The sequence below is a fragment of the Octopus sinensis genome, linkage group LG2 (genome assembly GCF_006345805.1).
Source record: "Octopus sinensis linkage group LG2, ASM634580v1, whole genome shotgun sequence".
In the NCBI taxonomy this organism is placed as follows: Eukaryota; Metazoa; Mollusca; class Cephalopoda; order Octopoda; family Octopodidae; genus Octopus; species Octopus sinensis.
In genome coordinates, this window is record NC_042998.1 from 111063985 (window position 1) to 111136073 (window position 72089).

Below are 72089 nucleotides of genomic sequence, written 5' to 3' on the forward strand. Positions count from 1 at the left end.
AGCAAGCATGCTGAGGTATCTAAAAAGCTCGCTTTGCAAATTTGGGATTTCGCATTCAGTTCCACTCTGCAGTACCTTGGGCAAGTGTCTTCTACAATAGCCCCGGCCGACTAATGCCTTGTAAAGTAATTTCGTAGTCAGAAACTGGATGGAAGCCTGTTGTATATGTGTATTAAGTGTTTGTTGTATTTGTTACCACTGTTGCTGTACGACTGGTGCTAGTAGATATATATGCCAGATTTAAAAAATAATATAGGTACTGGATTCGATTTGTTCGACTAAAAACTTAACGATTGTGATCCGGCATGGATGTAGACCAATGGCTGAAGCAAGAAAAAGATATTTATTTTCTTTTGATTTGTTTTATGTGCTAAAACAACTTCTGCGATGTTTAAGTTTCTATTATCCTTCTCAGATGAAGTCACGTGACAAAAATTAAAACTGTGTATGTGTGTGAGCGCTCACGTGCAGTTATTTCTATACTAAAAATAAGCTGACTACAATGGAGTGCAATGGGCACTGAATACAAAAGTTTCCACCCTGAAACTCTATCAATATAAAATTATTATTAAGCTGATCAGGTCCAGGATTATAATACATATCATCTTATATATTTCGGGCGTAGAATGGCTGTGTGGTAAGTAGCTTGCTTACCAACCACATGTTTCGGGTTCAGTACCACTGCGTGGCTACTATAGCCTCGGGCCGACCAAAGCTTTGTGAGACGGAAACTGAAAGAAGCCCGTCGCATATATGTATGTGTATATATATATATTATATATATATATATTATATATATATAATATATATATATATATATAATATATATATATATATATATATAATATATATATATATAATATATATATATATATATATATATATATATATATATATATAATCACCCCACATTACTGTATTGTTAAAACAGTATAGTTTTTTTTTGGTGCATCTAAGTTAGGTACCATATTCAAGTAAATTCATTTAAATTAACTTGAATCTTTATTGCTTTATATATATATATATATATATATATATTATATATATATATATATATATATATATGTATGTATGTATGTATGCATGTGTGAATGTGTTTGTGTATCTGTGTTTGTCCCCCCAACATCGCTTCGCAACCGATGCTGGTAAGTTTACGTTCCTGTAACTTAGCGATTCGGCAAAAGAGACCGATTGAATAAGTACTAGACTTAGAATGAATAAGTCCTGGAGTCGATTTGCTTGACTAAAGGCGGTGCTCCAGCCTGGCCACAGTCAAATGACCGACACAAGTAAAAGAGTAAAAGTATAAAGAGTATCTCAACTAAGAAATTATTAAATCGACCTGAGGAGAGTTTGAGCAAGTTTTGCCTATCAATATGCGTTTGAAGCTGATAATATGATAGAAAAATAATTTGAATACAAAATGGTAGTGGAAAACTGCGTAATGAACAAGGTATAAGAAAGGAGGAAAATGGATCGATGAGAAATCAGATGGTGTGGAACACGAACAAGTTTATTTCATTGATAACGCGAATTGCTTAAGAGAACGGTTAGGTTCGAAGAAATATGTGAAATAGAGTGTAGTCTTACATTTAAGCATTTCGTGGAATTTTCTAATTGAAAAGAAATCCCTTGGAAAGGGTAACAAGTCACACTAACCAAATCCAACTGATGCATCAGTTAAAGATTTTGGTATATACAAGCGTTTTTAAAGCGTGGAGATTAAAAAAGGAACACTGGAGAACAATATTTCATACGATTCACATCTGCAATGTCAATAGGGCATGTTTGGAATGAGAATAAATTTGGCCAAAGATTATTCTCTGTTTGTTTTCATATTTCTTATCTGATTTAATAATCTATTTTTTTTCTCAAATTTACAAAATTTTGCTGGATAAGATATCCAAATTAAAAGGATTTATTGGATAGTCCTTTAATCGTCGGACTGTGGTCACTTTCGAATACCGCCATCAGCCACTAGTCATTGATAGGGATGCAAATACTTCTGTCAGCTTCCTCTTTATCGTTCTGTATTTGAAAATCAGTGAAGTCGCATACAAGATGCTAAAATTAATGACAAACTTCACTTTTACACCTATACATGTGTGTCGATGTGTGTGTTTGTATGTGCGTGTAAATAGACATCTGTGCATGTATGTATGCGTGTGTCTGTGTAACATCAGCAAACCTAAAATAAAATGAAATCAGACAATGTCTGGAATAGAGAAAAAAATAAATTACCGCAACTTACGAAACATAAATAGGTTTCAGTTGCTATACTTTGATGCAAACAAGTTTTAAAGCTTAACTTAGAGTATTAATCAACGAAATTTGCATATGCGAATATTTTGTCAGATTATTTTTTAAATTACAGAGAAACTGTTTTTTAGTACAACCGGGAGAAAATCAATCAACCAAGTAAATAATTTAAATAGTAACTCTCTTGAAGAGGTGTTCCTCTATTTTGAAATGTTACTGATCTGATAGATCTGAAAAATACAAATTTCATCATTGATGTTGGGTTCAGGAAAAGGTTGATTTAATACTCTATGAAGATATCCTACGTAATTCGTTCATAATGATCTCACAGATATTTTCAACGTATTTTCATTTATCTCTCTATCTCTCGTTCTCCGGTTCTCTCTTCCTACACACATACATTCATACATACATGCATACATACATACATACATACATACATACATACATACATACATACATACATACATACATACATACATACATACATACATACATCAAGAAGCCTTGGATCTAGGTTAGTAACCGACTCTTTCCCTATTAGCAAAACATGTTGAAATAAAACTCAATATTGACATACGTACATACATACATATATATAAAGAAAGAGGGAGAGGGGAGAGAGAGGAGGAGAAGGGAGAGAGATATGGAGAGGGAGAGATATGGAGAGGGATAGAGGGAGAGAAAGGATGAGAAAGGAGTGGGAGAGGGAGAGGGGAGAGAGAGACGGAAAGGGAGGGAGAGAGGAGAGAGAGAGTGAAAAGATAAGAAATAGAGCAATAATTAACAATGAGAAGTGGATCATTGGTGTTTAAAAGTCACTATTTAATTACATTTGTAATATTTACAGCTGTTTCTGTTTATCAAATTGGAGTACATTTACATTTACCTCGTTACATTTAATAAACACCTTCAGAATGATTGGAGGGAAAAGAAAGGCAAAGAAAGAAAAAGAAAAAAGAGTTCGTTAAAGCTAAAGGCTTACATTTTAGCGACTTGTATATTTCCACGCATTAGCAGATTCCTTCATTGGATGCGTGTGTCAGTAAGTAGAGACACTGGCTATTTGACCGGCAGTGTTGACCGAAGGAGATATACCTGGTGGGATTAATCGGTGTTGCTATTAGTAATAAGTAACGCTAAATTGTGGCTTCTAAGTTAATCCCTGTAATTTCAAAGAAGCTCTTGTATAAAACTAAAGATGTTATTTAAAATTTGTACGATATAGTGTATACAAATGAGCTATGTGAAGGAATAGTAAAAAGAGTTGAAGAGTACATGAAAATCATTAAAATCAATAGAAAATTTGTAATTTGAGTCAGTAGTCTAGCTATCAACACAGAAACACATATAGTACGGAAAAACTTACAGTACGCGTCGAACTTTCCCCAGTTTCTGCCTAACAAATATATTTCGGAGCTTTGGTTGGCGCTCAGGGTTATAGCAGAGGAACGGAAGTGAAGATTTTGTGGTTGGAAAGGAAGCTTCTTAACTACACAGCTGCTCATTAATTTAATATTCTTCTTGACACAATCTCACATCATTGTTGGCGTCGAGTGGACATAATCGTTATCTTGCCGGACAATGCTGAACGGCGTTTCGTCTATCTTTATGTTCTGAATTCTAATTCTGTCGAGATCGACTTTGTGTTTCATTCATCCGGAGTCGATGTATGCGACTTACTCATTCCCCAAAATTTCAGGCCTTGTGCAGATGTCGGAGTTTCGAATGACACCTGCATTATTAGACTTTAATAATCTATGTGGCTGCAGAGTTATAAATACTTGTGAATTCTAAAATAAATTTAAAACTAAAAACGCCATCTACCAATATGATGTACTCGCAAATAATTGCAAGAAAACTTATATTGGAGCAGCAAAAAATAAAATGAAACTTAGATATTATTTCCATCGCGCTAGTTTCAGAAACAGAAGTAAAGTGAACTTTACCGAACTAAGTAGTTACATTTGGAAACTCAAAAGAACTTTGATTATAGATTAGAATGGCGTATCCTAGGCAAAACTTCTTCATATAACATTAATAATAATAAGCCTTTAGCTTTAACGAACTCTTTTCCTTCCCTTTTTTGTCTTTGCTTTTCTTTTCGCACTAATCATTCTGTAGGTATATATTAAATGTAACGAGGTAAATATAAATGTACTCCAATTTGTTAAACAGCTGTAAATGTTCCAAATTCAATTAAATAATGACTTTTAAACACCAATGATCCACTTCTCATTGTTAATTATTGCGCCATTTATCTTCTCTCTATATATTAAACCACGGTATTAAATTTAAATTACTGACTACCCTATTCATTGTAACGAGAACTATACATAGGGAAGTAATACATCAGGAGTGCCTACGGATACCTCTATCCCTTAGATGATTGCATAATTTCCAACTTATAACTTGTTATAAATATATATGTAGCATTCAGACAATAGCTTAACTGGCAGAAACTTCGAAGTCATTGTCAAGAACATTCTTGTTTCAGAATAAACTTCTAAACTAAAAATGTATAGAGTAAACCCCAGAGTAAGGTAAAGTTGCTTTTAGTATAACAAAATACTCACACACATACACGCAAACACATATACACCAACACAGATACATATACATACAGACACAGACACAGACACACACACACACACACAACACACACACATATATATATATATATATATATATATATATATATATTATATATATATATATCGATATATGGGTATATATATATATATAATATATATGTATACATATATATATATATGTGTGTGTGTGTGTGTGTATCAAACATAAATTAAAAACAGAACACAAAGCATATCACGGTACACGTGTTTCAAGCTTTATAAACAATATGTTATTACATCAGCAACACATACACAACACGTGTACCGCGATATACTTTGTGTTCTGTTTTTAATTCAGGTTTGATATATTTTCTCTTCTCTGCCATCATCTGGCATATACAGGTGCTTACACTTATCAGGTATTCACTCTAAATTTACAGTACCTGTATATGTATATATATATATATATATATATATATATATATAAATTGTTATCTCGTTCGTCTTAACAGCCCTTCTTGTTTGTGTTACTGTTATTCTCCTTGTCCTGTCTTTTACTGTTTATATTTTGTACTGTCGTTACTGTCCTGTTTTTGTTACCATTTTTACCCCTCCGCAAAAAAATCTCAAATTTCATTTAATTTCATTTTCGCGGGAAGGAAAGTTTCATTAAAGTCATGTATCGCCTTGACCATCGAAACGTGGAGTAGATGAAACAAAGACGACTGAAGAAGGGGAATTTTCCTTGTTTTGTATGTCCTGTACTCTATATTTTCGTTGTTCAAGAAAAATGTCCATTTCCTTGGTTTTGTGTTTATGTTTTCGTTTCTCATTGTGTTCGACGTTTTTTGGTGTGCTGTCCCCATATATGCATGTATATATACATGTAGAGGTAGGTACGTATATATATGTATGTATATATGCATATGTTTTATTTATTTATTAATTTATCATATATAATATATATATATATATATATATATATATATATATATATATATAGAGAGAGAGAGAGAGAGAGAGAGAGAGAGAGAGAGGGAGGTTAAAATAACCGCCTTAAGGGGTGGAAAATATCCATTGAATTCCTGGATTGTTATCTATTATTTTATTGTGAATAATGATATTCCTAATAAAATAGGTTTAAGTATAGATTTTGGTATATAAACATCAAATCAAATCCAGAAAATGGAGAAGTAGCGTTAATTACTTTTATCAACTGCAAACATTCAACATGTTTACTTACAGCTGCCGCGACTTTGCCCAACAGAATTAAATTTCACTAATTAAAACATTTTATTGAACAAAGTCTTGTCAGAGGAGTAAAAAAGATTTGTTTCGCCCGAAAAAATGCTTTAATTATTGGAATTTATTTAATTTGAGCAAAGTAGAAACAACTATATGTGAACAAGTTGAATTTTTGCAGTTAATAAATGTTATTAACGCTACCTTTCTGGATTTAAATTTGAGTATATCTATATATATATATATATATGTATATATATATATATATGTGTGTGTGTGTGTGTGTGTGTGTGTGTGTGTGTGTGTGTGTGTGTGTGGTTGTGTGTGTGCGTGTGTGTTATAAGGATAAAAATAAACTGTCTTTTCTATAAAGTTATTCAATAAAGCCACCTTAAACTTCAACAACTGCTTCTATATGAGATCTATATCGTCTACATGCTCGAATCAAGTGGCCCTGGTTCATTTTGGACATTAATCTGACTATCGCAGCTTTCAAAGAATCTTTGTCCTCGTGGGCGTATTTATTGACCTCTCTCGCAACAACGCTCCACATGTAATAGTCCAATGGATTACGATCTGGGGAATTAGGAGGCCAAAGGTTAGGGTTATGTGATCATGAAAATTTTCAGCCACACTTTCCTGTGTTACTAGAGCCATGTCTATAGAGGACTTAACAATTATTTCCAGGATCTCAAAGTAGGCAGAAGATTTAACCCTAAGGCCTAGTGGAAAGAAGTAAGGAGGTATCACCTGTCCTTCAATGCTGACAACCTCTAAAACCATGACAGTTGCAGGAAATTTTGTATGCATAACACTTGGAACTTCAGAAGGGTCTGCCCATAACTATCTCTCATTTCTTCTGTTAACTTTTTGATCTTGGTCGAAATCTCTTGTTTGAGAAAAACGAAATCAAATCTTCTTCTACTGGACTTTTCGGTCAGTTTAAGAACCTTTTAGCTCGGATGTAGTGACAAATTTCCTCATCATATAAGACGTACGTGATGTCTTCATGGATAGCATTTCTGACTTCCTTCTGAAACATGGAGAGAATCCAGCAAGTTGGAGAACGTCTTTAAAAAGATATGAATTCTTCCAGCTATACAGATCTTACAATGGGCCTTGAAATATTCTAAGTACTGATGTATGCATCAATCACAAAATTATGCAGAGGTCAAAATGCAAGAAGACAATATGGTTATCAACAATTTAAAAACTCGAATATAATAATAGAGCGTAAAGTATACATGAAAGGAAAATTTACAATTCTACTCTAAGATGCATATTTTTTTAATTATTAGAGGTTTTTGTCAAAATATCAGTATGAACAATAGCCGGTAGTTTTAAGTGATAGCGAAAAGAATGCTATAGAGGACTTTTATAACCATTGAAGGAGATGACATTCCCTTTCTTTTGCAGCAGGAGGTAGAAATCATACCAGATGTCTTATAAGACATTAGGAAACTAAAATATAATAAATCACTTGGAGAAGTTAAAATAACTGCAAAACTTTAACAACTAGGACGTAAATATGTTCCTGAGGTTCTTAGTAAAAGTTGTAGTTGTGCCTTGCGAACTGCCGAATGATTTATAAGAGGCAAAAAAAGAAGAAAACAGTTGTTATTCCACTGCCAAATACGTGAATCAGCAAATAGTGTGAAAGCCACAGTAGACTTAGTCAGGTATTGGAACAAATATTATAACTTATACGTATGTATGTATATATATATATATATATATATATATATTATATATATATATATATATAATGATGATGATATTAAGGAGTATAGCTCCAAACATACAGGGGGAAATTCTATTTAGTATTAAATCAAATTTCACAGTATAAATATATAAAATATGAATTAGAGATAAAACCACTATTATACAACTCAAACAGTAATATACATAAACCAATACATAAATAACAAATAATATAATTATAATTAATATAATATATATATAATGACTATTTTTTATTTTAAAAAGTATAAAAGGAATGATAAATATAATATAATAAGTAAAATATTATATTATATTTATCATTCTCTTTATACTTTTTGAAATAAAAAATAGTTATTATATATATACCTGTGCTTTTACCTGTCACTTCTCAAAGTTCGTTTTTCCAGCATTCACCACTCCACAACGTCTTGGCTTAGCAGCCCTCAACGTTTGTTGTTACTGTTTATCACTGTCCTGCTTTTGTTACCACTTTAACCCTCCGCAAAATATCCCAATTTTTTTTTTATTATTTGCTTTGCAGGAAGGACTGTTTTAACGAAGTCGTGTCATGAACCTACCTTCGAAACGCGGAGTAGATAAAGCAAGGGACAACTGATGAAGGGAATGTTCTTTATGTTGCCTGTCTCGTTTCTCTGTTTGTGTGTTTTGTTTTCGTTTTTCAACAAAAAAGTTCGTTTTCAATGTTTTTGTTTTTTTGTTTCCGTTTCTCATTTTGTCTTCGTTTTATGCATATACTAGCAGTATCGCCCGGCGTTGCTCAGGTTTGTAAGGGAAATAACTATAAAGCATTTTTAGAGAGTTATAGCCAAAAAATAGTAAAAAAATGGAAAAAAATTATGGTAAATTTTTTTGAGAGTTAAAAAAGGTGGAGTTGCGTCCCCTAGACGGTCTGTGGTTTGGGTTTCTGATTCTCGACCCCATGTCGAATTTATCGATTTTTTCAGAACTGGGGGAACTTTTCAAAATTTTCGCTGCGTTAGTTTTGAATTATGACATTGGGCTATGTGTGTGTCAAGTTTCATCAGAATCGGTTGAAAGCCGTGGTCAGATTGAGGGTACGAGAAAACAGACACACAGAAAACGCACAGACAAACTGCCGTTTATATAGAGAGAGATTTATATATAATTTATATTATATTATATATATATACATATACATGTAGATACATACGCACACACACACACACACACGCATAGACACACACACACACATATATATATATATATATATATAATATATATATATATATATATATATATATATATGCATATACATATACATATATAATGGAACAAAAACGCAATAGAGGACAATAAAACAACCGGAAAGATAGACGACATAAAGGCAAAAAGGAAAAACAACAATTAGAGGGACATGAAAAAACGGGCAGGTCATTCGTGGCCTTCTTTCGTCAGTCAAATTCCCAGATGTCCTTACTACTTCGGGCAGTTACACTTGAGAGTGTACGATCTGGTTGCTCTACAAAAAGTCTAAGCTAAGAGCATTCGATTTTTGGAAAGCCAGAGAATGTGTGCGACATTAATGGCAAAAAAAAAAACGGAGAACATGGTACACAATTACAGATACAAACAACAAGAATATAACAACAGGTGTATTTCGACTGAGGACGACTCAAATTGAGCTGGCATGTATAAAATGAAATCTTAAAGGCAGGAACATAGGAGATGGACAGAACAGGTGTTGGTAATCAGTAATCAGGCCAAAAACGAAAGATCATGGCTGGCCGAATTCCGGTCACGTGGAAGGAGGAGAGAGGGGTAGGGGGCAGTGGGATTGAAGGATTAGAAAAATCAAAGAGACAAAGAGAAAGGTACAGAGGAGATAAACTAGGTGAAACAGTGGGAATTAAAGAGAGGGACGAAAAATATGGTAGACGAGAAGCGAAAAGAAGAAAGGAGGAAGAAAGTATGAGGGGGACTATAAGACAGAGTAAAAGAATCGTACAAAATTTAGATACATACTCAGTATAAGATGAACAGAGGTATACGTGCGCCGCTATATGTATATACGACTACATATATATTTATATATATATATGGAGAGAATTCACAAAAAAGACGAAGATAGATGGTGTACAAAACAAACAGATGTATTAGTATAACACTCAGGAAGGGAAAACGTCTTCAACGTTTCAAGCCTACGCTCTTCCACAGAAAGAAACAAGGAGAGAAAACAGTAGTGGCTAGCGATCTATACATATATACATGTATGTGTGTGCTCGCGCGCGTGTGAGAGGATGTATTACGGCAATATTAACGAACGGGAAGAAGAGTACTTGCTATTGGACATATATTTTCATGATAAGTTAAAATTCATATCAATAACTGAGATATGTCAATAAAAATTTTCTACGCTTTTCTCTAGAGGGTGGACTCCGATTGAAATCTAGATGACGGGCAGACATTATTTTGATTTGTGCAGTATAAATTTCGCATATACTATTTTGAAGAGCTGTTTTAGAAATTATTTGAAAATAAAATTCAAATACAAGAAATGATTTTGTGACAGAAGGCGACAGTGATTGACTGAAACAAAAATTGTGACTTATGGTTGTGGAAAGTAGAATTGTAAATTTATTTTAAATATACAAGAGTGAACCTGTGATTGTTCAAAAGAACTGCTGGTATCATACATAAAGGATATGGAACTTGAATTCTGCGGAAGGACGAAAGGATTATTAAAGGTTGTAAAGTATTTCCACAGAGCTAATTATAGGTCCACAAGACATTAAGCTATCTTTTTAATCTATGTATTATTTTACAAGGAGATTTCTTTAAACTTTAACGGCACAAAATCAACAAGTCGCCATTTTGTTTCTGTAGAATTTGGTGAATTATAGTAAGTTACACTTCATATAATTATTGCATTGTAAATTCTAATTTGTAAATAAATGTGTACTTCTAATTCGATCTGTCAATCGGTTAGCGGTTATTCCAGTATAAGAGTGGTCGTTTTTCTCTCTTTCTCTCTCTTTTATTCTTTTACCTCCTCTTCTTCCACTATTCTATCCTATTACTCTGTCAGTCTCTCTCCCTCACTCCTTCTCCTTTGCTCACCAGGCTCCCACGTTACCATCAGCCATCTTTCTTTCTTCTCCCAACTTGTGCTCCTTCTTTCTCTCTGTTGTAGCTGGATCAAGGAAGACGTGTTCTTGTCTGTCTCCTGTCCAAGCTTGATTTTCGCCTTCTCCACCACAACATCGTTTAAGATAAAATCCCAAATTTTATTTAATTTGCTTTACGGGAGCAACTCTTTTCTCGAAAGCGTATATTGTTGTTAAATACTCGAAATATGAGAGTAGAAAAACAGCCAACAACTGATGAATGGTCGTTCTTTATGTTGCCTCTCTTGTTTTGCCTTTGTGTCTTTCGCTGTTTGGAAAAATAGTTCATACTCCATGTACTCGTACTTCCTATTCTTCTGTTGTTCATTTCATGACATCCTGTGCCCACACACACTCACACACACACACACACACACACACACATATACATATATACGTATAGATGTATGTACATATACGTATCTATATATGCATATATATATTATTTATATTATTATATGAAGAAACGGCATGCATCCTCTTCCAAGTAAGTTATATATATATATATATATATATATATATATATATAGTGTGTGTGTATGTGTATGTGTGCGTGATGTTAATTTTCAGCGCACATATTAGTCAAACAAATTCATACACAAAACCGCCATAAGTAACTGAACGATAAAGAACAAAAACAAGACTGTTGCCTTTTCTGAGTGTATTCATGTTTCCTGACAAATATTGGCTAAAGAAAGTAAGCATGATCTGACTTCCTGTCATATAGACTATCACATTCGAATAACAGAAATTGCAATACGATTTTCGTATTGATGTGATACATTACTCTAAAACAATATTTGTTAAAGAATTGCTAGTGTAAAACAGCTGTATTTCGTTTCAAAATTCTCCAGCTGGAATGCAATTTTTCCGAACACGCAATTTGTTAAGTGAATGGAGATCAACTACAAAATATCCGTCACCGTATGCCTATTACACTTTTGCTACAATTCTCTATTCTTCAAACTTATAAAACTAATCAATATGGCTAGACCACAGACAAATTAGTCATAGTATATTGTGAAATCCCACTTCATAGCAGTATTACCATTCAGTCTCACCAAGTATGAAATAACTTGGAAGATTCAAACTTGCGGCTAACAAGTCTATGGTTTTGTAATTCAGAGCTTCATCAAATTATTTGTAGGAAGAACTGTGACGTTAACTACAAGTGGAAGACAAGTAGCGAATATTCATTTTGAAGTGATATCAATTGTCACTTTCGTATTTGCAGTAAGAAATTGAATAAGTAAGTCAATGACTTACCAAAGAAATGAAAATGAAAAATAGCTACTACGACACACACACACACACACACACATATACGTGCGCGTGCGCATCCACGCTAATACACAATAACACGCGTACACAGACATACCTATCTGTATGTGTATATATGTATATTTATATACACACATGTGTGTGTATACATATATATGCATGAATATACTAACAACCACAAGTCTATACAAATATTTGTATATATATATATATGTGTGTGTGTGTGTGTGTGTGTGTGTGTGTGTGTGTGTGTGTGGTGTGTGTGTGTGTGTGTGTGTGTGTTTGTGTGTGTGTGTGTATAATTTTTAACTTTTTACTTGTTTCAGTCATTAGACTGCGGCCACACATCTCCATGTGCATATATACATACATCTGTGTGTGAAGGCACGGTGCTTAGTATTGAGGTTGTTCGGTTCACGATTGTAATGTTGTGGGTTCGATTACCGGCGGCGCGTTGTGTCTTTGTGCAAGACATTTCATTTCACTTTGCTCCAGTTCACTCGGCTTGAAAAAATGAGTAATACCTGTGTTTCAAAGGGTCGGCCTTATCGTATTTTGTGTCATGCTGAATGTCCCTGAGAAGTACTTCGACGGGTCGCGGTGTTCCGTTAATTGGATCAACTGGAACACTCGTCATCGTAACTCACTGAACAAACCGGTGAACAAGGAGGGGAACTAGAACCAAATACACCTTTTTAAAAGCGTTATTTTGTGTTTAGTGTTAGAATGATTATAAGTATAATTGTCGTACAATGAATTCTTGTCCCTTGAATCACATTTGTAACTTTCTACCAAATAAGATTTATAGATAGGTGTGAGCGCGCGCAGAGTGTGTGTTTATCTGTTTATTGCAAATATTATATTTTCCCTGATGACTTGGTCCTTAGTAAAGATATCAGAGCGTAAGTTCAAATCGTTCGAGGGCTACTAAGTGTTTTCTATATTGAGATTCTCTTCTCAAGCTCATTTTTAAATACTTTTACTTGTTCCAGTCATTTGACTGCGGCTGGTTCTATGTATTTGTGCATATATATATATATATATGGAGTGGGGCTACACATACACACACTCCTCTCGCAGTCAAAATTTCTCTGCTTCCCATGCGTCTTCATGAATGACAATAATATTTGTACTTGAAGTTTATTTATTCGACTAATAACCACAAGTCAATATCAGTGAGGTTATACTTTGTCATTGTGGAAACAGATGTGTATAGTACAAACGTCTAATTCTCAAGAGAACGAACAAATGGTTATAGTTTACCTCATTTGATCAAAACATCTGCTCAGTTTAGGGCTCCTCTGGGCTAATTAACACAACCATATCATTTTCATTACCACCACCGTCATAAATGCAGCAACATAGACCTTCGGTATTACAACCATCACCACCAGTTTATTAGGCATAACTAAGGCCACCCTCACAACTATATCCACTATCACCATCAGCACCATCTTCATAAAGATAAGTAAATATATCAATCGCCACCGCATCACTACAACCATTACTACCACTGCATCATCTACTATCGCCAGCACATCCACCACCATCAGTCTAAGTTATACCCAAGAAAACTACCACAACCACTACCTACACGTCTGATATCACTTGTACTGAATATGACCTTCTCCACGTAATATACTGAGGAGATACTATATATCATCTGCTAAGTTCGATGGGGTGTGTATGAAGAATTAATGATGTTACTATACACATTCTGTCACGATTATGGCAAAATTTATATTAACTTTACTCCATAAGTTTCTTTATTTCCGTTTTCGATTCCATATAATATTCTGACATTTCCTCAACTCCCTCGCTCCTCTCTCTTCTATCTCTCTCCCTCCCTCCCTCTCTTACTCTCTCACTAACTCTCGTGCTATCTCTTTTTCTTCTTTTTCTTTGTATTATTTTACACACATTCTATAAAAGACTCACGCACAAACACTCACCCACATTCACGCATATATACATGTGTGTTTGTGTGTGTATGTGTGTGTGTGTGTGTTGCCATATGCATATATATAATGTATGTTCGTGGATATGACGTTAACGTAAAAGTGGAGCGCTTATTTTTTGTTTTCATCTTTGTTGTTATTACTGTTTTTTTTCTTCTTTTTTGTTATTTTTCTCTATATTCTAATACATTCTTTGCGTATTGGCCGTTGGGAAAAGCTATTATGACTTCCAGTAAGATATCGTCTTTCAAAAATGACATGTGATTCCAACCATAACACCATGATAACACATTTTAAAACCGAACATTGCAAAGATATTGCTGCGTCTATGTGTCATTCTACCTTCCAGATATTGGTATCTTCAGAAGTTCTTAACTGACACCTTGAATATATTTATACACTCACAATAATGCGGGCAGCTATCTGTGGTTAAGCGTGCTTGTGTGCATGTATTTATGAATCTATAAACTCGTATATACATATGTACAAATATATTGCGTGCAAATGCGTATCATGTCAATGCAAGCATATATATATATATATATATATACATACATATATCAAGAGTTTGTATGTGTATGTAATGTGACTATAATCAGCCTGGAATTACTTGAGCAAGTTACCTACTCCGTATCCTCTACTCCTTCTATCACCAATAAAGCATGCAATGCATATGGCGACTCTTCCTTTCATTCAATTTATCACATATTCATTTTCTATTTGGAAATATTATCAGAGCTATTTTACAGCGATTTATATTTTTATGGCAATGCATTTTATAGCAATGCACGCAGAAATAATGCACACACACACACACACACAGAGAACATAAACATGCATATATATGCTAGACATTTATATGCATACATATGAATACCTATATGTGTGTGTGTGTGTGTGTGTGTGGTGTGTGTGTGTGTGTGTGTGTGTGGTGTGTGTGTGTGCGTATGTGTGTGAATGTTGCTTTACATTTCTGCGATTGAATGAACTGTGCCAACAATTCCTGTTTAGTCTATCCTAAAGAGAACACTGTTACCCGAAAACATTTGTGATGGACCTTGATACAAGTATTCATATCAACAAGAAAGCAAGCAAACATTCCTGTACCAATGACATAAAATAACGTTCTAGCTGGATAAACTATTAGCAGGGCAACCAAAGAAATTAGATCATATGACTTATCCAGTCTATCTACATTTAAATTTTATTAAAAAATAACTTCTTTGAAATATATAACACAAACAGAATATTATTTCCTTAAACAAACGTGTAGTCTCAGAGTTTTTCGAACATTAGATATTATACAGTTCTATATTTAAGAGTTGAGGAATTATGTGCCTTATTTGCATTATTTACAATTGACGGATAGTTGTTCTCATCTTGTTTGTTGTTAACACAACGTTTCGGCTGATATATACTCCAGCCTTCATCAGGTGTATTGGGGGAAATTTCGAACCTGGGTTCTCATGCTAAAGGTATTTTTCAATGTTATTATTATTATTATTATTATTATTATTATTATTATTATTATTATTATTATTATTATTATTATTTTAATTTTTATTATTATTCGCAAATATCTCCTTCAGGTAAAACCACCAATAGAAGAGAATATGACCAAAAACTGCGTGTACTCCATTCCATGCAGCTGTCGTAGGTTATACGAAGGCGAAACATGCCGCCCCCTCAAAATAAGGGTAGAGGAACATCGCAAAGCTGTAACACGAGGAGATATTGATAAATCGAGTATAATTGATCATGTATGGAAAAATGGAGACCACCTCCCTCTGGAACACCACTGGAAAATACAAAAACTAAAAGAAGCAGCACATATGCTAAGACGCAACAACCTCTTAAGCAAACCGAGTGCAGATATGAATAACATATGGGAACCGGTATCAAGGGAGGATAGGAAAATATTAGATTTATAAGCCCTAAAAATTCACTCCGTAATGGCCCAGGGGCACATGGCGTAGTGGTTAAGAGCGCGGGCTACTAACCCCAAGATTCGAGTTCGATTCCAGACAGTAACCTGAATACTAATAACATCGAAAAATACCTTAGGAATCCAGGTTCCACACTTCTCCAAGTCACCTGATGATGGCTGGTTGGTATATCAGCCGAAAGCTGTGTTAACAACAAACAAGATGAGGACAAATAGCCGTCAATTGTAAATAATGAATTAAATATTATTATACTGTTTTTATTGTTACATTGAAGAAATTACATTCTCCGGTATTAAATATCTATTGAAATACAATACTAATGGTTACAGTGGAATGAGTGTTTTGCAATAAAGTATTTAGTTCGAATATTTAGTTAATATTTAACATGCTAAAGCAAATTTCACATATTTCAGCTTCATCAGAAATTATTATATATTCGGTTTCGATTCTCAGATTAGATAGATGATTTTTTTAAAAATTAAACTAAAACGATATATAATCAAAACTACTCTTCAAATGATAGCGGAATAATAACGCCAAGCTTCAAAATTATTATAATATATGCATGGAATCATTACTAAATACCATTGATAACGTACCTAATTCAATAAGGAAAGTTTTATTAATATTTAAAAGCTTTGAAGTTATTTAATTTTGAATCTTTAACAGTTATGACTGAAGAAAGATTTATTGCGTTCATCAATCATTGTATGTCAATAAATTTTTTTATGTAAGCAGGTTTTATTTTCCATAGCTTGGAATCGTTGAAAATAGTAAGTGCATACATAAATTTTAAAAATCCAATGTTTACATTATAGGTAAAACCCCATATACGTTTATATATTATTTAAGGAAAGTAAATGGATAACTCACACTCTATAATAACGACTCGTTCTTGATAAAAAATTTATATAATAAAAAGTATTACTACACATATTTTCTAGTCTATTGTAGTTATGTCTGATATTCTATAACACTAATAAAATGGAATTAAATAAGCATAAACTTATCAAATTACAATCGATGAAAGCAACCCCTTATACTGCATGTAACAGTTAACTTTCCACAAAATAAGCAACCCTCGAGAAATATAAATATTTTCAGACTTTTCCATATTGTTTTACCAAAAGCTTTACATTTACTGTATGTTATGTCTACTTAAACAATCCAAGTGGATTCAGACTTAACGAAAACATTCAGATAACATACGCGTTAATTGGATATACATGTGTGCGTGCGTGCGTTTGTGTGCATACATGTAAACACACGCACATATAAATATATATAACACACGTTCATATACATGTCTATCTCTACATACACACACGCACACACGTTTATATATTTGTGTTGCAAGAATCCTGATGTGAAATCGTGCGCTGAAACAGATATTGCTGTATTTCTGATGCTCATTTTTTTCCCTAAATAAACACACGCACTATATATTTGGTTTTCACTCGTTTATTACTGTTCTTATTCTAACTCACGTCCATTGCCCGGTCATTTTCGTCACACGTCGGTGACCTCTTCAGTGACACTTTTCGTTTGCGTGTGTGCTCTTGATCTACTTATGCTGTGTGCAGTCTCTCCACTGTAAGTGGTTGTCATATTTCTGCACCGTCCCTCGGTACATCGTAAGCTATATTCCTAAATTTACAGTTAACCTATGGGTTTATCCTACATGCAACACAATTGTTCTCCGTACATGGAGACTTATCAAATGGATAGGTGCTACAGATGAGGGATTTTATAGGGGCACCAGGCCTTTCTACTACTTTAATCGGTAGATTAGCCTTACTTAATGTTTTTTTTCTGAAAAGGTATGCTAGTTCGCTGCCAGGGATAGCATCGGTGAACAATATGCTCTGGTATTGTTTGTTGTCACACCAAGTGTTGGCCTTATCTATCTTATTTCTGGTCCTTGCTGTGCTGTTTCGGGATTTACTTCTGTACAGTACGCAGATCCCCTTAGCATCACTCTCTATGATGGCTTTGTACTTAGTCCTCGCTCCTTTGCACACTCTAATCCTGTCGTTTGGATTGTAGTAAGAGAACTTATTATTATTTTGTTTTCTTACTTTGGTATCCTTATCTATAAACCTCTTATCCCTTGAAGTTGTTACCGTTCTTATATAGAGATTTTGCAGCTACTAGGTCTATGCAAGATGGTTATACTATACCCATACAAACTATTTGTATATGTCTATATATGCATATATGTACACAACCTATTTATCTCTTATCCCTTATAAATTGTTATCTTTCTTATTTGTAAATAGATACTTTTTAGTTGCTTAAGGATATGCGAGAATAACATATAAACGTATAAATATTTGTGTATGTGTGCAAGTGTGCACATAGATAAATATGTGTGTGTATCTCTACACAACTTTGTTTATTCTGATTCTTGGCTTATAATTAATATATAAGTAGCAAGTTTCTCTTTCCAGTATTCCATAACTAAATACCCAGAGCAGTCCTTATAAAAACCACATAAGTAAATAAATAAGTACATGAATGAAATTTAAACCGATTCTATGTAATCTTTCCTTTCTAATATTGAAAATTGATATATGTACACATTTTACCTATTTTGGTTATGATATCATTTTTGATAATCTTAAATTTTATCTTTATACAACATAACAATATTGTTTATACACAGTCGCCCATAGTACCTATGATAAAATTTCCTCTGTACGAACATCATAGGTTTTATTAGCGTCTTGCCCCTTTAACTGGTAATTAACATCATGATTTAGGGTCTTCCCCTATCCAGCCTCCTTTATAGACACTTTATACCCAATTTACTACTCCTAATATCTTGAAAATATTTATGACCATTCCTAGCCATGAGCTGTCAACTCACTCTTGCCTTTCATTCCAAACAGGCACAGTCCTCCAGTCTTAGATTTAGTAGTTGATAAAAAGACAAATAAATTAAAAATGAACCACAATCCTTTACAAAGTATGACTCCAGTAAGCTTCATGCCTTTCTTGGAAGTGTAGTATATTTTTAACTACAATAGCGACAACATGGATTTCTTCCATCTTCTTGCTCTGTTAAAGAATTTGAGTAAAATTATGTTCATGCGTCCGACTGATTAAAATTCTATTTATTTGTGCAGCTGATGATAGCCTTGCAGTTAAATTGATGTAATAATTGCATTGCTCAATTAAATGGAGCCGTTTGAAACGGTCGTAAAGGATCACTTCTTGATATCCTGTAGCTTATTTTGATTTTGTATATATACTTATATATATATTGTTATATTTCGGGACGGTCATTTTGTTTTCCTAAATAAATACACGCACTATATTTTTGGTCTTTATTCTATTTTTACTGTTCCTATTCTAACTCACGTCCATTGTCCGGAAATCTTTCGTCACACATCTGTGATCTCTTCAGCGACACTTTTCGTCTTCTTGCGTGCTCTAAATTCAATTATTTCATTCTGCCCTTGTATGACGTGTATCCTTATGTGCGCATGCATTTGCATTCATGTTTGCGTGTGTGCATGTGTGTGTGTGTGTATACGTGTGTGTGTGTCATTGTTCTTAGTAGCAGACTTACCTTTCCTTCAGCCCCATACTCTCACCCCGCTATCGCTGCTGTTGTCATAGGACCCGACAATTTGGTACTGTTCCTGTACCTATCAGTATTTGTGTGTTGCTGCACGGTGCTGACATCGCGGTTGTTGTTGTTGTTGTTGTTGCCATTGTTGTTACCGCCGCTGCTGCTGACGTTGTTAGTCATGTTGTTGATACTGTTGCGGCCGTCTGTGATGTGACACTCTGGTATTGTTTGCAGACCCTCAGGTAAGCTTCTCCAGAAGATCTTATATCCATAAGTAGGTTGATTTATTTGACCCTCACCAGATATATGAATTTCAGAGAGCGCAACTTTATCAAGGGGATATTTTTTATGCTCACATGCAATAAGTGCAGTACCACTTACTGGCCTCTTGTTGAAATTATCATCAAGAACTGTGTGCGCACATTCAAACAGTCAAAATTCAGAGGACGTTTATATTTACTTTTCTTGAAGATTATTTGAGACATTTTAGAGTAAGTTACAAGTGCATTTTTAGGTCTCTTCCAACCAACCAACCAACCAATTCAATGATTTTACTAACATTTGATGTACAAGACGTACCTGTGGAAATTAATAATTTTCAGTGGGTGTATCTTACACTGCAGTACACAACAGTAAAATATATATATTTTAAAAATATGAATAACATGAGATTTAAATATAAATAATATATAGACGCAGGAGTGGCTGTATGGTAAGTGGCTTGCTTACCTACCACATGGTTCCGGATTAAGTCCCACTGTGTGGGACCTCGCGCAGGTATCTTCTACTGTAACCTCGGGCCGACCAAAGCCTTGTAAGCTGATTCGGCACACGGAAACTGAAAGAATCCCGTCGTATATATATATATGTGTGTGAGTGTGTGTGTCGGTGTCTTTACTCCCCACCCCACCCCATCCAACATCGCTTGACAACCGATGTTAGTGTCTACGTCCTGTACATTACCAGTTCCGCATAAGAGACCGATAGAATAAGTACTGGGCTTACAAAGAATAAGTCCGGGGGTCGATTCGTTCGATTAAAGGCGGTGCTGCGGTCTTCCAGCATAGCCGCAGTCAAATGACTGAAACAAATAAAAGAATTAAAATATATGAAAATAGGAATATAGATATACATACATATAAGAATATATAGAAAACAATTATAAATATTTACTTATGTGTTGGATGGCCGTTGACTGCTCATGAGATCGCCCGCCGTTTTTCGAGTCTTATTTTCCATCCCACAGGGTGTCCAACAATCCCTCTCTTCTCCAAGCGAGTCTTGTGGGGTTGCCAGTGTAGTCGCCGAAGATCCAACCATGCAACAGGTTGTACTGGATTGCATGTTACTAATAGCACTCAAGAGCGACCTGCCATTGTGGGCGAGTGTGTCTGTGTTAGTGAATGAGTCTGTATAAATACACACACACACACACACATATATATATACATATATAATGATATTTCTTAACATACATGTTTATACATGTACATATGTGTGTGTATATATATATATGTGTGTGTGTGTGTGTATACATGTGTACATATATACATATGTATGTATGCATGTATGTATATATATATGTATGTATGTATGTATGTATGTATGTATGTATGTAATGTATGTATGTATGCGCGTGTGTATGTATATGAACAAGACGCATTCGCAATGCAGGTTTATCCATTTGCAGCTGAATGGATTGGAGCAACGTGGAACGAAGTATTTTGCTGAAGAATAGCGCATCACCGGTCTGAGAAACGAAATCACGATCTTGGGGTTCTGAGTACAACACTCTAACCACTAGGTCATGAACATTAACACACACGCACACACACACACGTACGCACATACAAACACAGATAGATAGATAGATAGATAGATAGATAGATAGATAGATAGATAGATAGATAGATAGATAGATAGATAGATAGATAGATAGATAGATAGATAGATAGATAGATAGATAGATAGATAATGACATCATTATTGGCTTCCTCTGATGATACAGATATATAACGTCCTATATAATATTCACTTCAACATCGCAGTAGATAAATGTAAATATTGGGATAAAATTTGAATTTTATTTATCTAGGGAAACACTGGTTTCTGTTCAGTTGTACTAAGTAGACTACAATTTATTGAAACTTCTATTCGCACCAATAACCGCAAACACTAATCCAGTAAATGGCTATTTTCTAATAGCATTCCATTAAATTATTAAATTTATATTCTTTGTATTAAATTTATTGCCATTGTAATAATAAATTCGCGACTAACTCGGTGCTTGTTGTATAGAGTAAGTATAAATAGTAGGGACCTTATGCAATCGTCTATTGCCATTTATTTATATTATATTTTATCATTCTCACTAAATTAGATGTTCCTATTTACGATAATGTCATAAAGTAGGATATTTTTACTGAGTAATTCTATTTATCACATATCAATGGACTGCAAATTCTATCATATATGGTTAAATAGCAAATATATATAATATATAATTTCTCTCATATCACTATTAACTAAACATTACTTGTAGAAATTGACATTTAAATATAAAATTCAATATTTTACTCATAAACAAATAATAATATATACAAGTAACAACGTTTACACACACACACACACACACACACACACACACACACACATATATATATATATATATATTATATATATATATATATGTATGTAAGTATGTATGTATGTATATAATATATAATATTTATACAGCTTTTATGCTCGCGGCCACTAACGTTATTTTGAAAAATATTATCGTTCTTTTATATATATATATATATATATATATATATATATATACATATATATATTTATAATGCATAAAAATATAATGCATAAAAATCAGATTGAGTCTTGCTTGCTTGCTTGCTTGTAATGTTACTCAGGCAAAGTGGCGCATAATGGGAAAATACTATGAATTAATCCCCCACCCCTCCTCACCTGAAATGTAAATAAGAGCGGAATGAAATAAATTTCGCATAAATTGGATAAGTAGTTGTGAAGATATTAAGGGTTTTCGGTGTATGAATACACAAAACGGTGCATAATGGGAAAAGTCTCCGAAATTAACTTTTCCTGAAAGGGAAGTAACTCTTACCTTTCGATTATACAGTGACTTGACGAAAGATGTTTCCATTTTCGCTTTTATTAAACACAAATTTTAATCATTTAGAAATATTTTTTAGTGAATGTGATTTAAAAACTGTAAGTTGTTTGTACAGTAAGTATTTATATTTTATCTTTCTTTAAACAGACAATATTTTAATGGTTTTAAAAATTATTTTCAAGTGAATACCATTACAAAAATTATTTTTCCCATAAACATTTCGTGAAAGACCCATTCGTAAACTCTGTGAAATAAATTGTTTCCATAGTATTTTTTATTCGAGTGTATTCAACGTATCTCATTTCCAAACATTTGGCTGCTAGTTCTAGCACGTCCTGCTACCACGTAACTGCTATTTGCGATAAATGACCCTAAATGACTGTTACACTGTCACGTGATAGCAGGGCATGCAAGAAATAGCAGCCAAATCTTAATTTTTCTGGGGAAAGTAGTAGCTTACGCTTAATTTCGATGTCACATTCGTTGAAAGCATGCAAAATAACCTGGGTAAGAAAAGAACCCACGAAACAAAACCCCATTGTTGTGGAACTCAGAATTTCCCCGGTGACCCAACAGCTCTCGTGTAGTCTAGTATAACATATATATATATATATATATATATATATATATATACATACATACATACATACATACACACACACACACACACATATATACACACACACACACACACATATATATATATATATATATATATATAGGTCAAATTTACAGTATGTAAAAGACGAAGATAGTTTAGGGTACAACGAATATACGTATTATTGTCACGCTCCGGAAGAATGGAAAAATTTTCAACGTTTCTAACCTACGCTCTTCGCCAAGAAGGGTTGAGGGAGAAAATGAAAAGATATGAAAAAACGGAGAATATATACATACATATATATATTGTGTGTATCGTTGGCGTTCTTTTTCCTACGTCTTCCCTTCCTTAAATCTTTCCTTTTCCTATGTTTCTGACGAAGAGCTCCGCTCGAAACTTTAAATCCTCCTTCTTTCTTTCCTTTCCTGGGCGTCCAATAACACTATACTTGTTTCACATCCTCGCGTTGTTGTGTTTTCTCGTTGTGTTTTCATGTTTGGATTAACTTTATATAGATAGTTGAGTAAACGCCATTTAGAAACTGTGTTGACTGCAATCTTACAGTTGTAAAATACCAACATGTATGAGCCAATATAATTTTGTAGATTGATCAAATACCGAATACAAAATATCTGGGATCCGCGCTTTATTTACATTTTGTTTACATTTTGTAAAGACCACTGAAATTAGGTAAGTATGCTAGTCTAGAGAATTTCATTTTATTTTTTAAGCTGGCCAGTACTAATATACGAGAAACAAAAGTTTATCATTATTATTATTATTATTATTATTATTATTATTATTATTATTATTATTATTATTATTAGTGTCTTCCCTGTTAGAAATATATTTTTATTATCACGTATCTGGTGTTAGATTGATTTTTATTGCTGTCTTTGGGCTGTGTCGTATTTACAATACATTGATCTAACTCTCTATCTCGTTGACCTTCTGTCTCGCTCTCCTTTCTGTGCCTGTGAGTATATTTTTTGTGTGTATGTGTGCATACATTTATATGCACACGCTTAAGGATAGATCTATAAAAACAATGCATTTGTAGATATAGTTGACGTGCACATACGTATATTTGTTTATACATATATACACATATATATATACGTGTGTGTGTATGTATGTTAATATATATATATATATGTATGTATATATATATACGTATATATATATATATATATATATATATATATATATATACATATATATACATATATATACATATATATATGGTTATATATATATATGTGCATATATATATATATATATATATTCTTCACTCGTTTGTCCGGAAAGCTTTCGTCACCCATTTGTGACCTCCCCAGCAACACTTTTCGTTTTTGCACGTTTTCTTGTGCAGTAAGTGCAGAAACAGCACACACAGAAATGAAGTGTTGCTGACGAGGTCGCAGATGTGTGACGAAAGGTTTCCGGACAATAGGCATGAGTTAAAATAATAAAATAAGAATAATAAAGAGCACCCTAGAACGAAGGCGAGAAAGATATGCAGTGACATAAATCTAGAAAACCCTAGTATCAAACTTCGGTTTTGAAAGTTACACCAACAGTTGAACGGAATACCATTGCATAATGCCAAAGATCCCATTGTCGACATCAAGATACAGGATCAGATCTTGCAACAGCATGGATTTGAACGGCTCTCAGCACTACAATATCCATCTTGCATTTTTCAAATAAATATTTTTTCTGTTATGAATTATTTAGTTATTAATCACTTCCTAGAAAAATTATTGTAAATAATAAGCATAACTTATAATATATCCAGTAAAAGTCCAATACAGAAAATGAAGTAGAAATGTAAATATCTTTATTTTTTATTTACCTTCTCTACGGAACACTAGTGTATGAATGTATATATATACACATATATATGTGTGTGTGTGTATGTGTGCGTGTGCGCGTGTGTGTATGTGTGTCATGTGTGTGTGTGTGTGTGTGTGTGTTAAATAAAATGAGACAACAAAGCCAAAGCTGTGTGGAATGTATAGGATATTGATAAAGAGAAAGGTAGTCTTACAGTAAGGTAGTCTTATATTCCTTCCTCACATTCTTATCTCTTCCTTACATCTCTCCCTCTATTCGTTTTATCTTGATAGCCCTACTCTCCGATTCCCTCACTATATCTTGACCGCCATCTAGCACGCCTATTTTCATTTTTTCTTCCTTTTTCTCCCTTCTTTCCTCCCCTAGTTATTTTGACTATTACCATTCTCCTCCTAACACATGTATCTCCTCTCTTCTCACTATCTACTTACCCCTACCAGTACGTTCTCAAAATTTCATTCACACCACAAGACCCCTTTGAATAAACAGCACATGGGATTTATGTCTCCACACTATCCATTTGTAATACCAAAATATGAATTCCTATCGAAATCTACATACCATGGACAAGAAGCATCTCAACCCACACGCAACACTTGCCTTGGATAATGGAATTGCAACTGTAACATCCTACATATATTTTTTATTTCTATTCTCTTATTTCCCTTTATACTTCCTATATCCATCCTTTTCCAAAATAACTCCTTATATCGAACTCTACTATTTCCCTCCCATTAACTCTCTCATATCGCCTCTGATGAAGGGATATCCCTAATATTCCAGAAACAGCTGTAAGACTACCGTTCTCGTTATAAATGTTCTGTAAGTTTCACACTGCCTTGGCTTTGTTGTCTCATTTTATTTAACATATACATGCTCACACTCGACCCGTATTAGACTCATCACTCGTATTATCGAACCGAGAGTCTCACTACGGTACTCCCGTAGCACTTACATAGCCTTACCTACCATCTTGGGTCTTCTGGATACTAATACCTCATATATATATATATATATATATATATATATATATATATATATATATATGCACAGGCATTGCACGATAATAACATTGATTAAGCTTCGTGCAATGGCCATACTCGATAACGAGGGGGCAGCCACCATGTATGTATGTAAAGAGAGAGAGAGAGAGAGAGAGAGAGAGAGAGAGAGCGATTGTCTACATTGTTATCTAATTATATGCCGAGTATGTAAATTTAAAACGATAATGTATAATATACAACATTTTAATACCTCAGTTATGATTAATAACTATATTTACTATAAACCATAAATGAATTCTAATTATCCGTCTTTTATTGTACCACCGTACCGTAGCCCTTGCCTTTAGAAGGTATTAAACACTTAGAACAAGCAATACCAGTTATTATAAGTCAGTAGAAGAGATTATGTTTTAATCAATTATACATGTTCAGAACTTATGTTATCAGAGTTGAACGGATATGTTGTTGTGGGCTTTGCGTGTTTCAATATTACAAAGGCGGAATGCGGTGAGCTGGCAGAAACGTTAGCGCTCAGAGCGAAATGCTATTCGGTATTTCGTCTGCCGTTACGTTCTGAGTTCAAATTCCGCCGAGGTCGACTTTGCCTTTTATCCTTTCGGTGTCGATAAATTAAGTACCAGTTACGCACTGGGGTCGATGTAATCGACTTAATCCCTTTGTCTGTCTTTGTCCCCTCTATGTTTAGCCCCTTGTGGGCAATAAAGAAATAAGAAACGTTCGCATGCCGTGCGAAATATTTAGCGGTATTTCGTAAGTCTTTACGTTCTGAATTCAAATTCCGCCGAGGTCGACTTTGCTTTTCATTCTTTCGGTGTCGATAAATTAAGTATTAGTTGCATACTGGGGTCGATCTAATCGACTGACACTCTCCACGCAAAATTCGGACCTTGTGCCAAGTGTAGAAAAGACTAACCTAAGTTAGCGCTTTTCAGCTTTCGCAAATATTCGGAAAATGCAATAGCGTTTAAAGCACACTATAAAACAATGTGTATGCTTGTGGCACCCAAGTTTATTATATTATTTATGCTGACGCATGCTTTATATATCATTAGTTTTAATTTGATGTATATCTCTATAAATATTTTTTTAATTAACCAATTATAGTTATTAAAACACGTATAAGATTTCAATTAATAGGAAAATTACGCGCATTATTATTATTGCTGATTACATAATATAATTAAGCTAAATGTAGCAATACGCTATATAGTGAGCGATAGCAGAATAGTTTTTAAAATATCTACCGAGTATTCTGAAGTATCTGTGTTACGGAAAATATAATTGTTTAAGAAATTTAGTTTGACGACAAATCATAAGTGCAGCACCCTAGCCATTAGAGCATTCGCCTTCACTGATAGACATACACATGTACACACACACACACACACACACACACACACACACACACACACACAAACACAAACGCACACACACACACAACACACACACACACACACACACACACACACTCACATATATATATATATATATATATATATATATACATAGCAGTCGGCTGTCTACCAAGTTACACTCACAAGCTATTTGTTATAAACGTTACTTCGGTAAAAGGCCTTTTACCACGTTGTGTTATTGCCGCGTTGTGTTATTGAAAGTGGTAGCAGGTAGTTGTGAAGATAAAGTTATTCACTACACGGGCCTACATGCTTTCGCTTTCATTTTTCTTTTATTTCGTTTGCCATCTTTGTTGACCTTCCTCTTGCTGTTCTCTAGGACTAAGTATATGTCGTAGACACTTCTTGTAATGGTACCATTGAACATTTTGAATGTCCGTTTTATTGCATTTCATTGTTTAAAGGCATGCTCAGTTGAGGATTTTACTATTCACATGACTATGTTACAAAGGGTAGCCATATATAATTCGTTGGCTTATTTCACATGCACAGAAGAGATGAAAGGCAAACTTAACAAAGAGAAAGGTATATTTGAATACCGAATGTACTTAACTTGTTCTAACGTTGTTTGACTGTGACTAATTTCTCACAGCCTTTTGAAGTAAATAAATTTCTTATATTTTATTCAGCTGTTGAAAACGGAAAAGCTGAGTTCACATACCTGAACTTGGTAAATAAATAAAGCCTTTAATCAACAAATAAATAAATCGCTTAACAAATAATTCAAATTTCAGCCAATAAATAAAATTTTTACTCAACAAACATTCAACCGACAAATAAATAAATTATTCACTGGACAAATAAATTAAATCCAGTTAAACAAACTCAACGCCATTTAGTATTACTTCTGACGATTGTCTTGAGCTGCATACTTATGAAGGATATTTCACTATAAATACTCTTATAAATATATAAGCTACCTATGACAGTGCCAACTATCTTAGCATCCCTTATACTGAATAACAACTTGTAGAAAACTGAATGTAAAAAGTAATGCTCTCTGCATCGAATTGTTCTGAACAGTATGCCACATTTAGTGTTTGTTCTCTCTTTAGAAATGTGATTGTACTGGATATAATTTTACACTACATCTAATAGTGGGGTTTTGAGGAGAGTTGAACTACTTAACAGTCAATCCGAGTCCTAGCTAATAGTTAATTAGCATTTTAAGGCTTGCTTACCTATGTATGTGAAGATTGGATCCGAGTGTGCAGAAGAAATATTTACGACTGAATGGACGGCGGCTGAAACAAAACATCTTGGAGAACAGAGAAAGATAAATCAAGAATGACATTTTGATAATCTACTTCATTTTAAACAAAGTCACAAACAAGTCATTTAGTCATCCTTAAGTATTTATAACAAGATGTTCTTCGTTGATTCGTCAGATGAAAATGACAGACGTAATTATACTCGTACTAGTGACTACCTAGGATACATTTCTTGTGCACGTCCTCATGTTGTCTGTTTTTATTCGTTTTGTTTTTATTCTGTCTCCATCCTAAGACATTATGACTTGGTCTCGCTACTGGAATGAAGATGACCATGGATAAGACATTAAGGCTGAAAGTGCGCAGCCCTTCTACACTTTAAACAAAGTCACAGACAAGTCATCAGTCATCCTTAAGTATTTTTAATGACATGTTCTTCGTTGCATCGTCAGATGAAAATGGCAGACGTGTTTATACCCGTACTTGTGACTACCTAGGTCACTAAAAGAAAATACATTTATCTTATATTCTGTTACCAATATATTGTGTTTGAAAATGCACACATATTCGTATACATGCACAAACGAGAAGGCGCGTGGCTTAGTGGTTAGAGCATTCGGCTCACTATCATAAGGTCAAGAGTTCAATTCCCGGCGACGTGTTGTGTCCTTAAGCAAGACACTATATTTCACGTTGCTCTAGTCCGCTCAGCTGGCAAAAATGATCAGTAGCCTTGTCACACTCTGTATCACGCTGAATCTCCCTGAGAACTACATTAGGGGTACACGTGCCTGTGGCTCGCTCAGTCAGTTGAACTTTAATTTCACGAGCAAGCTGTTCCGTTGATCGTATCGACTGGGGCCCACGTCGTCGTCACCGACGAAGTGATCCCACTATATATTTGCACACACAAACGCACGCGCGCATTCACACGCATATACACACATGTATATCCAAATAAACTTACGTGTGTGTGTGTATGTCCGTGTATGCACGCGCATACTTGTGTGTGCATGTAAATATGTATATTGTGGTTTCACTTAAGGATAGCGATACTAATAAGAGCTGCTAGAATCCACAATATTAATGAATTTGGATAAAATATCAGGAAAGTGCAGAGGCGCAGGAGTGGCTGTTAGGTAAGTAGCTTGCTTACCAACCACATGGTTCCGGGCTCAGTCCCACTGCATGGCACTTTGAGAAAGTGTCTTCTACTATAGCCTCGGGCTAACCAAATCCTTGTGAGTGGATTTGGTAGAGGGAAACTGAAAGAAGCCCATTGTATATATCTATAGGTGTATATATATATATATATTATATATATATATATATATATATATATATATATATATACATGTACATATATACAACGGGCTTCTTGAGATACAAAGAGAGATACAGATATATGTGTGTGTTTGTGTGTGTGTGTCTGTCTGTGTGTTTCTGTGTCTGTGTTTGTCCCCCAACATCGCTTGACAACCGATGCTGGTGTGTTTACGTATCCGTAACTTCGCGCTTTGGCAAAAGGGAACGATAGAATAAGTACTAGGCTTACAAAGAATAAGTTCTGGAGTCGATTTGCTCGGCTAAAGGCGGTGCTTCAACATGACCGCAGTCAAACGACTGAAAAAAGTAAAAGAGTAAAAGTTTGAAAGAGCGTAACGTCAATATATAAATGGTAGAAGAATAGGAACTACGTAATTACCTTATTAGTTTACATGTTCCTGCTATAAGAAGAAGTAACACACTCAGAGATAAGTGTTTGTGCCACTTATAGAATGCCTCCTAGGACGCTTTACGTCTTTTTCTATGCTCACAGGTGTGAACGCACTACTGCGTATAGCTAATGTAAGTGATTACAAAAGTCCTACTCTTTTATTATTCGTTAATTTTTATATACCCACACACACATACACAAGCACACGCATGAAAACGCACATACTCACACACACACAATCACTACACGTGTGCGGTTGGCGATTTATTTTCCTTCATTGGACTTTCCTTTTTTTCCCTCCCTCTTAATATATATATATATATATATATATATGTATATTAAGAGAGAGAGATACAGATATATAAAAAGTGTTAAATGCTTATGATATACAGATTAGTAGCTCCAGCTGAAGCAATCATATTTGATGCTCCTATAATCGAATTGTTTACGACGCGACCCCAATAATCATCGAAATCGATAAATGCCGTTCAGCACTTGTTTAATCTACAAAGAAATAAGCGAGGTTGACATGTTTGCATGTGTACACGTAGTAGTATAATTGCATTACCTTTTACAAAGAAAGGTTGATAATAACTTTGATGATCCAGGTTCCTCACCTTTATCAGACTGCCTGGTGAAAGCAAGTAAGCTGAAACCTTGAAATCACTGTCTCCTATTTCCTTTTCCCACTTAGTCAATATGTACCTTATAATATGTTGAGTAAAAACTTAGTTTAATGTCAAATCGTTTTTCATAAATGCTTTGACGTAAAAACAAATATATATATTGATATGTGTGTGTGATTGTGTGTGTAGTGATATATATATGTATATATGTATATATATATATATATATATAATATATATATATATATATATATTATATATATATATATATATATATATATATATACATACGTACATACATATACTTATATATACACATATATGTGTATGTATATGTATATATATGCATACATACATACATATATATATATGTGTCTGTGTGTGTGTAGCATTCGTCCTCTAAAGCATTCTTTATCTTCTGAGCTCATCATTACGATGTGTATAAGTACTTGCCCTGTCGTGAGATAAGTTACTCGGCAATTTGTATCGTTATAATAAATCAGTGGATAACGATTTCCGATCTGCATTATTTTTAATATCTACAGTTTAAGAGTTATTTGAAACCATTAAGCTTTATGGCCGAATATATTCCGAAGTTCTTACAACCATTGTTAAAATTTCACTTTCTACTTATCTATTGATTAATTAATTTGAAGCAGAATAAGGCGAAATCTTTCAGTTAGAGCAAGATGAAGCTCTAGATAGTGACACACAGTGCCGCATGATTTGGTCAGATGTAATACTTCAATTAGGTTTCACAATATATCACACCTTAGACTAAATACAGTTAGGTTTAAAGTAGATCAATCAATGTAAGTTACTGTCCTCTGTATTACATATGTTGGAGCTGTTTAAACTAAGTAATTTTCCGCGTCTGTCAAAAACAAAAAAGAAAAATAGAGAAAATATTTTAAAAAATAAGAATTGACTTTTGAAACACCAAAAGACAAATTATATTCAATAGTGTTTATTAATGTGCAAACAGCAGACAAAATGAAACAACTGGTCTCGCCATCGTAAACATTGTTCGAATGATTATATTTGATTGTTTTCTACAAAATACATCAAATCTAATCTATAAAATCCTCAAAACTTTTGATGACAGCTGAGGTCGATTTTCGTTAATGGTTACTTTGAGGAGTCAATATCGAGAGACCAGATTTTTACACATTTACATACTTTAGAAGTTGAAATCTGATTTAGTTAATATGTTCAATATCTTTATCCGAACACTGCAAAAGGATATTCCCAGTGTTTGGCAGTGTGACAAACGTAAAATATTTTAAATTGTCGTCAATTCCCAAACTAAAAAATTGTAATGTTCAGTTTTATGCAAATATAACAGATATCAGTAAAGTATAATCAGAATAAATAATTTATTGAAATTGTTTATTTTGAACTGAAATCTTAAAAGAAATTTATAAAATTGTCACTCGCATTTAATATGTGTTACACGTTGGTGTAAATCTTTTCCTTTGCGATTGTTTTCCTTGCAATAGGCCTATAATCATTCATTATGCTAAATAGGTTTGTTTCTTAGTCATGAATATACATACAACACTGAAACCTACTTTCCTCTCCTATTTATATAGAAAAATATTTTTAAAAATACAATTACTTAAAACCTGAATCAGAGTTACTGACGAGATAATTACATACAATTATGAAAGTAGTAAGTCAGTATCGAAAGAAATCTATATAACAGCAAGGTTACATGATAGCATCTCAAAAACAAAAAGGTCAATATCTTTATTCTTTTTTACAAAGGCCCATGCAATATTTGGTTGTCATTACAGCTTAATATACCAACAGAATGAAGTGCTTTAAGTGTAGATAATGTTTGTGATTCGGAACAAGAATGTTGCATATTCAAAATAACAAAATAATTCGTGTTCCCGAAATAGAAAATATTTTGTGCGATTAATTGTCACCCATACTGTACTTGCCCTAGCATCCATTCAGATTTCCATTCCTTGCCATGCTTTATTTTTTCAACAGCTTTAACCCTACGACTCTTCATGTAGAACATTAACCGCATCAATTTCGCAGGATATGAAGGATGTTCTCAAAGAATGAATAACTTCTTTTATTTCAAACCAAACTAATACAGAAAATAAATGCTGTACAGCTAGATAAGTCTGAGACATTCGTAATAGGTACCAGAACATAAAAAAACTAAATTGGTAAGATATTCGTCTGAACTCTAGGCATTTCTTCACGGAGATTAACATTTTAGGATAGTGTCATCATTAAAATGTATATAACTTTTGAAATTACTGTTATTTTTGTTCTTAATGTTTTGTGATACGTGTGTTCTTGCAAACAAATTCTTAAAAGCATTGCAGCCATATTTGGCTAATCTTTTGGAAAGTATCTTAGAGTATATAATCTAATATATCTTTTAATGTTTAAGGCATTAGAATGTGATATGAAATAGAATTGACAGTTAATTATAGCCGGTCTAGCAAAGCGAACGTGCAGCGGTTCCCTCAACCAATTGCAGATATACTGTTCTCATAAACGGTTCCTTGATGTCTCAAGTTAATTATTGAAGAACGATTAACAATTCTCAAACGCAGTCAATAAATTAGAAAATAATTATTCGAAGTTCGTTATTCGAATATAGATACTGAATGAAATTCCCAGCATGATGGCCTACCGACTGAGAATTAACATTGCTATCTAATCAGCAATGTTGTACTGAACCGATGGCCACATTAGTTAACTTTCACCATTTTATAGTATGTTTCTAAAAGTCTATTCCCGTCACTCAGTATCTTTCTATGTGCAAAACCTACACAGTTCACTAAGATAAAACGACATGAATATAACAAATTTCATTAGTCCCTCTTCTGAATACATGATCGCTGATATTCAAACTATTTATTTATTAATGTAATCTATGACTGTTTTTCCCAGTGAGATTTCCTACATTAAAAAAAAAACTGAGTGAAATGCCGCTGGGTTATGGTTGCGCGTGTGACTATGAGTAGATACTCTTCTTCACACATTACATGTTAAGAAACCCAATCCTAGTTTTAAATTTGTATTCTACGTTAACATTAGTACTGTGAATGAAAGTTGAGTTATGGAAATTTCGTGGAAGACAAAGCCGGGGCTGCTTTTGATCTTTCGTTGAACACTTAACACAACCATCTGGCGCAGAGAAGCTTTCAGACGACACCGGTCAATTGCAAATATTCAGGTCACGTCTGAGAACAACAAGCCGCTTTTCAAAAATCTTGGAAATCCTGGAGAGTCCCATGGGTACTATTCTTCCTCTGATTAATCCATGAAACTATACATAAAAAGTCATATAAAACACTAAAGACTGAATACTGTCAACTAATTTAATAACATTAGGTAAAACTTTATTTGTTAAACTTTTAACTTAGAAGGAGAAACAGGGTCGTGACCCTTTGTGAATCTAAACATTACAGGAAACTTATTTAACTTTTTGCACTTGTAGCTGTCTTCAAAAGCGACTTGATGTAGCATTTGGTTGAATCCAAAACGATTACATCGTAGACAGAATATTCTCTTCATTTCTTAACACACGAAACTATTAAATTCACTTAAAATGAATTTCATGAGGCATCAAATCTTTCGTCGTGTAACAGCAACCCGATCACTGACAGATTCGTATAACTGCAAGTAACACCATGGATCTGAGGGTACTATATGTATGTGTGTGTGTGTGTGTGTCTGTCTGTCTGTGTCTGTGCGTACGCGCACATGCGTGCGTCTGTGTGTATGTTCGATCTTACTTTCACGGCGGTGAAGGTATTGGTCGCCCACAAAACGAACGCTCTATATCAGCCCTTTAATGCGAGAGATTTCAAGAAACACAAAAGGGAATGGGAATGTTGGGAAATCGATTTTCAGGATTCGTCTCATTTGTATTGTCTTGAGAGAAGAGGTTTGCAATATTTTAGTAACTTATTTGCTTTATTCATCAACTGAAAACAAAAGCAGCAAGCCATCATGTTGTACCACCTGAAGCCACCTTTTCTGCCAATTCTTTGATCCCAGACTGACACCAGTTCTCGCCTATCGCGGCGAAGAACTTCTGTACTTAAGCTTCCACCTCTTCTTAACAGTATGGAGCACAGGGCGTGAGCTAGGGATCGGAACAAGTAATAAACCGAAGGAGATAATTTTCCTAACGTGCGTAAGTAGTGGCTAAGCGATGGTCAGCGTCCAGATCCTGTCGCCGAACATAGGTGTTTCGAACAGAATGTGATGCTCTACTTCTACTTCTGGTAGAATTATGAGGAGATAATTTACTTCCTATTCGCTTCGGACGAACATCTGGTACGGATCTATGCCATTGAGCTGCAAATATACCCAAAATTGGTTAGCAGAGAGCTAGCCGTTCTGCAGCAAGATAATGAATGACCTGATACCACACGAACAACACGGAATAACCTCCAGAGACTTGAGAGAAGAGAAATGATGCATATATTCCGAACCTAGCTTCCTCGGATTAATACGTGTTCCGATGCATGGCCTACTTCCTGCGCTTGCGACGCTTCATTAATCAAGCGGTGGTGGATGCTTCAGTGAATAAGTTCTTCGCCTTGAATCAGAGAGGAATCAAAGAACTGGCAGAAAGGTAGCTTCAGAGGATACAACGCAATGGCTTCGAGGTAGAATACTAGGCTTTTCTTTTTTGCAACTAGTTGAATAAAGCAAATAAGTTACCAAAAGATTGCAAAACGTTTTGCGGCAACACAATATTTATTGACTCCCGAATAGATGACGGGTAAAGTTGACACACAGAGCAAATAAATTGTCCAAAGCATTCTGTCTAACTCTATAACGATTGTATATGTCTGTATAGATATGGTGATAGAACTATATATAACTAGATGAAGTGTCCTGAATTCATGTCCCACAAACGAATCTATATTGTAAGAATGATATTCAAAACTGAAAAGGCCAAACTCCAACCTACCAGAAGTAAATAGTTACCTGCATCACTATACCTTTGATGGATGTATATGCATGTATAAAATCGCTTTTAGTTCATTTCTCTTCCATCTACATCGTATTGTAAAGAGACTAAAGCTCGGTATTAATCTATGCATGAAATTATTGATTACCTTCTGCTTACGTTACTTTAGATGCATTCATATATAAAATGGCAAAGTACCAAATTTATGTGCCTTCATAGATATGAAATTCTGACTTTCATATTAACCTCGTAAAATTATAGCTGTGCAGGGTTGCACCCACACTTCATATGAAATAGAAGCTTTATTTAAAATATTCTTTCGGAGTTCAACTGATTTAAAATAGCGGAATTCCAGACAAAACTCTCGCTAGTATATTAAGGGCATTATGGAGCATTTAAAATTGAATATTGCCAACGGAGTTAATATCATATGTCAAACATCATTTACCTTAAAGAAGCAATTTATAACATTTAAATTATAAGATGTGACAGGTTTCTCATTCTTTCCCAAATACCTTTTCTCGAAAGGATATTAACATTTATATTCAGGCTTACATTGTATACAATATATATATATATCCTTATTGTTAGAATGAAAAACGAGTATGCTTCATCAATAACACATACTAAGCATGCATAAGAAAAGCGCGAGACTCTAGTACAACTTACATCAACATAAATCATATAACTTGTACCTATTTAGTTCATAGTATAAATTCCACAAACAAAAACGGTCATTCGTTGATGTCGCATTTTAATTTTGTAAAAAATCAGATTTCACTAATATCTTTCTTTCTTTAACTAACCTCTTTCATTTCTTTAGTTTTTATTTGCCACGGAAGCGCGCACACATACACCCAAACATGCAAACTCACACATAAGCACGGCGCATGCTTGCACGCACACACACACACACAGACACAGAAGTGGTGTGACATTTTTGAGGACACTTAGCTAATCAGTACCTTACTTTCAGATCCCCGATGGGGAGATAACATGCTAACAGAAGAAATAAAATTATATTGCTCTACGTGTGGCACATAACGATTCAGAAATTGCCGTCGCAAGATATTATGCACACAAAGTGCCGATAAATTGGAAGCCTTTACAGGATTGTTTTATCGGAATCAATGACATAACTCATTCTAAACCGCCGGACACAATACGTGTACCGTAATTTATCCAGCAGAATCAAAACATCGGGAACGATCCCGGAAAATCAATGATATTCCTCGCAAAAAAATCGTCAAGTACCAAGTTACAGAAATGTGGTGTAAAAAAATATTCGACACAATTCGTATGTCCTGAAGAGAGGTCAATTTGTCTGTAACGACATTAGGAAGCGAGTATTCAACAAGGTGGAAAACCCTCACAAATATGGCATGCTTGGTTCTTTTCTGATGAGAATACAAATCTTTGGCTAAGACCAAAAGTCTAACAGAAAGGTATGTGCAGATCCGTCCGTGATGAGTAACGGTTATGTTGTGCGCCCGGAGACTCTTCCAATTAATGCTGCTAGATACATTTATGTGCTGGATATATTTTTGTTAAGCTCTGGAGGGATGAAGTATGCAGTGGAAGGTCATATATGTTTCAGTAAGAGACAGCACCTTCTCATAATTTCCTCGTAATCTAACAATGTATGTCACACAAGATTAACGATCATGTTACACCAAACTTGCAACCCGACACTGGCCCGATTTAAATCCCATAGATTACTACGTTGTTGAAACAAAGACTAAACGACATACGCATACTAACATAGCTTCGCTGAAGGATAATACTGTCCAGGTGATAATGTGCAGAATTAATGGAGAACATTTAGTAAAAACAGGTAAATAATTCCGGTCCTACATTAAAGTTTTGACCGAAGTTGGAAGTGAATTTATAGAATAATATTATTAGAAAGCTTTATAGAAATGTGTACAATTTTTATTAGAGTGTATTTTTTGTTTCTTTTTTGTTTTTGTTTTTCTTTTTGCTATAATATCATTGTTTTATAAACAGTATAGTATAGTTTTTGTTTCTTATATAACTTGTGATGTTACCGGGCTTGTTTGGCGTTTCGCTTCTTTAAACACTTAGACATTCTTAATCTTGTCATCTACTCGAGGTTGATCGAGCTTGTGTTCAGTGAAGAACAGAGTGACACGCACACACATGCATGTGTGTGTGCATGTATGTGTATGTATGTGTCTGTGTAATATGGAAGCTGATGACCCATTTCATCAGTACTTCGATAACTGCGTTCAGACAAAAGTATGATCGTCATTTGTAACCTGAACAAAGACACAATACGAGAAGCTTGAAGAAGCGAAAGAATAAATCCTCAACCTGAACACTAAAACACATAACCATGCGCATACTCACTGTGAAGTAAAAACAAAAGAGGATATAGAAACTGAGTTGGTGAAAGGAATTCCGAAACAGATCGATCGTCATTCAGCAATGTAAATGTATTACCGAAAAAGAAAACCTATTCCTCTTGTGGTAAAGAGATACAGCTTCGCTATCACTGGTACTTTACTGTCCTGCTTTCTTATAACCAAATCACCTGATTCAACTACTCATATTCACGAAAATTGTTTTTTTGTTTGTTTTTCTTTCCACAACAGTTGTGTGTATATGACCAGTTTTGCCATTGCATGTTTTTTGCTACTGTAGCTTCTTGGTTGGTTTAACTGCGTGTCAACTCCTAGAATTCTAGTCAAGGCTTTCCAGTTATGATGTGATGTTTCCTTTCTTTCAAATATATTTTATATAAATACACGTTGTCCAAAAAATTATCCAGTATGACTTGCTTTTGTTAATACGGGAGGATGCCATTCTAGAGAACTATAGTAATTATTTCAATACAATCGAATAACCGCTTTAATGTTATAATCAGAGATCTGAGAGAGATTTCGTTAGTTATATCCAACGGCTAAAATCTCCGACAATGTTATTTAAAGGTATTTCGGTTGATATTTTCGAAAGACAAGGGACAGCATACAGTTTCTCTATTGCTATTCGTAGGAATTTTCGGCTATTATTTCTAGGAGGTCGAGCTAGCGGTTGAAGCATCCCTCGTTGGTTCAAGTAATCCATTGGAAAAAAAATATGTCAATTTATGTTTTACTTTGATGTTTGTAAAATACATCTATGTAATAAAATATATCAATATAATATTTGTTAACATAGAATAAATAAAAAAAATACTGAAACAATATGTTCGGATTTCAGTAAGAAATTATATTGTTTTATTTTCTTTCATTTTCTTCAAAAACTCGATTTTTTCTTTTATTCCTGAAAATAGCTATGTGCATGGATACATATATATCCGTATTAGCAAATCACGTTTTAGTAACAATACAAATTAAATACGCCAGATTATATGCGTGTCCCTGTGTATACATATATGTACATCTCTCTGTCTTTCTCTCTTTTTCTCTCTCTCTCTCTATATATATATGTGTGTGTGTGTGTGTGTATCTGTGTGTGCGTGTTTGTGTGTGTGTGCATGTATGTGTGTGTGTTTTAAATTGGATTAATATAGTTTTTATATAGATAGCGAACAGAAAGCAATATACATTTCATTTTGTTTATCCACTACGTGGTTTGGAATATATCAAGTTCCACAGAAAAGTAGAGGGTAAAGGGTGATGTTTGTAATAGTATGTGTAAATAATAAACATATTCGATGCGCAACGGAAATGTTCGAATGTATTTTGTTTTTGGGAAAATGCCAAATGGTTGATAAAAATAAAATTACAAATGCAACGTGTTTAATACATTACAATGTCTGTTGGATAAACATAGAAAAATAACACTGAAACAAAAAGGAAGTATATGAGAGAACAAAGAGACATGGAACTGCTGACTGTCAAGTAGCGCCTATTAGCAAGAGGGAAATCACGATTTATAATTTTGGGAGGCGCTTAAACTAAGCTAACAATCTGAATTTATAAACTTAGCGCCAAAGCTCAATATGGTTTCTCATAGGTGAACAACAACCCATGGAATTGCTAGCAAAGAGCCAATCGACGACACGCTGAGTGAGAAATTATGCATTCAGTCACTCCTATCAGCAAAACAGAAGTTGATCTAATGACGTTATTACAATTAATTCAGCATGACATTGGGAGAAATTTGGCTAGCGACATCATACAGCGTATCCAATCGTTTTAGATAAGTATTCTTTTATTCTTTTACTTGCTTCAGTCATTTGACTGCGGAAATGCTGGAGCACTGCCTTGAAGGGTTTTAGTCCCCAGGACTTATTCTCTGTAAGTCTAGTACTTATTCTATCGGACCTTTTGCCGATAGTACTTATTCTATCGGACCTTCTGCCGATAGAATACAGCCATGATGCGATTTTGTAGTTTTCACTTAGATCATTGAAGAGGAATTTGCATATTTCGGGAACAGATGACACTTCGAGTACAAAATCTAGCCTAACTCGAATCACATTCCTCGGTGAGTCAGAGAACATGCATTGATCGGAACCGATGTTGCTTATTTAAGTTTGCGAAAGTTGCATCTCAAGAATTTCGTACCTTCATGTTTCTCTTTAGACTCAACTCTGTCACAAACCTCCAGGTGTACGAAGTTTTCAAGGTGGTTTGCACTATTTGGGCTCGACTACCACGTTCAACAACAGGTGGAGTTTGCTTCCAATCGCCTACAGAAAGAACACATACTTCTTCAAACAAAGTTTCGTTCGCTCTGATATCGCGTAGGAAACTATCCAGGCATTCCTATATGAGCTTGTCTCCTTGGCTGACTTCTTCGACAATTATTAGACTGGTCATTCTGAAGAGTTGCGCAGTTGCATCCTGAGGTGACATATTGCAGCAGAACTCTGGTGTTTTGTTTATGGGCACTTCGAACCGAGAATGAAATGTCCAGCCATTGGGCAGTAATATTGCCGCAATCCAAGATAGAGCTGTGGCGTGTACGATTTTTTTCTCCGCTACTTTTATTAGAAGTTATCTCCCCTTACTTCATATTTAATTTTTTTTTGTACTTGCTCAAACTGAACAATTACCTTTACTATCCACTGAATCATAATACTTTTTCACATTTATTTTCGTTAAAAACCTGCCTGATTAGCTCCTTCGTAATCCCGAAAAATCTCGTGACCATTGGTCCAACCGTTTGACCATCAGGAGGTTACAGACATACATCGGACATTACGCCTATTAAAGTATGATGCGCGTGCGTAGTGCGGTGTCGACAGCTGTTGAAGAATATGACAATAGTAATGTGCTTTCCTTTCTGTCGTAATTTTGCAGTCATCCTTTTGCGCTCCGTTTTATAGAAGTGGTTTTGAGTGTGCGTTAAGTACGTGTGCGTGTGTGTGTATGTGTGCGTGCGTTCGTGCACCTGGGGTGGAAATTCGTTAACAATTTCCACTCATGTGGAAATTTCAAAACAATAAGGAATTCGGTGTGTAAAATATTCTCTGCACCACCTTAAAGTTCATTAGATCTTTACATTTATTTCTCTTGTTTCTTTTTTTTTTGCAAATTGTTATTGGTTATAAACGTGCAATTTTGGGCATATAAGACATATCAGATAGCAACCAAATAATACCAAACGAGAGCTAAAAGAGTGAGCAATAAATATACACAGCTGTCCTTGACGGTAACAAATTTCAGGACTGTCCGTACTTGGCATGTAAATTCATTTGAAAATCTACACTTGTGAATTTACATTTAGTTTTGTTTCAAAATTTCCTTCAAGTCCTACTCAATTGTGATTGTTTCATGGTTTTTGTTTTGCTTCTCCCACCCAAAAGGGAGTTTCAAAAGATTTAAGAATCATTTTATGTGGAATTATGTAGGTAAACTTTAACTCGACTATCCAGATTTGTCTTTGTCCACCTAAATATATTTCTCTTTATCTCTCTCTTTCTCTCTCCCTCTATCTCTCTCAGTTGCTCCCTATATACATATATGCACACACATATACGTACACACACATATATACATATACATACATACATATACATATATATATATATATTTATATTTATATTTATATTTATACTTATAGGCAAATTTGTATGAAAAACTTTTAATTGCTTTAAATAAATTTATTTACATATATACCAAACTAGTTTCAACAATATTTTTTGTTTATCAATGGTAAAAATTTAGAATCAGGAATTAGAAAAACATCTTTAAAAGTTTCAATGTTGAAAATTAAAATGTTCATAACAAATAAATTTAGCATTATGAATTAGAAAAACATGTTAAAAAATTTCGATGTTGACAAGTTTAACTCTTCATAACAGTCAATAATATCTAAACTGTGCATCACTTTGTGTTGCCTGTGCTCCTAATCTTGACTTAGGTCGCTGGCCTGGTCGAGCTGTATCACCTTCAGTAGCTTCGTATGTACCTCCCAGCAATCCATGGTGGACTTTATAGCGATAATGCTCTTCTCGTAGCTACCGGTCTGTCCAAACCAGTTCTTGAGAGATTTAGAAAAGGACTCCATATGTTTTTCTTTGCTTTTTGCTAAGTTGAGCCTAACTATTGCATTTAAGGATACCATTAAAATAGCGAACTTACTTGATGTAGCCTTAGATCTAATTTTTTTTCTATATAATCTCCATACCATAAGCCTAATGAATATCTAACGTATGTCAAAGACTTTTGTAATCACCATAGTTCTATTTTAAATAGTGTAACTAAGGGTATCTCTATTAGAATTTCTGATTTGTATGTAGCTGAAAAAATATTTAATAACCATGCTACCTATCAAAATCAAGCACTTTTCTCACATTTTTCTCACAAAAAATAAAATTATTGTCTAATACAAAGCTTAAGAACTATCAAACACAAGAATATCCTATTTCTATTCCCCGTAAAACAACGAATATAACACTACCTACTAGAGATAGGAGCACTTAACCCAGTACCCCACAACGTAACAATCAACCTACTGGACGTATCACCATAAGTACCATTCAATCGTTAACCGATCGACACTTAAATTATCGCATTCCACAACACTTAGTATCACAGCGATCAAAGCCGCATCTAATAAGTGGAAATTTAATAGACATAACCAACCAACCAACCACAACTAAGGATAATAATAGTAACAATAATAATAATAATAATAATAATAATAATAATAATAATAATAATAATAATAATAATAATAATAATAATAATAATAATAATAATAATATATGTATCTGTGTGTATATGTATATATATATAAATATATATATATATATATATATATATATATATATATATATATATATATATGTGTGTGTGTGTGTGTGTGTGTATACATAAATGTATTTACATATATATATATATATGTATAAATGTATATACATATATATGTGTATGTATGTATCTGTATATATGTATATATATAATATTTTCCCCTCCCAAACCTTGAAAATTTGCCTTCTCATGAAAGCCGCTTTGATTATTATTTATTCTTTTTTAATTTTTCATACACCCATTTTTATTAAAATTTAGTTTCAATTTAGCATTCTGCCTTATTATAATTTTTCGTCTCCTATCATTTATCCACGTGCGGTTAACACAACGCCACCATTTACTGACTTATATATATATGTGTGTGTGTGTGCGTGTGTATAAGAGAAGAAAGTGGATATAATAACAATGGGATACTTGTGGATTACGCTGGAATGCTTTTAATTAAATAGGTAACAAAAATGTAAGAAGCAGAGATGCCATCCTCATCTCTGCTTCTTACTTCTTTGCTATCTATTTAACTAAAGACATGCCAGCCTAATCCACGAGACTCCCATTGATATTATATCCACTTTCTTCTTTTATATCACCTAAACTCCGTACAATCTTACACAAGACTGTACCTACCTGGCTAATAGACAGGCGTAACTTTGGATTTAAAATATCCCTTAGAGGTATTAAACTCCCCTAACTTGATACCTCTCTCTCTCTCTCTCTCTCTCTATATATATATATATATATATATATATATATAGAGAGAGAGAGAGAGAGAGAGAGAGAGAGAGAGAGCATTAAAACTAGACATCGTACAACTCAGGACACCCAAAACAAAAAACAAAGAAAACATTATCCCTTTTATAAACACACACAAACCTGGAGTTACCAACATCTTCCAAACCATACATTCAAACCTACCAATAGCCTTACAAAGCCCCAAAATGAAGAACATATTAAACAAATATAGCATAAGAAACAGTAGACGACAGGACAAAAACCTAAAGAAACACCTAACATGAGCGAAATTCTCTTCAGAAACTAAAACGGAATTCTTTGCAAAAGAGTGGGGAGATAGTAGATGTGGGATCTGCAGCAACCCCACCTACAAATACATAGAGGGAAACAGAGAGATAAGATTTAAAAGTGGTGACATATTCAAAATAAATGCATATATGAACTGCAAGACGCAGAACGTTATATACTGCATAACCTGCCCCACGTGCAAGGAGAATTACGTAGGTGAAACTGGTAATTCTTTGTGCCAGCGAGCCAGGATTCACCGACAACATATTCGGCATGAAGAACTACGCAAAATACCACTAAGTACACACCTAGCTACGTGTGGAGAAGGAAAATTTAAGATCTTTCCCTTCTACAAATGTCCGAAGAACGACACCTCTTTCAGGAGGAATATGGAAAAATATTTCATAGCTAAGTTCTTCCCCAAATTAAATGGCTGAAACTTTACTCATCATACATTGAAGGACAAATCTTTCGATTTACAATATATTTTTGTAATTTACTTGATCTTTACTTGCCAATCGTCATTCTAATTCTAGCCTTCCTATATGCAATTTTCAAGATGGTGTAGTTTGATTCTTCATTTTGAATCGATAGAAGGTTTTTTTCTAATATTTCATGTATAAGCATGTGTATATATATATAGTGACATTGAAGGACACATCTTTCGATTTACAATCTAATATAGTAGAACATTTAGTATACGTCTGTATATGTATATATATATATGTGTGTGTATATATATTGCCTGTTATATACATTATATTATTTTTATAATTTACTTCATCTGCACTTTTTAACTGTCACTTTAATTTTAACTTTCCTATAATATACAATTTTCAAGATGGTGTAATTTAGTTGTTCATTTTGAACCGATAAAAAGGTTTGTTTCAAATATTTCATGTATAAGAGTGTATATATGTATATAGTGGTATAAATATCAACACAACTTTTTCCCTTCCTCCCTTATTTTTTTTTTCTTATTTTTTTTGTCCCTCTCCCCTTCTCCAAACACACAGACACACGCACATGCACACACACACACACACACACATACAAACACACACAAATACACACACACACACACACACCTCCACAAAACGATCATACAAAGTGATAAGAATTCTTAAAAACCCAAAAAGACATTTGACCATCCCCACAATGTTAAAAGGAAATATAATTTATGGCTTACCTCCCCGCCCACACACACTCAGTGACATTGTTAAGTGGTCAAAGCTGAAATTCTTAGAACCCCCTTGGAGTCAATATTATGGCCTACCTCCCCACCACGACACACTCAATGACACTGTGAAGTGGTCAAAACTGAAATTCTTAGAACCCCCTTGGAGTCAATATCCTGTCCAGCAGACACAAAAACTTCTTTCCTTCCCTCTCCGTTCCCCTCTTTCTCTTTAGCAATCACCTCAGATACAAACACACACACACACACACACACACACGCACACACACACATACACACATACACACATGTTCTCCCTCTTACTTTCTCCTCATCCACCTCACCCTCTTCTACTGTCTTACATTCCTCCCCATCACAACGAGAAACTATAAAATGATTAAAATCCCCAGCAAAGGAACTTATTTTCATTTGAAAACCCCACTAGAATGGGAGAAAGCGCTAATGAACTAAGTGATATGATATATATGTAAAAAATGTAATATATAAATAAATATCTGTAAATACAAACCATCCGATCTTCTGATTACCTCATTTCTTCTAATATATAATACCTGTACATCATCTCCAAACCTTCAAATATATATATATATATATATAAAATATTATTCGAGACAAATATATATATATTCTCTTTTTTTTACTTGTTTCAGTCATTTGACTGCGGCCATGCTGGAGCACCGCCTTTAATCGAGCAACTCGACCCCGAGACTTATTCTTTTGTAAGCCCAGTACTTATTCTATCGGGCACTTTTGCCGAACCGCTAAGTAACGAGGACATAAACACACCAGCATCGGTTGTCAAGCAATGCTAGGGCGACAAACACAGATACACAAACACACACACGCATATATATATATATATATATATATATATATATATATATATACGACGTGCTTCTTTCAGTTTCTGTCTACCAAATCCACTCACAAGGCTTTGGTTGACCCGAGGCTATAGTAGAAGACACTTGCCCAAGGTGCCACGCAGTGGGACTGAACTCGGAACCATGTGGTTAGTAAACAAGCTACTTACCACACAGCACTCCTGCGCCTATATATATATATATATATTTATATTTATATATTTATATATATATATAAATGTATATATATATATATGTGTGTGTGTGTGCGTATGTGTGTGTATGTGCGTGTATGTGTGTAGAATCAACACCGTTTGACAGAATGGAGTAACGCTGATTCAATACATAACGCTAAAATCAAAGTTACCGTGCCTCGGTTTCTAAACACTATTCAAAGTTGCGCGAACCAAAATCTTAACTCCTCAGTTTTTAATTAGTTAATGGATACATACTTATTTACTTTTGCTCAATATTAATGTTTCTTAATTTTATTTCTAGATTACAATCCTATTAAATATATAGTTGATCATGATTTATATAGCAGAAACCTATACTTTCTTCCTCTATATCATGTTCATCTTCTGCTGTCAGACATGCAGCTATTTCTGTTTCTATAATATTATTATTTCCATCGTCGTCATCATCATCATAACCAACAACTACAACAGCAGTAGAAGCTGTAGTGGTAGCAATGGTAGTAGAAGTAGTAATAGTAGTAGTAGTAGTAGTAGTAGTAGTAGTAGTAGTAGTAGTAGTAGTAGTAGCAGCAGAAGCAGTATTAGTAGTAGTAGTAGTAGTAGTAGTAGTTATTGTTGTAGTATTGGTGGTGGTGGTGGTGGAGGATGAGGAGGGGAAGGCGGAAAAAGCGACATTATCACTGATGTTTTTATTTCTGTTTCAATAAAAATCACTTCTGTCTTATTTTGCAATTTGAGGTGATTTATATCCGTACGGTGAATTAGTTTTACCAATATCGTGCTGTCATCAGCTGGCTTTATCATTGACAATTCGCACATTGACAAATGGTGAGATAAAACTATATTTCATGCAATTTCAATCGCAAAATTTTACATGTTCATGCTATATGATGTGTTGATTGCTATTATTGTTTTTGTTTTTTTTTTGTTTTGTTTTTGTTTTTGCTTTTTTGTGGCTGCTTTTGCATATTTTTCTTGTCTGCTGCTTTCGTGATAAGTGAGGACGTCTAAGTGGATGGAATCAATCGAATTCAACAGAGAAGCTGTGGAAAATAAATGATGATATCTCTTCAGATATTTTCCCCCTCCGTCGTTATTATCGTTATTCATATTGCATTTATTGTTATTATTATTATTATTATTATCAGCAGCAGCAGCAGCATTAACATCATCATCATCATCATCATTATTATTATTATTATTATTATTATTATTATTATTATTATTATTATTATTATTATTATTGCTTTCACTTTTGGCTCTGATGCTGTTTGTTATCGCCGTTACAATTGCATTTATTAATGCTGTGGTTGTTGTCTTTTTATTATCGAAGTGGATGCATTTTCTTTCTTTTTCATTTGATTCTGTTATTTTTTTTCTTTTTCTTTTCGCATATATATTTTCATCTGGATTATCCACTTAACTATGATCTGTTGTTTGACAAATCAAAACTTTTAATAGACAGAATAATAAAAGTGTCTATAAACATCAACACATTTTGTTCTTAATGCATTACATGTACACGTCTAATGAGGTTAACACAATTAGTTTTCTAACACATTCACAAGTTTTAGGCTTTTACGAATATCGCAGGAGAAAACTGAGCAATAGTTTAAAAATATTATTGGAGAAAAAAATATATTTCACTTTTCTAACATAACAAACAATATCGATTTCCGTTCGATAAATCAAACCAACTTTTATGAAAGATTGAAAATGTAATTTCTTTTGCGTTTATGTGTGTGCGTGTTTTTTATTTGTTTTTCTTCATATAGATATACATATACATATATATATATATATATATATATATATATATATATATATAATATATATATATATATATATATATATATATATATATATATGTACAAATATTACTTTTTATTTTAACATTGGCAGAATGCAGCTGTACAGCATATGAAACAATGGATACCGCCGTTCATGTTGGGTTTGCCTTTCAATGAGAAATTGAATCCAAGAGAGAGGAAATGGGTGAGATAAATAAAATAACTCAATTACATTTCTAGAATAAATTCATGCGCATTTATAAAAAGAAAAACTATCATGAAATATTCCTCACTATCTTGCAAATTTCCAGAAGAGCTTTACAAAAATTTGCAACCAACTTGCAGCGAAGTATTGTATATTTCAAAAGTTTATCACAAAATCAAAATATCATTGTAAAACTGATAATTTTCTTTAAACAGGTCAACTCCACGACTGTTAATTGAATAATCAGTGTTTGGGATCAACTTCAAATAAGAGTACTCTGACAAAATAAATATATTTCTAATAGTTACAGATTCGGCCACGTTGAAGGGGATATCATCTTATGCTTTGTACAGTATAAAAAACAATTAACTTTATAGCGAATACACTGTTTCGAAATTACTAAAACAGGATCAGAAATTGAACTTACATAAGTTATACTTCCAGAATCTTTACTATCTGGCCTGATAAGAGTCAGATATATAGAAATGTTATTTTAGATTTTAAAGCATTTTGAATCTAATAATTGTCAATCAAACATCAATATTTTATTTCTTTAAATATTACTTTACTGAACTAATAATTATATTACAGTGTGATACGACTGCGGAATTCAAATTCAATGAGCGAAGGAGCAATGATGTCGTCTCCTACAGCTACAATAAAGTTATTTGATCTCTCGAGGAAGACACGTTTGAAGTAGAATAAGAATTCAGTTTCAGAATTATTAATTTCAAAGAACATCGCGTAGAGAAATTCTTCGAAAAGATTCCATGGAAAAAATTGATAAATTGTAAGATTGATGAAAGAGTTATGGGGAAAGAGAAGGAAATTTGGAAAGAAACAGTAAATCGGAAAATGAGAGAAAATAGTGCTTGCTCCTTCTAATGAATACGAGTGTTATACCGAGTGAAATGTAAAAGTGGGCATAACTTTTGTTATTATTCACCGATATACCTTATTCAACTTACACATGTTAGTAGACAAAAATACTACTCACCTTAATCTTCATCAAGAGCAATGCATTTGCGCCAACGCAACAAAAGACTCCTCTTTGAAAAACTCATCTTAGCACTATTGTTCCCCCTTTTTCACTCACACTTTCACCTTGCTTGTTTCATGGAATTCTTGTCATTGGCACTAACATGTAGATGACATAGGGCACCTAATCCTGGATTGTACATCGGATAAGTAACCGCTGGCCAGCCCGATTTGCGCATATGCTTGATCTGTCGCTAAAAATATACATAATCACTCATTGTCATCGCTAATATAGATTATTTTCAGATTCTTGTCATGTTATTTTATCTTTATGGATTTTGCATATTTTGGAGTGTCTCAGTGTACTATTCTCTGTTCACTTTACAGTCATCTTCCAAAAAATCAAGGTAATGACAACCTTGGCACTCCCCTAAAGTGCCACCAAGATTTTCTTTGCTGATCTTTGGTTCTTGAATATCTTAGACCAAAGGCATGATATGTGACATCATTTATGGATAACACTATTCTTTCTGGGTCTTAAAGACATGCCCACGTTACACCCACGTCATGAAGACGACAAAATTCATTGATTACAAACTCCTCCAGCAGATCAGAGGAGTCTTCCACCCTTCTGTCCTTTAAATCAGGTGTCAACAACCGAGTATACAATTCTTCATACGCTTGCCAATATTTACATTCACCCACCACTTTCTGAAATGCACTGTAGCAATTCTCTAGGTGCGTAGCAAGTTTGAGGTTTGTGATTCGTCAGACTCCGTGAATCAATTCGTTCCCTCGCTAGCGAACGCAGTTATGAAGGTGTTGCTCTACAAGAAAGTGGGTACACATATATGTATATATTATTTTATTGACCCCGAAGTAAAATCCTATAAAAACCAGAAAAGTAAGGCTGGCTTCGATAGAGTGTAAACAGTGGGAACGGTTTTTCGACTTAATTGAAAAACCCAGCAATTTCGAAGGCTGAAGTCGATTACAGCGATCGTTGTACTTCACTTTACTGATTTGAAAAAAAAAAGAACCGTGAGAGGCACATATATCTCGGCAAGATTGACCTATAGTCACATCAATCACTGCAAGGAATTTTTCTAATGATTTAAAATTTCTGTCAAAAATACTAAATGCTTCAAATCTTGGCACAAAACTAGCAATTTTAGGGGGAAATATGTAAGTCAATCACATAGACTCCAGTGCTCAGTTGTTACTCATTTTATTGACTCCAAACGAATGTAAGGCACTGTAGACCTCGATGGTATTTGAATTCACAATGTAGAAATTTGGAAAAAATCACTCTTAAAATTGTGTCCGACGTGTTTATAATTGTGCCTACTCACCGCTGTTATCTATTTTTTCTAAGTAAGAAAAGGCCAGCTGGAGGGGAAAGTAACCCCTCTCTTGTCATTTTGCCCCATACATTCCAGATGTACATCGAAGAAGGCGTTCCCATCACCCACTAAAGAGAAGGATGCTCGCATAAAATATTTGAAGATGCCTATACAAATTTGATGGTCTGTTAAGGGAGAAAATTCATAGCGACTATATACTATCCTTGCAACTGTTCACAACCAGGAACAACGTCGTACCGCCCGAGTCCATATCTCGAGGACCAGGCCTTTTCGAAACTGTAGCATCAGCTCGTACCAAATCCCGGACCGAGTAAGAAATGTTATAAATAATTAAAGATAAGGCGCGTGTATGAGAAATATAGGTTTCGCCGATGGCTATCACATCCAAATTTTGTAATCTGAGGTAATTCAGCACTTTTTCCAGATGAACCCCGGTAATGTGCATTTATGCATCATAATCTCTGAACTGGTATGTTGCTGGGAGAAAAAGAAGAAAGAAAGGAAATAGATTACTAATCCATTTGGTGGTCCTGAAGGTCGGTTAAGTAGGTCTTCATTAAAATTTGGGAGTTTAGGAAGTCATTTAAGAGCTTACTGCCAGTCCTTGCGCTGGGGCTTCCTACTTCAATTGGTAATTATCTTATTCCATTCTTTCTTTTGTCCTTTTTCTTTCTCTTTTTCTTTTCTCTCTCTCTCCCTCTCTCTCTCTTTCTCTTTCTCTTTCTGAGTGTATGTGTGTGCTTAAGTTTTGGCGTGATAAAGAACATCAGTTTTCGTTTTAGCCAGAATTTTTACTGTGAGTGTTTCGATGGGTTAGACCAATGTGCTTATCCACTGATGTTGCTGTTATGCATGTTCTCTCTTATTTGCAGTGGGTGTTAGTGATGGAAGTGGAAAAGTTGTGCTTCTGAATTTGTCGGTGTCAGAGGATTTGTGTAGTTTTGTTTATACCGTTGTGATATTATTTAGAAAAAATATAGCTCTTTTAACATATTTTACTGAGACAGTTTTGCTTTTGTTCTTCTTAGGTTGATTATCCGATTGCATCGCAAGAGGAGGTTTCCAAGCTGCAAAAATCTGATACGCGTGGGGCTGGAAATGTATTTTCGAGTGTGCTCATCATGTATGTGTTTGAGACTAACAAAGAAATGAGAGAGACAGAGAGAGAGAGTAAGAGAGGAAGCATTAAGTTGGAAATCTTTCTGGTTAGTTAGCCTTTGAGTCTGATTGCTGGGCGTAAACGTAATTTTTTTTTTGTTGTGCATGGAGATCTATAATTAGTTGTTATTGCTTTCTGGGTGCTGTTCGTTTTTCTCTTGTGCATATGTTGTTGTTTCACCTGTTTTCTTTTTGTTACTGCTGATGAAGGTGCTTGTAGTGAGGGTGTCTTTGCTCTTATTGTGGAACTACCATGGTTTGGTGTAGTTGTACAGCCGGTGTGTTTCTTTTCTTGCACTCCACCTTATCACGAGATGCTATATATTCGGGAAACACTAAGTTAGTAGGGGACAGGGGTATTTTCTTTTACTGAGTGTGTATATTTACTCTGTTTAAGTAGAAAAGAAAGAATAGAAGAAAAGTTGGTGAGAGAGGAGCAAGGGAGAGTTCAGTGCTGAAATGTGCATTGTATAACAATTATTTTATTGAAATTCCTTACTCCGATAGTAAAGTTGTTACTGCTAACAAATTAAAAGTTGACCACTATGTACTATCCTTGCAATTGTTCACAACCAGGATCAACGACGTACTGTCCAAGTCCATATCTCGAGCTCCAGGCCTTTTCGAAGCTGTAGCATCAACTCGCGCCTAATCCCGGACCGAGTAAGAAATGCGGAGATTTCAATGTTATCAATAATTAATGATAAGGCGCTTGTATGGGAAATAATGATTTCGCCGATGGCTATCACATCCAAATCTTGTAATCTTCGATTGCAGGTAATAATTCTGATGTTGTTACTGACGCTACTGTTGTTTATGTTGGTACGGTTATTGCTGTTATTGTGGCTACTTTTAATCGCTCTTTTGCTGAACAACTAAATTACGGAAACACATACACACCAGCACCGCTTGTCAAACGGCTGTGGGCGACAAACACAGATACGAAGTCTCACACACACACACATAGATATACTTATGCATATACGTCGGGCTTCTTTCACTTTCCGTCTACCAAATACACTCACAAGGTATTGGTCAGCCCAAGGTTATAGTAGAAGACACTTACCCAACGTGTCATGTTGTGGGATTGAACTCGGAACCATGTAGTTAGGAAGCAAGCTTCCTACCACGCAACCATGCCTGTGCCTACATACATACATACATGCATGCACACGTAACACACACACATACATACATACATACATACATACATACATAACACATACATTCTTACATACTCACATGCATACATACATACATACGAAAATACATACATACATCATGAAACACAAATCCAGATCATAGAAAGGTGGCTAAAGAAAGTCTAATTTATGCACTGCAAAGTAGAAATACACTACTAAAACTGGCCTTCCTCACAAACACCGATTCTCTTAGCGTCTCCATCTAATTTTTCGATTCTAAGCTTCAATCTTTATATTTATTCCAAAAACAATATTACATGTAGAATTCTCCATTTTCAACATATTGCTTTTCATTTCTCCCGGCTACTGTTCTCCGCCTCCGCCAACTTATTGTTTTCTTCACTTTATTTGTGTCTAAATGTCCCTTTGCTTTTCTATTACCATTACATTAGATTGCAGTCCAATATGTACAGATATATCGCTATCACCTCCCTTTCTCTTCGTTTACTTTTGCATTCTGTATCATTTATTATTTATTATTTATGCTATTTATACATTTATATTGTTACATCTCATTTTTCTATAACCCAAACACTTGAAACAGCTTTTGCATGATTTTTTACAACATATACATCCATAACTGTACGAGTATATCCATATATGTACATGCGTATTAACATATATGCATACATATGAGTTTGGATACGTATCTGTTTGCATATATACATGTGTAAGTTTGCATGCGTTTTTTATTCTTTAATATATTTATGTATATTTTAACTCACGCGCATCTTTTAAAATTTTGACTTTCTACATTTTATCTCTGCTTTCCTCTCATATCGATACGGGTATATGTGTGTATATAAGAAATGCATTTGTATATATGTGGATGTTCTTTCCCAATATAATATGTTTTTCTTTATTGGATGCATGTGTGCAAATACCGAGTTGTAAACACACGAAACAACTAAGTATATGTATTTCATCTTATGCATGAATACAAATGTATATATAAATATGGGTATGTATGTGTGTATGTACATGCGTGTATGTATGCAAGCTCACATTTATATAATTATATATATGTATATGTAAACTGTAGCTAAACAGACGGACATGTAGACAGACAATCAAACAGATAGATAGATAGATAGATAGATAGATAGATAGATAGATAGATAGATAGATAAGTAGATAGATAGATAGATATGTTTCTTTATTAGCCACACAGGGCTGCACACAGATAGAACAAATTACAAGGTAGAGCTTTTCTTTTGAAGGTTTAAAAAAAATAAAAAATAAGAAAAAATAAAAAAAAAATAAAAAATAAAAAATAAAAAATAAGAAAAAATAAAATAAAATAAAAATAAAATAAAAAAGGGGGGGTCGATCAAAAGGGATCGTAAAAGGAGAGAAAGAGGACAAAAAAAAAGGGGGAGGTTAAAAAAAAAGGGGGAGAGGAAAAAAATTGATCAATAGGGATCGTTATCACAGAAATGTCAATATGAAGTGTAAAGGGGGGGACAGGTGAGGTTTACCCGTGGAAAGAAAAGCCTACGGAAAAGACCACGGTAACCTCGGTCAATGAAGTCACATGTTATATTTCTTTTTTTTTTTTTTTTGCAAATAAGCAACTCTCTGTATTAATTTTTACGGTTCATAGAATCATAGTCAAGGTGGCTTCGTCATTCATACGTGCCATCCTTGCTACATTCACCCGTCTTTTTTTAAAACATTCACTAGACAAAACTTGCCTCTCTACTCTCACTTTTTTCTTCAAGTGATACTTGAAGAAGTTGATGAGAGATTGACCAGAGAGGAAAGTGTTTGTCTCTAATCCTTTCAGACGCGTCCACCAGATACATTCTTTCGCCATAGCCACAAGTATGATAAAAATAGCTCTTCCTTCCCGTTTGAAGGAAGGAGGCGTGACGATATTAACGATAGACTCGGCTGATAAACCGACACGTCCCACACGTGACAGCAGTCGTTCGACATAAGCCCACAGGTGGGAAATTGCTGGACACTGCACGATTGCGTGCAGAGCGGTTTCGTCGCTCTGCCCGCATCTCGGGCAGGTCGGCCCCGTGTTTCTCGAGCCATGCCTATAGAGCTTATCCCGAACGGGTAGCGCTTCTCGGTAGCACCGCCAGGCCAGGGATCTCTGGAAGTTGTCCATAGGTCCCGGGCCGAAAGTCGTTTGAAACAGGCGGGTCAGGTATTCCTCGTCGACGCCCAGGTTTGCCCCGAGCTCGTCGTCGTACCTCCCCTCCACTAATCCCCTATAGAAAGCTTTGGTTGTGTTGAAGTCACTCAAGGTCGACCCGGGACGGCAGAGTTGCTTGAGAGCAACGCGACACTCGCGGTGCCATTCGCCCTTCTTCGGCCTCTTTTTGATCCACGACTGTAGTTCGGTCATGGAGACGAGTTGCGGGAATGCGTGCCTCACAAACGGCGACCACACCTGTTCACCGTCGTCTACATAGAGCCGGAGATGTCGCAGTCTCAGCGCGTGCCTGCGCATCATCAACCACGGCATGCCCAGCCCTCCTTTTAACGGGTGTTGACAGCAAATGGATCGCCTGACCATCGGGACGCATCCTTTCCACAAGAAGCGGAAGAGGATGCGTTCTAGTTTGGTGATGGTAGGGTCGGGACAAGGTACGACGGTCAGGCGGTAGTAGATGATGGACGCGATGTACGCGTTCACCACCTCCGCCCGACCTTTTAGGGACAGTTTCCTCTCGGCCCATTGCTGGGCGAGAGTGACCACCCTACTCGTTATCTCGTTCCAGTTCTTCTCCATTTGGAGGTCCGGACCGAACCAGACCCCGAGCAACTCAACCGGGCCGTCTGTTCAGCGTCCCACGACGGAGGTACTGGTGGACGGCATGGGTTTGCTTCTCCAGGTGCCGAGCCGCAAGCCCACTGACTTTTCCCGGTTGATTTTTGCTCCTGTCACCGCTTCGTAGTCTTTCAGTGTCTCGCCGACCCGCTCGATGTGCTCGTGGCTTGACACTATGACGGTGACGTCGTCCGCGTATGCCGACACGCTCGTCCCGCATCCTAATTCTCGCGGGATGCCCCTCAGAGTCGCCAGCTTCCGCAGTAGTGGCTCAAGAGTCAATACGTATAGAAGCGCCGAGAGGGGGCATCCCTGACGGACCGAACGTGCAATGTCGAAGGGTCTCGATAGATGTCCATTTACGCGAATTACCGAACGGATGCCTCTGTACAAGGCAGCTATCCAGCCGCGGAAGACGGGACCGAAACCAGCCGCTCTCAGGACTGCCTCCAAGTATCGATGGTCTACCCTATCAAAGGCTTTCGATTGATCCAAGTTGATCAGGGCCCCACCCATGCCAGGTTCGTTAACTACCCTGTCTATGATGTAGCGCATCAGATGGAGGTTGTCATGGATGCTCCGGCCCGGCACGGCGCACGTTTGTGCGTTGTCGACCAGTTTCTCCATGACAAGCGCCAACCTCTTGGCTAACACCTTTGTCAAAATTTTCAGGTCTGCATTGAGCAGAGTGATTGGCCTAAAGTTATCTATAATGTTTCCCTTGTTTGGATCTTTCTTCAGCAGAGTTACAGCTCCTCGACTCACAAAACCGGGTATGCCCCCGTTTTGCTGCCAGTTGCAGTATACCGCTGCCAAGACGTCTCCAAACAAGTCTGGCATACAATAGTAAAATTCGTAGGGTAGACCATCCAAACCCGGTGATTTGTCCCTCGAGCATTCTGCCATCGCTTCCCGCACTTCCGCCGCCGTGATGGCACCTTCGCAGCACCCTGCCTTTCTTGTCGAGAGTCGTGGCAGGCTATGTAGGTAGGCACTGAAGTCTACCCTACGTTCTTGCCCTCCACTCGTCCCGAACAGTCGGGCAAAATGCTGCTGAAAGGCCTCACACATTTTACTTGGCTCGAGCAATTCGCGCCCCTGTTCATCTACCAGTGACCGAATGGTGGCTTTGTTGCCCTGTTGCGCCTCTGCCACCCGGGCCTCTCTCGCGGCTCCAACACCTTCGTTCCTTAGAGCACGCATCCTAGCTCTGACAGCACATCCTTCGTGTTTGGCGTTGAAGTGTTGGTCGAGGGCCAACCTCGCCGCCAAAACGTCGGATGCGATGCCGCTTCTAATTGCCTCTTCTAGCTTCTTAACTAGCTCACCCTCTACTCTATTTCTATCTATGGCTAGTGCTTTGCTGTACCTAATCGCTTCTGCTTTTACTGCTCTCTTGAGGGCAAACCACCATTTGTTGTTGATGATGGCTCCCGTCAAAGCCCTCTTTACTAGTGTGCTAATCCGGTCTCTGAAAACTTGTCTGGACGGGAATGATGCGTTCAGTTTCCAGTACCCAGGACCCTGTCTATGTGCCTTATCTAAGTCTAGCGTACACGTCACCAATTTGTGATCCGTGTAGCTGACTGTGTGGAATTGTGGACATCCTAAGTTATCCTTGTCTACTGTCCTACACAGTATCCTATCTAGATACGATCTCGACGACCCACTGCGGTTGCTCCATGTCCACGTTGGTGCATTTGGGTGGTCGAGTCGGTACCTGTCAGACAGTTGGAATCGTCTGAGCAGGTCTCTGAGGCATTTGCATCCCCTTCTGTTTCTGTCTCTACCCACGTAGTCTACATGCGTGTCCAAGGTAGCATTCCAATCCCCCACTAAGAGTAAAGGACGAGACGTTCCCAAGAATACTTCTAGACGTCGAAAGAAATCCGCCCGACCTGTTAAGGGCGGTGCGTAGACTGATACGAGTCGAAAAGCGCACCCATTGCTGCCGTCAACATCCAGAACGATCAGTCTACCCTCCGGGTCTACGAATATCGTCTTGACTTCGAGATCCAGGCTCTTGTGAAAAAGTACCGCGGTGCCACTACCGCCCATCCTCGGCAGACAGGGAGCGAAATAAATGTTAAACTGTCCGCCAAACATGGACTTTAGGGCCCGTGGCTCGTGGAGTCTGGTCTCACTTATGGCTATGATTCCCAATCATGTGACTTGATGTCATTTAGGAGGTATCCTTGTTTCCAAGGAGACCCCAAGCCACGCGCATTCACACAACCAATCTTGACCATGATTCTATTGGGGTGTGTGCTTTAAAACACACAAATGAAAGTACAGAGAGTTACTTACTTGTGTCGAAAGTTTTGGCTTCCTCGTTCTTTGATGTGTCTTCGAGGAGGTTTCTATATAGTTTTTGGGACAGATATTTCTGGAAACCCCCTACAGCATTTGGGAAGAGGGCTTTGAGTTTGTGGTGTTGTGTTTGTGTGATGTGTAGTATTTTGATGTGTTTGGGTGGTGTAGTGCGTGGATGATTGCTATTTTTAAAGTCATCTTCACAAATGTTTGTGTATCCTGTGATGTACTCCATTAGTTTGGAGTCTTTTGTGTCTATCGCTGATAGCATTGTTTTTGTGGTGTCGGTGCTTGTTTTGTTGTGTATGGAGTTTTCAGGGTTCAGGTATCTCCCTGCTTTGGTTGCGATTTCTTGTTTGGTTTTTCTTGATCTTTTTCTTTTACCCCCTGTGGCTATTTGCCATTCTGTCGAACTTTCATCGTTAGATGAAAAGTCTGACGAATCAGCAGGGGGCAAGCGTCTGGGTGTGTTTGTGCGGTTGTAGATATTGTTGTGGTGCGCGGGGAGGGTGTTGCTGGGGGGTTTGTTGTGGTTATTGTCTCTCCTACATCCTTGGTGCTTGTCTTCTTCGTTGTTATTCTTGGTGTTGGAATTGGTTTATTTGTTGTTGGTGGTGATGATTCTGTTCTTGGCGCTGGTGTTGGTGTTGTTTGGTTGGGTTGGTTTGTTCTTTGTTGTTTTTCCTGCATTTCCGCATACAGCTTCTTGACTAGCTGTCCATATTGTGGTGTGGGCAATAATCCTGGCTTTTGTGATTTTTCCTGTGGCTGTTGTTGTTGTTGTAATTTTGCGGCAGATTTGCACTCCTTTTTGAGGTGTGCCTCACTGCCACATGTATAGCATCGTGGCCTTCTGCCCTCGACTACTACGTATAACTTGCGGCCATCCTCAAGATGTACGTGGGTGGGGATTTTATTTATGTCCTCTTGACTTATGTGGAAGAGGAACTCTATTCTCTTTCCCAGCCAGTCCTTGTTTTCCGAAACACCGATATCTAGGATGTTTATGTCCTCCATTTCGGATGTTACGGCGGATGTAATCCACAGTGTTGTAGTCACTTGGGGGACACCACTGATAATGACTTTCGTCACCTTCTGGCCGAGGTAACTCGGTGTCAACGTTAGTTCATCAGAATGAAGGGTTATCATTGAGAATTTCTTCGCCAACTCTTCATTCTGAAAAACCACCTGTACGTGTGCGAACTTGTTCGCCCAAGTCACACAATCCTTGTATCCCCAGATGGGGCGTAAGCACTTTTCGACTTTGTCTGTGCTTGCCTTTTCTGGACTTTTTGTTTTTTTATTTGTGATTTTATATACAATTGTCTTTTTTTTCTCCTCATTCAGTATGTGCTGAGGTATGTGTAAGAGTATTTTTCCGTTTTGATTTGTAATAAGGTTTCTGCAATCTTTAATCTGTTGTGTAGTAAACGAAACTTTTGTTACCTTTTCTTTTATCGCCTCGGCGAAGTTTGTTGTTGTTTTGTTATTGTTGTTACTGTTGATGTTGATGGCAGGGGTGTGGGTTGTAGGTTTGTGGTTGCTGATTATGCAACTAGCAAGGGGTGGAAAATTGCCTGCGTAATTTAGTCCTGCATTAACGCAAATTTCGGCATTTCGTTTGCTTGTCGTCGTTATTTTTTCACTTGTTGGTGATGGAGTGAGCAGTGGTTGAAGGGAATTGTTGTTGTCGTCGTCGTTGTTGTTGTTGTTGTTGTTGTTGTTGTTGTTATTGTCGTTCTTGGTGACGGCGGTGGTGTTAGTAGTATTAGTAGCATTGACGGCACGGTCTTTGGTGGCGGTGATGGTGATGTTGGTATTGTTATTGGTGGCGACGCCTTTAGTAGGGATAGCAGTTTTAGTAGCAGATTCTGCCATGGTGTTGTTGTCGGTGTTGGTGGTGGTGGTGGTGGACTCACTGATGGTGTTGACGGTGCTTGGCCTTGCGACCTTTGTTTTGTATTTGTTGCTGTTGTCGATGTTGATGGTGGCGGAGTTGTCAGGTTCAGCGTAAGGTAACAGAGCATCCTGTTTTTCTGCCTCTGCGTCACGGTTGACTTGCACCTCAGCCTCGTGGTGACCAGTGGCCATTTTGGAAATAAAATGGCTAAATGAAACCACGAAGGCTATGAGAATTTTTTCTTTTAAATTTTGCCCACAAGGGGCAAAATTTTGTGTAGATATTTATCAAAGGTTTACAGTGGATGTTGTTGCACAACTTTTAAACACAAAATATTTCACAATAAATAATTTTCAACGTACAAAATGACCAACTTACGTGGAGCCCATTTGACTAGCGTCCGTCCGTCCGTCCAGATAGATAGATAGATAAGTAGATAGATAGATAGATAAGTAGATAGATAGATAGATAGATAGATAGATAGATAGATAGATAGATAGATAGATAGATAGATAGATAGATAGATAATAGGCCCAGTATCCCCGACTAGTTAAGGCCTCTGCACAAATACGGACTACCGGTTTCAATTCAATTGCGTATTCACTTGGGTACACGTCATTTCCTCGATTTGACGCGTACCTCATGAGGAGATTGAATGAACGGAATGTATATTACACTTGTAATTTGCGCTGATTCTGCCTGAGCAAAGTGTATATCTGTTTTGGAATACTCAGTCATCTAGATATTAATCCAGCATTATCGAACAAACTCATTCTCATCGCCGAGCGACAGAGATCTACACAATATATATATATATATATATATATATATATATAGAGAGAGAGAGAGAGAGAGGAGAGAGAGAGAGAGAGAGAGAAACTAACTTGGAAATGGATGCGTGGCATTCAATCAAATAAGAATATAAATATATATGTGTGTGTTATGCAGGTATGTATGTATGTATGTATGTATGTATGTATGTATGTATGTATGTATGTATGTATGTATGTATGTATGTATACATGCATATATATATACAGGACGTCACCAACAGTAAACAGCATGAAATACGAAAACAAATGAGTTCAATACGTAAACAATGCGCGAATCAAATGGAAAATAGGGCAAGTAACATAAAGAATGACCCTTCATCAGTCGACTGTCTATCTACTCCCCATTTCGAGCATTGAACAACAATATGAGTCATCGAAGCCAATTGCTTGCATAAGTACCAAATTAAAATTTGGGATTTATGGAGGCTCAAAGTTGGGAACAAAAACAGGACAGTGGAGACATACAAGGAAACCGAATGAAAACAAACCTGGTGGGTCGTTAGACCGGAATGAGGGTAAAACAGCGAACGCTGGAAAATATTTCTTTGATATAGAAAATATAGAAGAGAGAGATAGGATACGTACTGTCCTTAGGACAGTCCTGAAAGAAAAGAAAGGCGATCATGCGAGGAAGAGAAAATGGACGATGGTCACATGTGAGCAACGGGAGAGAAACAGAGAAACAGAGAGGGAGAGAGAGGGACAGATAGAAAACGGTGAAGGGGAGAAAAAAGGAAATTAGAGAAAGAATGAGAGGGAAGACAGTATAGAGTGGAGTCGCATCATAAAGATTAAGATAAACTTGCTTGGAAATGGATGCGTGGTGTTCAAACAAATAATAATATAAATAAGATATATACACACAGATATATATGTATGTCGGTGTGTATTTACCCGATGCATTTATGTACATGTGTATGTGCGCATGTATATATGTAATAAATACAACCAGAAATCTTTGTGTCAGAATCAGTTGATTTCCTTGCGTTTGTTAAAACAACGGAGCAAATTTTGTCTATAATCCAGCTACGTTTCGCAAACATTGGTAATAGCATTGTTACTTATACCACTACTAAATATCAGTATGAATTAGAAATGAATCATGAGACATCATCTCGCATGATATGTTTTATTCAGATGAAGAAATGACTCAACTATGATGTACGTAGCGCCTTAGAATTTGAAGAAGCGATTAGGGATTAGGATTGAACAGCACATGTATTGCATCCCATTAAGATGTACAGTTATTCTCAAACCGGAATTCGTATCCAGTACAGAGAGTACCCCACCACTGCGGCCATCAAGCTAATGCTAAATTTGATACACAAGATTTGGGTGAAACTGAAACAATCGCATGAGATGAGTTTGTATGGCGCTACTCTGTCGGAACAATCACAGAACCACATGACGTCCAGTCTAACTTCTAATCACATTACCTTGTCTTTGCGCTATACATGCAATGCTGTGACTGCTATGCTTTTAAAAAGTCTGATAACCAAATTATTTTTGTACAAAGCATGTATGTATGACATACATACTTTTGTAAAGGATTTCGACTATCAGTCATGAAAATATTTTAAGCCAAATTACATAATTCCATCAGCTTAAAAATGTATTGAAATCCCGGCTTATTCTAGTATTGTAAGTAGTAAACTTAATCGAATGCCCGATTTAATTCTACTACTTAATGTTTGGGTGCTAGTTACAAATCCGAGAATAACCTCGTGTGTCGGCGTCTGGAAAAGAATCATGGATGCTGCTCTCCCTTCCTTTGCTTAAGCCTTTTGTTAAAAAATAAACTAAAGATTATATTAGTGTTTCCACTTGCTGTAAACAAGCTTCTCGTGGTTAACTGTCACTTAACCACTGGAGTTTTGTAAAAGAAATTATATAGATTTAGAGCCAAAATAAACAAGCACTTACAGAGAGTCTCCTAGGAATGCTTTCTTAAAAAATTTTGTAGCGTCAGATACATGCGTTATATTCTCAATTCCATTCATAATGATGGTTGACCAGGTTTTATGAGACATTAAGTAAATATTAAAAAAAAAAAAACATCTCTACAAAAACATCTCTTTTATTTCTCTATGGAATAAGGAAATACCGCAAATAGAAACAACTGCTTCTAAATGCTTTCTTACAGTGGAATTTAGAATTGTGTATGTCAGAGCTCCGCAAACGTGGATGAGAAATGACTATTTTGAGAAAGTTCAAAACCGTTTGGCAAACTCATTTCAATACCGAGAACTTTTCTGTTGACAGATTTGTAGTGACAGTGATAAGAAATGGATCTTAATTACAGAACTGTATGATAGCATGAGAAATCATAAAATATATAGTCTTCATTAAAACCTCATTATCCAAGAGATCTATATCCCGAAAAATAGAGATTGAAGGCCGCTGGTGTTCAGGGAGTAGTATTGTCTATTAGGTTTGCTACTCAGAGAGTCTTCTTTGTTCATTTGTACACTATGAACAACACATGTAGATATCTGCTCCTAAATATCCAATACTAGTTAGAAACATTTCCGGAAAGAGTATAGCAATTATTATTTGATTGTACAATAGTAAATGTGACAAAATTCAGTTCGAGATACAATAACTAAATTGTTTTACATGCGGTTGGATATGCAATTTAAACCCCTTCATGGAAAACGCATTATGATACCCATATAAAACACTGCATGTTGTAAACAAAAATGATAAATTGCAAATACTATGAATCTAATTCACATAGTCAATTTTGCATATTTCACATCATACGGCTGACTTCATTGTTGATATGATTTTCAGTGGCAAAAATTAAAATAATTTACATTTATATACATTTTGAAACAGCGACAAAGCTGTTGTGAAAATACGGGGTACGGAGCTGTAGAACTGCAGCGATACTGCTGTTGAATTTTTTTTTAAATCACGATGCCGATTTAGAAATTTGTTCAATTGCCCATTCTTAATTTGTGCAACGGGAACGATATATAACCACTTACGTAAGTAGTGTTTAGGGAGTTTAAGAGCACTTTTGCAACATTGAACAATTTTATGAATGCTTTCCAAGACTACATAATTTGGGCGGGAAGGAACTCTTGATGGAATTCTCAAATCATGAATTAAGAGAATAATAAAATAACAAGCAGGATAAAAAAAGCATATAATAATAGAACAGGGCTCACAAAGTAAAGCAAGTCCAAATTCAATACACTGCCAGCGTATCTCCCACAACACATACAATGCAGAACCATCACCAAATAAAATAATACAATATATAACCTACACTTTCACAATCTAATAACATCAAACAATACATACTTTTACATAATTGACAACTGATTCTATAATAAATTACACACACGACCAACATTTCCTATCTTGGAACTATTTGTTGAGAACGCTCCAGTTGTCATTAGATACGGATGAATTCATTTTGTATAAATCTGATCGAAATCTAAAATAGGGAAGACTTCGGTCAAGAAACAAATCTCTGCGTGCGGCTTTCTTGAAGAAGTTAGTAGTGATGGTACTTCCCTCTGTGATTCTGTGCTGGAGGCTGAGTAAAGAAAGGGATCTAGTTTTATTTCGATGTTATGAGCTGGGTGCTATGTCATCATTCGTATTCACGAATAATGTTAGCTTCTCCACGAGATTTTAACGTTCCAACTGATACATATGAGTAATGCCCAGTATTTTGGTAGACTGGATTCCATGGGTATGTTTGATGACTCTGTAGGAAAAGCAGGGTAATGTAAGTGTTACACATGAAGATGCTAGAAATTATGGATGTTAGCGAAGAAGGCGAAGCAGTATAGATGATGCAGACGGTTAGCAGGTTATCAACAGAGGGCAAAATATATAATTCATTGTTTAATAAGAAAACAAGATAACACCGTTGGTAAAATATGTAGGGAGGAAGATGAGAGGAAAGAAAATAAAAATAAAATTAATTAAAATAAAGTAAAGCAGGATAATATACAATGAAGTGGGGGAAATAAAATAAAGTAAAACAATATGAAATACATCAAAGGTAGCAGAGTACAAGGAGGTTTGACTTTCTGCAATACAAAATTATTTCCAAAGATCACAGATATCAAAATATCAAAGTTTAAGTGGGTATTAAAGTAAATAACTAAACGGATAGACAGAGACATAGATGGGTCGATAGCTAGCTAGCAAGATAGATAGATAGAAAGATAAATAGATAGATAGATAGATAGATAGATAGATAGATAGATAGATAGATAGATAGATAGATAGATAGATAGATAGATAGATAGATAGATAGATAGATAGAAGGATTTATCTAATTGCAACCCTTTCTCTCTCTAGTGGAGAAATAACAATCACAGTGTTCATGATGCTGGAATACGGTGCTGGGCGATGCGCTTTGTATAGTGTTCCCTCAACCCAAAGTAAAATGTCTCCTGGTCAACCCCATTTATGCTGCTCCGCAGGAGCATGACATCAGGCGCTGTCCATCGGGCGCTGTCCATCCGCACTGGATTCTCCGTTTCAGCTTCATCACTCCTGGTTAGGCGGCGGTTGATTTTGTGAAATGTGCTTCAACGCCTGTTGAAACTGGGATACCTTTGTTCCTCTACTTTTAAGTGTGTATGAGTGCTTATATGATACTCACAAACATTTATAAATAGCTGTACTTACTGGTAATTATGTATATGCATATCTGTTTGTCTGTGTGAGTGTGAGTGAGTGCTTATGTGTTTGTGTGTGTGTGTATTATTATCTATAATGTTCACCCAGGCACTCGAACCTTTAAATCATTTGTCTAACACACGTAATATTAGCATGCATTAAAACTATTGTTGCTCACAATCTAGTAAAACATGATAATGCATATTTCACTAATTCATGGTGGATGACGAATTATCATCACGTTGGTATATACATGCTTTTGCATGAATATTTATATCATAACCAGGCTGTGCCAGTAAAATATTCTTGCTTCCTAATGCATATTATGTAAAATGATGTGGCCGTTTAAGTGTCTGTACATTGCGACCATTGACGATTGCAACATTGTTACACTCTGATGGATGTATTTTAGAAAATGCAATGTATGACAATATATATAGTGAGAATTTACAAAAAAAAACAAAAGACGAAGACGGGTGTGTAAACAACGAGATTTTATAACTAAATAAAATAGTGGAGAAGGAAGTACTAAAGATAGGAAACCGAATGCAAAAGAATGCAGAAATATTTGGTATAAGCCAGTCAATCATAATGGAGATGCAATATGGTTAAAGAAAGTGAGGGAAGAAGTAGTGAGTGAGAAGCAGCTAGATCTAAGATTAACTAGTGTACTAGTGTTAGGAAAAATTCCGAATTTAAAGGGTCCAGGACCAGATTTATTTCAAGAGTACTGCATAAAGAAATTTAGTAGTTTATATGGGAGGCTGAGGGAACAACTTCAGGATTACCTAAATGGAAGAATAATTCCAGATTAGATGACGAGTGAAAGAACAATACCCCTTATGAAAGATAAAGGCAAGGGTAATAAAGCTAGCAATTATAGACCAATCACTTTTTTACAATTAGTGTAGCAGCGGTTAACAGGAATCCTTTCAGAAAGCATTTACGAGCACCTTCACAAACGGAATTTTCTGCCAGAAGTGCAGGAAGAAGGCTAGAGGAACGCATGATCTATTATATATAAACAAAGCAGTTCTACATGAAGTAACGGCTAGAAAGAAAATCTAACAATGGCACAGATGGATTATAAGAAAGCCTATGATATGATACCACACTCACGGATAAGTGAATGTTTGAGTATATTCAGTAAAGCAAACAGCATAAGAGAATTAATTTGCTTTAGCATGAAGAAATGGAAAGTACATCTCTTCTCAGGCGACACAGTCTTAAGGAGAGTTAATACCAAAAGAGGAATTTTCCAAGGAGACTCGTTATCTCCTTTAATATTTGTCTTATGTTTGATGTCGTTCAGTTTAGTATGAAGGAAGGCAAAAGCAGAGTATCTGTTTTGAAATAGTAAGGGGAAAATTAATCATTTGCTCTACATGGATGATTTGAAGCTTTTTAGTAAGAATGAAAAAGAGATAGATTCCTTAATACAGACTGTAAGACTCTTCAGCAATAATATAGACATAGAATTTAGCATAGAATTTGGCATGAAAAGGGGACATGCATGTCAACAGTGAAGGCATTCAATTACCAGACATTAAAATCATTGAAAAGAGAGTTATAAGTATCTAGGAGTATTAGAATCTGACAGAGTACTAACTATTGAAATGAAATCGAAAATTGAGAAGGAATACATCAGAAGGGTGAGGAAGCTAATGAAGTCAATGCTAAATGGCCCGAATCTAGTGAAGGTTGCAAATACTTTGGTAGTATCATTACTTAGATACACAGTAGCTTCTGTAGGCTGGATAAAAGTTGAATTAGCAAGGGTAGACAAAAGACCTAAGAAGCTACAGCAGATATGGATTCCTATTTAGTTAATAGTTAGGATCCCGAATGGCCACCGCAGATAGCTGTGGAGGTCATAATGGTGTCTGTCGGGTATAGACTGCAAGGACTCAATGCGGAATATCGCTTGTGGCCGGGCGACGCCGGCTCGGATCCCGCCTTGGTCTTGAATGAGGCGTGGGGGATGGTGGAGTATACGGGCACAAGCGATGTTGGGGAGGAATAATGTCAAGAGGTTGAAAAGCCTCAGTGTTATGTTTAACGTATAATGTATAGTGGTATAATGTTTAATGCATTTCTATGAAAAAAAGAGACCAATGTTTTAGAGAAGCAAAAAGTCGGCGGGCGTTTTTTGTCTTCTCCCATTAATATCAACTTTATCATCATTCACCTCATCAATGTCTTTGTCCAACCCGCAAGCGACTCTGTATCATGCCTTTATGTTTTGAAATAATGTAGCTAATAGTTAAGAAATTTATTAAAATCTGCTAGAGTCACTACAAAACATAGGAAAAACGAAAAGTCAACGAAGTTGAAAACCAGAAAAAAGAACAAAGTTATCTGACTGGCAGGAGATGGCTTTGCATAGTAGATTTTCAAAGATAGTTGCAGCAAATAGTGGCTATCGTTGGAGAAAGAAAGGCTAAAAAGAGATAAGAAAGTTTGTTTGTAGCAGCACAGGACGAATCATTAAAGACGAATTGGATAAAAAGCCAAGATAGACGAAAACCTAGTAGTTTCCCATTGTAGGTTATGCAAATCAAAAACGGAAAGTGTTACTCATATATTAAGTGAATGTAGCATGCTGGCACAGAAAAATGCAAGATAAGACATGACGACATAGGGAGAGTAATCTACTGGGAGTTATGTAGAAAGCTTCGATTTGATCATAGTGGTAAATGATATGAACATGACCCTAGTAAAATACTAGAAAGTGAGAAATATAAGATGTTGTAGGACGTTAACATTCTGACTGGCTGAGTAATAGGAGCTAGACGGGCTGAATTAGTAGTAGTAGTAGTAGTAGTAGTAGTAGTAGTAGTAGTAGTAGTAGTAGTAGTAGTAGTGTAGACAAAAAGAACAGAAAGTAACAGATAATTGATTTTACAGTCCAAAATGAAAAAATCAGTATGAGAGTTATAGACAAAATTGAAAAGAACTAGGACCTTTGAATTACAAAGACTATGGAAAGTGCGGGTAAAATGTGTCCCAGTAGTTATAAGTGCATTAGTGACGGTCCCTAAAGATTTGAACTGATGGATAGAGGAAATAGGCATAAAACCCAGTTTAATACAACTCCAGAAAACATTGTTATTAGAGACAGCTAGGATACATAGGAGTGTTCTTCGCATGTAAGGTTACTTGTACCCCGATGTTAGAAAACATTATTTTCCAACAGTCTAAGTAGTTCTTTGTATATTAATGCCCTGCTGCAGTACCAGGCAGTAGCTCGCATGGCTTCTGATTTTAACTGACTGGAAGTGTTATCATGTACACTGTTTTGTCTTGGTATAAAAGATGGGCTACAGTATATATTCTGTTCAAAACCACAGATTTGCTTGTCAGTTGTTTGACCTTAACCAGTTGAGCATGTCCCTTAGTGACTGACGATATGTGCATTTCTGATCACGATCAGAAGTAGTGGGGAGCATCATAACCATGTGTCGAGAGAAATTCTTTGGAGTTTGGATAATTTACATCTGAAAACATGGAGGGTTTGTTCAACATCCTTAAACAACCCTTATTCAGGCATCTTTTGAGCGGGGTGGGGTACGCAACAAGAAGAAAATTCTAACTGCCCCCGCCTCTAAAATCATGAGCTGTTTATCTTAATATGAAATCACCATGTCGCGCACATATGGTTGTGATGCATGTGTCTGGTGTACCCTTATCAGACGAGTAGTCCGGATGGGTATACTGGGCTTCGTCTATTTTGCCCCAGTTCACCTTGATAGCATGCACTGCTCTCTCACTCAATAATAATAATGATAATAATAATAATAATAATAATAATAATAAAGAATAATAATAATAATAATAATAATAATAATAACAATAACAATATGGATTTACCAAAGAAATAGATATGAAATTGGATTAGAAAAATGCGCCAAAGTAACCATGAGAAAGAGGAAAAACTAGTTAAGAGTAACAACATCACACTAGATAAAACCAATGAAATAAAAGAATTAGACCAAAGCCAAACTTACAAATACTTAGGAATCCATGAACTAGATAAGACACACACACAAATGAAAGAGAAAAAAAAAAAAGAATATTATAGACGAGTTAGATCAATACTAAAAACAGAGCTCAATGCTAAAAACAAGATAATAGGTATCAACACTTAGCCGTCCCAGTTATAAGTTACAGCTACAATATCCTTTACTGGACACGAAATGAACTGTCCAAAATAGATAGGAAAACAAGAAAAAATGACAGGATCTAGGATGCATCACCCAAAATCTGACATAGAAAGACTATATATACAACGTATAGAAGGTGGTAGAGGCCTATAAGCTGGAAAAATACTATAAAATAACCAAATAGGACTGCAAAAATACCTACTTCAGAAGGAAGGAAAACTGATCCAGATAGCAGCAAAACACGACCAAAACAAAAAATGTTCTCAGTATTTAAGGAAGCTGACAAATACAAACAAGAAATCATACCACCTATAAACACAAAGAAGAAGAGAAGATGATGAAGATGAAGAAACAACAAAAGCTATAAAACAAATGAAATCCAAACTAAAAATAGAACAGCAACGAGCCATGATAAAACGATGGCAAGAAAAACCCTTCATGGTAAATACTGCACTAAACTAAACGCAAAAGAAATAGACAAAGAAAAATCCCAGCAATGGTTAAGAAGCTCAGGACTCAAAGCAGAGAAACAGAGGGATTTTAATTGCAGCACAAGACCAAAGCCTCCCCACCAGAAATTACCAAAAATATGTAATGAAAAGAAATATTACAAGTAACTGCAGAATATGTGGAGATGGACAAGAAAACAATAAATCATATTATCTCTAGCTGCCCAGTCCTGGCTAAGAAGGAATATATTCACAGACATGACAGAGTTGGAACCTACATACATTGGAAGCTATGCCAACATTATGGAATAACAACAGAAAAAAGATGGTATAGGAACGCACCAGAAAAGGTCACAGAAAACGAGAAAGCAACCATACTCTGGGATATGCCGATACACACAGATAGAGAAATTAAGGCCAACAGACCAGATATAGTTGTCAGAGATCATGAAGAAAAAAAATGCTTTCTAATTGATGTATCAATACCGGCAGATGACAACGTGTCTCTAAAAGAAATGGAGAAACTTTCAAAATACAAAGACCTGGAAATAGAGGTAACTAGAATGTGGAACCTGAAAACAGAAACAATTCCTATCATAGTAGGTGCATTAGGCATGATAAAAAAATATTCAGACAAATACATAACAAAAACACCAGGACTTACAAACACATATAACATACAGAAAATTGCACTACTAGGCACTGCACACATCCTACGCAGAACACTTTCCATACAATAACTATCAGAGCATCACAACAAATCACAGCACATACCTAAGGCACACAGAGCTGCGCTCGGTAGTGAAGTGAAAGCACGCTATAAAAATAAAACTACTGAATAATAATAATAATAACAATAATTATAATAATAACAACAACAACAATAACAACAATTTCATTTACCAGCTTGACTTTCGATTAAAATAAGCCATTCTTTCACGTGAAAGAAACACTGTTCATCTTCAGTACCATTTCAGCCGATGAATCTTGCTTTTATTGCTGCAGTAGAAACAAAACGCAAATTATTGCAGTAGCGGTGCTCGCATTCACCATGACCAAAGAGTGTGCTAGACATTCAGTTTCTTTCAGATATCGTTTGCCGAAAATCGGTTGCTCCCTGTGGTGAACTGAATTTTGAATTTTCTTTCCGTATTTTGACTCGCGTAAGAGATGCGCCACAAAGCAGACCGGAATAGTAGTGTCATTAACTCTAACCTCATAACAATGCTGATAGAGTAATAGCTGATATAATTCGAGCCTCCCTCAACACGACAACATTTTTGTTTACAAAGAAGAAAATGGTAATCCTTGCTAGCGTACTGATGACCCTCACCTGAAAGCGTGGCTTCTTTTAATGGAGCGTCAAGCGCGTTTTCCATAATTGTATTACTTATTTCTCCAAGACTTTATCATGTTTTCCTAAATGAAATCATTTTTCAGAGGTCACCATTCAAAAAATCAGTGAAATTCATACGTATTTACGGTTATTATTGAATATAGTTTAAGCATCATCTAGTTCTTCTGCAAAGCGTCTGAGTCTTGGAACACTTGCTGGCTT

General features: G+C 35.6%; 2 long non-coding RNA genes across 2 annotated transcripts; one reads left to right on the plus strand and one right to left on the minus strand.

The window, feature by feature from the left end:
- Nucleotides 1-18837: 18837 nt before the first annotated feature.
- On the minus strand, nucleotides 18838-38333 carry LOC118762313. Its single transcript, XR_004998064.1, has 3 exons — nucleotides 38323-38333; nucleotides 25515-25517; nucleotides 18838-18921 (listed from the first exon to the last, which is right to left on the minus strand). It is a non-coding gene; the product is annotated as an uncharacterized LOC118762313 (long non-coding RNA).
- A 3216-nt stretch (nucleotides 38334-41549) lies between these two features.
- On the plus strand, nucleotides 41550-48530 carry LOC118762312. Its single transcript, XR_004998063.1, has 3 exons — nucleotides 41550-41560; nucleotides 43731-43829; nucleotides 48520-48530. It is a non-coding gene; the product is annotated as an uncharacterized LOC118762312 (long non-coding RNA).
- The last annotated feature ends 23559 nt before the right edge of the window (nucleotides 48531-72089 follow it).